This window comes from Leucopleurus acutus (assembly GCF_964270905.1).
Source record: "Leucopleurus acutus genome assembly, chromosome: 5".
Classification (NCBI taxonomy): domain Eukaryota; kingdom Metazoa; phylum Chordata; class Mammalia; order Artiodactyla; family Delphinidae; genus Leucopleurus; species Leucopleurus acutus.
The window spans coordinates 72,170,150-72,242,238 of NC_139147.1; the positions used below are offsets into that span (position 1 = coordinate 72,170,150).

The 72,089-nt window shown below is 40.0% G+C and overlaps 2 protein-coding genes across 4 annotated transcripts; both read right to left on the bottom strand.

The window, feature by feature from the left end:
• Window positions 1-10,497: 10,497 nt before the first annotated feature.
• Window positions 10,498-51,165, bottom strand: RNF168 (ring finger protein 168). 2 transcript variants are annotated; one of them, XR_014326239.1, is made up of 7 exons: window positions 50,728-51,165; window positions 28,636-28,712; window positions 25,235-25,414; window positions 22,912-23,033; window positions 17,612-17,693; window positions 12,732-14,851; window positions 10,498-10,516 (listed from the first exon to the last, which is right to left on the bottom strand). XR_014326239.1 is itself a non-coding variant. In XM_082840142.1 (6 exons), exons 1-6 carry the CDS (start codon window positions 51,026-51,028, stop codon window positions 13,898-13,900), a joined length of 1,716 nt encoding a protein of 571 aa, XP_082696268.1. In that variant the 5' UTR covers window positions 51,029-51,165; the 3' UTR covers window positions 10,613-13,897. The 2 variants fall into 2 exon arrangements, 1 of the variants encoding a protein (XP_082696268.1); XM_082840142.1 differs by lacking the exon at window positions 10,498-10,516 and having other exon boundaries at window positions 10,613-14,851.
• Window positions 51,166-55,643: 4,478 nt separating this feature from the next.
• On the bottom strand, window positions 55,644-60,963 carry SMCO1 (single-pass membrane protein with coiled-coil domains 1). Of its 2 annotated transcripts, none has more exons than XM_082839477.1 (3): window positions 60,708-60,963; window positions 58,345-58,494; window positions 55,644-56,329 (listed from the first exon to the last, which is right to left on the bottom strand). In XM_082839477.1, exons 1-3 carry the CDS (start codon window positions 60,731-60,733, stop codon window positions 55,885-55,887), a joined length of 621 nt encoding a protein of 206 aa, XP_082695603.1. In that variant the 5' UTR covers window positions 60,734-60,963; the 3' UTR covers window positions 55,644-55,884. The 2 variants fall into 2 exon arrangements, with proteins under 2 accessions (XP_082695603.1, XP_082695604.1); XM_082839478.1 differs by having other exon boundaries at window positions 60,764-60,828.
• Window positions 60,964-72,089: the final 11,126 nt, after the last annotated feature.

The following is a 72,089-nucleotide window of genomic DNA, read 5'->3' on the forward strand; positions in this document are numbered from 1 at the left end:
GGTCAGGGAATCCTGTCTTACTCATGTAGGGGAGGAAAAAACTTTTTCCTTTACTCTTAAGTTTAGTTATTGGGGTCATGAGAATTAAACTGACAAAAGACAGTTCAACAGAAGAAAAAAAGTTTATTTTCACATGCAATGCACATAAATGCAGGAAAACTCAGTGATGAGTAACTCAGAGGAGTACTCAGAATTTGGGGCTTATATACCATCTTAGTAGGTAAAAGAGTGGGAGAAAGGCACTTACAGGAAGATAAATGACTTTTTGGAAAGATTTTTTTTAATTGGGGGTTTTAGGAGAATAAACAGGATATAAAAAAGTCATAATAATCTTTGTCTATATAGGTATGAGTGGTCTTCGTGTCTACTTCAGGGCCATAAAATTTCCCTGGAGAAGGAATTTGGGGTAGGTTTTATTCGTATTCTCCCTTCTGGGAGTAGGTCTGCCCTGAAGAGTAATTTCTGGCAGCCTTATTTCCAAGACATTGTTGCTTTGAGTCACATAAAGAGGCTTTGAGAAGACTATTTTTCTGTGTCTGTTGAATCTCAAATGTCTTCAGCTTAAAATAATCTTTATACCAAGTAGCATATTTTGCTTTTGTTTTTGTTTTTGTTTCTTGCGGTACGCGGGCCGCTCACTGTTGTGGCCTCTCCCGTTGCGGAGCACAGGCTCCGGACGCGCAGGCTCAGCGGCCATGGCTCACGGGCCCAGCCGCTCTGCGGCATGTGGGATCTTCCCGGACCCGGGCACGAACCCGTGTCCCCTGCATCGGCAGGCGGACTCTCAACCACTGCGCCACCCGGGAAGCCCCCAAGTAGCATATTTTGGGTTGGCAAATTCTGATTCCCTTCACTCAGCATCAGGTATTCTTACAAATATATACTTCTTGTGTTGAGTTCTCTCTGGGGAGTAGATTTTGAGACTGAAAAGCATAGAACTTCTTTTTCCTCTGCTTCTTCCTGGGTGAATCTTTCCTGAAGGAATAAACGTCCAATAGGCCAGCTGATTAAATGTGGGAAGGACCAAATAATGCAAAGACAAGGTAAAACATTGGTTACTATTCCAAAAACCTATCCTGACACACACTTGCCATATCATTTCGTATCCTCAACAACTCTGTGAGGAAGATCTTTTTGTTTCTGTTTTACAGTTGAGGAAACAGAGAGGTTAAGAAGACTGCCCAACCAGAAGCAAAATTTGAATCCACATCTATCTGATCTTAGAAAATTCTCCATTTTCTCCCCTCACCTCAGAACCCGCTCCAGTATGATTTCTGCTCACAATGCACCCAATCCACTTTTACTGGGGTCACCTAGGACCTCAAAGCTAATTCCTACAGACATTTATCAGTCTTTATCTCAACTGACTTTTCAATGGAATTTGGCATTTCCTTACTCCCCATTCTTACAACAGTCTCACTCTTGGCTTCCTGGGACCACACCTGCTGATTTTCGACCTATCTCTCTGGTCCTTCCCTCCTCTTCTGCAGTTTATTCTTCTCTACCATTCACTGTGTCCTGAGACTTGCCCAGGCCCACTGCTCTTTCCCTCTGTAGGAAAAGGGAAATCTTACCATACTCTCAGCTCTAATCACCAGAAATAAGTACGATTTACAAATTTCAGGTGTTATATAATCCTTATATTTATTTTATATAATTTATATTTAACGAGGCAGCACATTTTGCTTGAAAGAACATGGGCCTTAGACTCCAATCTGGATGCAAATCCTGGCCTTTTCCACTTACTATCAGAATGCCCTTGGGAAGTGACACCTGCCCCAATCTCACGTTCTTCCTCTGTAAAATGGGGCATGCCATCCCTTTACTGGGCGCCTAAAACTGCACACAATCCCTTCCTTTTTTATTATAAATCAGATCCTAGCTTATTTCCTTTTTGAACAGAATAGAAGAGTGAATCTGAGTTCAGTATCTAGAGTCAAATAGTCCTGTATTCAAATCCTGACTTGGCCTCATTCTTGCCATCTGACCTTGGGCAAATAATCTCTTTGAGGTTCCGTTTCCTTCATCTGTAAACTAAGCACAGTAATAGTGTCTACCTCATAGAATTGTTGAAAGGATTAAATGAGATATCAAGCACACAGTGCAGTGCCTAGCCCGTAGTTAGTTTTCAGTAAATGTTAGCTCTTGAGAATGTGATCGTGTCTTACCTTTATGCAGTCATATTTCAATTTTGATTAGTTGGGACTCTATACTTGTCCCCAAACAAGACTTAATTTAGAGGTGATGAATGAAATTGAATAGGTTGAGGCTCTTGGCACACATTGTAGCAAGGCTAATATCAGAATAAATTATAATCCTGAGTGTGACTCATAAGACTACCTTAATCCCAAACCCTGACATTTATGCCTGCAATTAGGACTTTAAAAATATGTAATGATAAGTTGATTTCTTTTCTTTAGAGTAAGGGTGGAGAAATTTAATTGTTTCTGAATTTAATTAACATACTTATATTTATACCAAAAAGCATGTGATATTAATAGTGCAGTCCTTGACTGATGTCCAAGTTATAAAAGGATACACACAAAAGACCACACAGTCTCTTTCTTCCATGATACTGCTGCTGTAGCCCCCTCACCTAGAGCCCCATTACCACAATAAGCCCTGCTAGACATTTACAAGAACCTGGAGATGCACAAACCTGAAAGGTGTTTTGAAAAGCAGAAATTCTGGAGAAAGTAACTTGAGAGGGAGAGCAGATACTGGTAGCGTCACAGGCAAGGTCATTTTTCAACAGCATTTCCAGGAATGTTCTGAATTTTAACTTTTCTTCAAAGAAAATTCCTGGAAATGCCTGGAAACCTGTCATTGAAATTAATAAATAATATTTTGAATACAATAGGTAGTTATATAATAGTACATGGGAATAGGTGTCTTTTCCTCCTAACTACTGGTTGAAAATAACTAAAATGAGGAATGGCAGGGAGAGAGTAGAGGAAATAGATGACAGTCTCCAAACTTAAAGTAAGGCTGTTGGGACTTCCCTGGTGGTGCACTGGTTAAGAATCTGCCTGCCAGTGCACGGGACATGGGTTCGAGCCCTAGTCTGGGAAGATCCCACATGCTGCGGAACAACTAAGCCTGTGCACCACAACTACTGAGCCTGTGCTTTAGAGCCCGCAAGCCACAACTACTGAGCCCGTGTGCCACAACTACTGAGCCTGTGCTCTAGAGCCTGTGCTCCGCAACAAGAGAAGCCACTGCAATGAGAAGCCCGCCAAAATAAATAAATAAATAAGTAAATTTATTTTTTATAAAAAGTAAGGCTGTCATTTCCTAAAATCTGCAGACAGGAAGAAGAAATAGAGATGCACACATGCAGCTGAGGTTCAGTTCTCTCAGTACCTTAAGATTACAAACTTTAAAAAATATATCTTTTACACAGTACTATATATAAGATAGTTAACTAATAAGGACCTACTGTACAGCACAGGGAACTCTACTCAATACTCTGTAGTGGCCTATACGGGAAAAGAATCTAAAAAAGAGTAGATATATGTATATGTATAACTGATTCACTTTGCTGTACACCTGAAACTAACACAACGTTGTAAATCAACTATATTCGGATAAAAATTAAAAAAAAAACTTTACCTAAGGTATATTTAAATCTAAAAATCTAAATCTAAAAAAGAATATATATGCATATATATGTATAAATAAATCACTTTGCTATACACCTGAAACACAACATTGTAAATCAACTATACTTCAATTAAACAAATACATATATATTTGTATATACATCTTTATTCAGAACAAATATATAGAACTAGCATAGCAACTTGAGCAAGCCATGAAGGTTTTTTTTTTTTTTCCTCTGTTAACTATTTTTCTCTGTGGTTCAGGGATCTCTTGAGTCACAGGGGAGCATGTAGGCAGGGGTCTCTTGTGTCATGGGAAATATGCAAAGGATCATCAAGTGAGCCATGGGAGCCAATGGGCATGGGTCCATTTCAGGGGCTAATTTTTTAAAAATCAACTTTATTGAGGTATAATTTACATGTAATAAAAGTGCATCCATTTTAATAGTACTGTTTAATGAGTTTTCAAGATATTTGAACATTTCCATGACTTTTAATATCTGGTATGCTTCTTAGTGTAGCTAACAGTGCCAGTCAGGGGCCTGGCGAGAAATAGATGGCCCAGTTAAACTGGATAATTTGAGAAGAGGGATTACTTACAAAGGCGTGGGCGTGGTGTAGGGAAAGCACAAGATGGTTCTTTGTAGCAATGCCAGAGAGCTGTTCCCACCGCACCAGAGGGGCAGAGAGGAGGAAGCAGCTGCCAGAACCTGGAAAGAGAGGCTGTGTGGTGAGGGAGACTGTGTGGAGGGTGCACCTTCACAGGAGCTCTGACTTCCAGTTGAGGGGCATAGCCAGCCAGACTTCGGTGATCCTGCAGAGAAGTCAGGGAGATAAATGTTCCAATCGTACTCCCCTCTCTCTCTGATTTCCTGCTAGGGCTCCTCTTGGCATAATTCAACTAGACATCAGAGGGTCAGGGAGCCCCCCGATTTAGTCCTTACAGGTTACAGTCCTCCCGGGGCATTCCCAGGACAAGGGTGAAAAGGAGGGGCAATCAGAAGATATGTGTTATACTGTTTAGTGAGTTAGGGTTAGTTTAAGGACAAAGTAGCAAGACTTCTTGTGAGAAGGTGTTTTGGGGGCGGTGAATGGGGAGGAAAGGCCATTTCAAGCTGGGTGGTTTCTCAGTCCACGCCATAGGACCTGTATCAGTTAAGTTGATGCACAACAATATAACCCTAATGTCTTGATATGACACACCTATATTATCTCAGCCAGGGGTCTGCGCACGGTTTAGCTATGTTTTCGGCTAGGGTCTCACCAGGCTGCAGTCAATGTGTTGGCCAGGGCTAGTTCTCATTTGGAGGCTCCACTGGGGGAAAGACCCACTCCCCTGCTTGCATGGTTGTTGGCAGAATTAAGTTCCTTGCAGCTGTAGTACAGAGAACTTCAGTTTTTTGCTGGCTGTTGGGTGGAGGCCACCCTCTAGCTCCTAGAGCCCATTTACAGTTCCCTGACGCATGAGGCTCCCCAGCATGGCCTCAAACACTTTTTACCAGAATAACCAACCTGGGGAGCTAAGAAGGTGCAGTGGGGAAGAATGGGAAGTGCCAAGGGGTCCTAAAGGTAGGATCTCAGAAGAACATCAGCAAGCATTCATCTGCAGAAGGCGAGGGCCCTGTTCTGAGTGGATCTGAGAACAGATCTGAGCAGATGAGCAGATCTGAGAACAGAGTCAGGCAGAGCATTTGGAGAGGGTGGCAGGGGGAGGTGGAAAGGAAAAGTCAAAAAATTACATAGGTCCAGTGGTGGCAGATTTAAGAGAGGGAATCCTTTTAGAAAGCAGAGGCAGTATCCCTTGGTAGCAGCCACTGGTGATGAAGGAAAGGAAGTGGCTGGGGGTAAGAGACTGACAGCAACAGAATGAGATTCTAGAGTTGATATGGAAAAATAACAAGAATAGCTGAAATACTGTGGGAGAAAACAAAAAGCAGTGAGAGGTGACTTGCTGTATCATAAAACTTCAGTAACTAAAACAATATGCTATCAATGCACGGGTGGGTAGCATGCCAATGGAACAAAGCAGGAAATCCAGAAATAGACCCTAACATGTACGGAAACTTAGCATATAAGTAGGCTCTCGGATTAGTGGCAATAATGGACTTAAAAAAAATGGTGTTGGGGAAATTGAATAAACAATGAAAAAAATAATAAAGTTGGACCGTACCTTACTCCCTACACCAGGTTGAACATCAAATGAGAAAAAAATATTGAAATGTAAAAAATAAAACCATATAAAATATACATGTATTGAGGGGAAAGGGTAACATCTTTATAGCTGTGAAGAAAATTCTTTCAACAAAAAAAAATCCATTTTTTCAAATGATTGAAAAATTAAACTATTTGAAGGTCAAAAACTTCAGCATGGGGGGAAAAAAGCACCTCATAATTAAAGTCAAATGATAAATGGCAAACTGCTGTCAAAATATAAGACTAAGGAATTCCCTGGCAGTCCAGTGGTTAGCACAGGTATGCTGGTGGTGAGGTGACTGCACTGCACAAAGAAAACCTCAGATCTCATAGGGAAGTGTGACGGTGTTGGCTGTGCAGGAAGTGTGTTTACTGGCCTGAGACAACTGATGATTAGCTGGCTTTCAAAGCATGAGGCTGTCACTGATTGGTTGGTTTTCAGAGGTGTGTTCAATGAACCAAGTTGTCATTGATTGATTAGACAGGTTTATAACCTGTTCTGGTGGTTACTTGTTACCATGGCTATCAAACAATCTTTTCCCAGGTGTGTGGGGACTCATTCCCATGGGGAAAATTTTTTGTAACTCATTACTTAAAAGGGTCAATCTTCCTAATAAGAGGTCCTAGAAACTGAGAAGAATGTCTGACAACCTAATAGAAAAATAAGCAAAGAATGCAAACAGAAAATAAATGCAACATTGAGAAAAAAAACCCAAAACAACAAAAACCCTCAACCTCATTTAAAATAAATGTTTTCTGTAGCGACTGCTCTCAAGACCCTGGAGAAAAACAAACCACGTTCCATAAAATTAAAGTGTCAAAATAAAGTTTTGACATTTAAAGATAATTTAATGTAGAAGCCACTAAATTTGTTTAGATTTTAAAAAAAATATATTTTAAAACATTTTATTAAGTATAGTTGATTTATAATGTGGTGTTAGTTTCAGGTGTACAGCATAGTAATTCATATATATATATATATATATTTTTTTTTTTTCTTTTTCGGATTCTTTTCCCATATAGGTTATTACAGAATATTGAGCATAGTACCCTGTACTATGCAGTAGGTCCTTGTTGGTGATCTATTTTATACATAGTAATGTGTATGTGTTAACCCCAACCTCCTAATTTATCCCTCCCCAGAAGCCACTAAATTTGGAATAAAGGTTTCAGTAAAATACATGATGCATAAATTATTATTATTATTATTTTTTGCGGTACGCGGGCCTCTCACCGCTGCGGCCTCTCCCGCTGCGGAGCACAGGCTCCGGACGCGCAGGCCCAGCGGCCACGGCTCACGGGCCAAGCCGCTCCGCGGCATGTGGGATCCTCCCAGACCGGGGCACGAACCCGCGTCCCCCGCATCGGCAGGTGGACTCTCAACCACTGCGCCACCAGGGAAGCCCCATAAATTATTTTTTTAAACCAAAGAAAAGAGGCATGGTTGGTTCAGCTCCCATCTTTTTGGTAGTTTTTGCTATTATGCAACATTAAAATTGCCACTTCTCCCCAACCAAGGACCTAAGTCTTAGGTAATTAGACCTCTTATCTACTTTTTGGTTTGTGACGTGCTAATCAGCACCAAAAAAAATATTTTTCTTCTAAAAGTAAACCAGTTAACTAATGTAATTTGTAGCTTTATACAAATAAAAGCTTTAATTATAAGTTTTCTAAGCATTTTCCAATAGAAGGAATCAAGTACCTTTTTTTGTTTACAAGGTGCTTTTCCAAAAGGACAATCATTTTGAACACTTTTCAAGACGATGAACTTAGAATACATTTGTATAAACTATAGCACTTCAAGTTCTTTGGGAGTAGATTCTGTCACATTGAAACCAAACTGATTAGGTATTATCTCAGTGCCTCTTGCTAAGATTATTACATAATTCCTGTCATCTTATTTTTTGCAATCTAGGATTACTCTGGAGTTGCTTCATTATGATCTATTCCAATTACTAAAATGCCCTCCTTTAAATCTTATCCTGGTGTTCTATTATTTCTAGGGCGTACCCTCCTAGGATCTCTGGGAATTTAGCGATGATGTCTGATGGCCTTAATTTTCTGTAGAAGAAATTTCAGAGGGGTGCTTGGCATCCTGGTAGGTGAGGAATTAGAAAGCTTTGTAGGCACTCGGGACAATGGTGGCTTTAGGTGATTGTTAGCTTCTGTATAGGGTGGCACACACAAACCTTACTCTCTAATCATCAGTTCTGGTCGAGATGGGGACACTTGGGTATACACGAACTGAACAATTGGCAGGGCTCTCTACACGTACTTGGGAAGGTTCTCCAGTTTTCTTCCATAGATCCTTTATGAGGTTTTACTTCTTCTGGGCATTTGTGCTTAAGCATAATTTCCCACATATATTACTCCATCTTAACAGGATAGGAACTTTCCAAGTTTTTGCCTTAGAGATTTCAAGACATCTTTGTACTAGAATCTATTTACGGAAAACTTCTCTGCTGTATTTTTCCCCCTCTCTTATCTCTTAGCTCCTGCCTGTCTTCTCAAGCCTGCCATTCTAAACTCCGCTGGGATATAAAAAACACTTTTCCAGATTCTCCCAGACTCCTTTGCCAGCAAGCTTCCTATTAAGTTCTATTACCTATAAGAGGTAGTAGAAGGGAAAAAGGGACATTTTTTTTGCTGTTCCTATCAGTGTTGCCCCAGCAGTGGCAGTTGACCCCAGCTTCCAAATGCCTTCAACTCTTCTAGAACCAGACTCACCGGGTCCTTTCAGAGTACCAGCAGTAGCTGGGAGGTGTTTCTCAAACGTCTGAACACCAAGTCTGCAGGGCCCGCTCTCCAAAATAATCCTGAGCACCTACATTCTAGTAACCAAAACCCTTCCTGTGTGTTTCCCAGCTTTGAGGGTAGTAGCCACTTCCTGCAGTTATCATCTTTGGGTTATCTGTGTTCCCTTGTTTCAATACCTGTCTAACCAATTTCCTATACTGCATTTCCTCTGTTGAAATACCTGTTTTGGTTGCTTTCTTAAGTGGATCCCAAGCAACAGATCCAGTATAATCTACATTTGTCTAGTATAAACTGACAAGGGAGTGGGATTCTAATCCTGCAGTAAAAAACAGAGACACCCAAACTTTTTATGGGTCTTAAGAAATGAAGAGGAATGATACAAAAGATGGGCAAACTCAATTTATGATCTCCAATTGAGAGAAAACCTTCTGGATTCAACTAGTTTCATGGGTAGAGCCTAACTGCAGCAGCCTGGGACCACAAAAGCCAAGTTGAAGAGAAACATAAAGTGAAATGTAAAGTAAGAGAACGGTCCCCTAAGTTGAACTCAGGGTCCATGTTGCTCCAAGTCCTGCCAAAACAAGGAAATATATATTGGGGAGAACAAAACTGACTCAAAACTTGAAGTCATGGTTGTTTATTAAGATCTTTACACAGGAATTAAGATATGGGCAAACATACAGTAGTGGCCCAACTCCCAATTTCAAAGTCTGTAGTGATTTACAAACCTTTATGCATACCAAATGTGTAGAACTTGTACAGGAATTTGAGGAAGCCACAAAATATTTCTGAGAAATGGTTTCTTCTGAGGCCAAAGTCTCTTGCAATCTGGGAACTGTGACACAGGGGAACTTATGGGCAGGGGTCTCTTGTGACATGGAGCTGTAGATACATCTGGTAGGGGAGAGGTGAGTAGTCTTCATGAGTAGACAAAAGGTAACTTGCAATTTACTGGATGCCACACGTGGGTACTTACGGTACACAAAGTCACTGGATAAAGTGAAACTCTCCTAAAAGTGGGAGTGATGGAGTAGTGGGGCTGAAGGATAGCCAGGAGAAAGTCACTATCACTTATTAAGGTTCTTTTTTGAGTCAGGGCCTGTGCCAGGTGCTCTATTACTTCCCTTAACTCTTTTTTTTAATTAATTAATTAATTAATTAGGCTGTGTCGGGTCTTACTTGCGGCACACAGGATCTTTCTTGCAGCATGCGGGATCTTTCATTGAGGCACATGGGCTCACTTGCCCCCCGGCATGTGGGACAGTTCCCCGACCAGGGATCGAACCCGTGTGCCCTGCATTGGAAGGCGGATTCTTAACCACTGGACCACCAGGGAAGTCCCACTACCCTTAACTCTTGATAGCAACTCTTGGTTACACTGATTCCCATTTACAGATTAAGAAAGTGAGATTAACAGGTAGAGACCAAGTTAAGAAGGAAATTATTCTTTCTTCCCTCCTGCACGACATGCCCTTGTTTTGGTGGTCCAAAACTCATGCACAAATTACTAGTCCCATCGTTCAATTCCTTATATGTGAACTAAGGAATTGAAGAGCCATTTAAAACCATTCTTAGCTCACAGGCCCTACAAATACCGGCGGCATGCAGATTTGGCCCCTGGGATGCAGTTTGCAGACTTCTGTGCTAGGGCTTTCAATTGAGGCCCTGGTGTGTTCAGCAGGCTTCCTTCCCCGGTAGGTCCTGAACTCTGTTCTTGTCTCATCAGCAGTGTGAGCCTGATGACAACTCCTCTCTGCTTTTCAGAGGTTTTCAGCCTTTTAGCCTCTGCTCTAAACAGTTTCAAAACTGCAGTTATCTTGATGGGAAAACCGACCTTGTGTTTGATGACCCTCAAGTCTCCAATACTGTCACTCTAGCTTCATAAGATGGCCCAGAGCTCTGCCGGTTTCTCTGTTCACCAGCAGCAGCCCTGATTCTCGTCCTGCATTCAGAATAGGCACATGCTACAAACAAAAAAGTGGTTGCAAACATCAGTTTACCTCTCAAATCTCCCCCCTCTAGAATCTTAGCCCCTAAGTTAGTCCTCATTGTTTCAGTAGCTTTCTGATGCTTTTAAGTAAAGCATTTTAATTTTTAAATGTAAAAATTTTACATTTTTATGTGGCTTTCCTCATTGTTCTCAGCAGGACTGCAGGTCTGCAGCATTGCTACCTGAAAAGCATAAGCTTTGCTTTCAAATAATTTAAAAATAGTATATTAAAGCTAAATATATTCAAATTCATTCACAACGCTATTTCCAAAAATTTGTGTTATTTTTTTTTTGCACTGAAAAACCTTCCTATGATTCTTAGAATTTAAAGGCAAAAAAGCACTGTCTAGAGTGGTATAGGTTGAGATGTCTAAGTATCCTTAATCTTGTAATATTTTAAGAACATTTAAATTTTGAGATGATATATTCAATATGATTGAAAATTTTAAAAGTATAAAAGAACATATAGAGAAAAGTCATTCTTCCACTCCTGTCTCCCAGCCACCCAGTTTCTCTCCCTGCTGGCAACACTGTTTATCTCTCTTAAATATATATTTCTCTTCTTTGGATAAATGGTTGCATACTATGTACACTACTCTACATCTTGTATTTTTTGTTTAACTCTATATCTTATAGTTATTTTTGATCAGTAAATGGGTTTTTTGCTTAATTGCTGTATAGTATTCTATTTTACCATCATTTATTTAGTGTTTCTTGATATGATTAAGGTTGTTTCTAAGCTTATTACAAACAATGCCAAACAAAAATGTTTTATGCATGCCATTCTACATATATGTGAAAACAGCTTTAAGAAATTCCTAGAGGTAGACTGCCAAGGTTACCTCTCTAGGGCTTTAAAAGTTTCTATACATACCAAGCAACATATAAGAGTGCCTATTTACCCACATGCTTGCCGAGACTGGGGAAAAAAAAACACCCCAAAACAAAACACCTTTACTAATCTGAAGGGTGGAAAAATGTATGAGTATTAGTATAAGTGATATTATGCATCTTTTCACACATTTAAGAGCCACTTATATTTCCTTTCCTGGGAACTATGTTTCTTGGGGAAATAACTTTTCTAATTTTCCTTTTGGGTTGTTAGTCTTTTTCTAAATGTATTGGCAGACACTTTATATAAAGGAAATAAGCTCTTTGTGATGAGTTGTATCTATTTCTTCTCAAGTTTGCCATGTCTTCCAATTTTCCTTTATGGTAGTTTTTGTTATGCAGAACTTTTTATTTTCATGTGTTAATTTTTATTTTTAACTGTGAAAAACACATAGTCCATTTCAATTTTTAACAATTATTTTAATTTTCAGATTCTCAACCTCTGCATAGTTTTAGCACTCCCTGAGAAATTAAACACACTCATATCCCTTCCATAAAAATGGGAGGAAAGTATCAGTAAATTCTAATGACTGACACAAAACATTTACTAGTTTCTCACAAAAATGCATACATGGTAGTATCAGAAAGACTAATTGAGAAATTATCTTATGGGCTTCCCTGGTGGCACAGTGGTTGAGAGCCCGCCTGCCGATGCAGGGGACGCGGGTTTGTGCCCTGGTCCGGGAGGATCCCACATGTCGCGGAGCGGCTGGGCCTGTGAGCCATGGCCGCTGAGCCTGCGCGTCCGGAGCCTGTGCTCCGCAATGGGAGAGGCTACAACAGTGAGAGGCCCGCGTACCGCAAAAAAAAAAAATTATCTTAAGACCAACTTTAGTCAGGAAGACTTCTTCACAGACAAATGAGTGGTTATATATGTAAATCCTAAATACATTACACTATTTTCCCCCCTTTTTGGTCATGGACTATTCCAGGAAGATTTAATTATATAACTTTTAATTTGAAGAGTCACTAAAATGTAAAGCAAAATTGGTCTTAAAAAATATTGGTTTGATGAAAAGATATATTTTAGACAAATTTGGTTAGTTTCTAACTACATTTCAGCACAATCATTACTCAGGGGACAATCACTTTTGAGAAAAGGCAAACTAAAATTTAAATCAGCATCAGAATTCTACCCATAATTACCCAATCAATATTGAAGTAGACGCCATCAAGTATGCAAAGATTACAGAATTTCAGTTACAAAATTTGGAGGAAAAAAATCTTAATTATGTATAAAAACACTGACAAATTTAAGCTAGAATTATTAGCTCTAGGACAGTTCACTGCATTATTACCTTAAAAGGATGGCTAACTAGATATCAGCAGCAATGCTGTTAAAACAGTTGTTTGCTCAAAGTTGTTCCTATTAATGAAACAAAAGATTAATAGTCTCCAAGTTAAATTTCACAAAATGAAATCGCAGCCTTCTGATTTAACTTTCAGGGGCAAGACAGAGCAAAACCCAAATATCATACTTTCTACTTTTGTCCATAAACACAAATAAAAGTCAGTATCAATACAAAGGTTAACATAAGGAAATAAACACATTAGTCAGGTTCTACAACATAGGATACTGCGACATAACTCTCCTACAGTAAATTCCACCCCCCCCCCCCAGCTTTTTTGGAATAGCAGATTAGATAGTATGGTATGCAAAGCTGTTAAAACCCAAATGTTTTCTGTGCCATCTAGCAAAGAAAGCACGAGGAAGAATACTTTGGCAAACTACACCTGCTACTCCAGCCTGGACCCAGTTGTCTGATCATCCACTCAGTTTCAAGGCCTCCAAATTGTCAATCTACCCCACTCAGCCTCACCCTAAGCTTAGCTACTTTTGCATCAAGAGTCTAGTTTCCTTTCTGTCAACTAAGTCCTAATTTTCCAGACAACTCTGATTTTTCTGCTTTCACGTTGATCCTAACCCATTTTAAGTCAAAAAAAAAAAAAAAATGCTGTAATACTTAAAGTAATTGAAGTGGACATGGAAATTAGATTACTTTAGTGTTATGAAAGATGGACTTCAAGTGCTCTGCAAATATATGGGAAAGTTGCAAGAAAACTTAGATTCTAAACCCTGCCTGGATTCCTTAGCTACTTGGTAGATTATAATGTTGCTTTGATTACTAGTCAGTACAAAAAGGTGCGTGAAGGCCACAAAACATGCATATGGGGGGAAATGCATGGAAATGAAGATTTCTTGGGAGTTGGCCAAGGCATTTTTATATCCATAAGGACTGTCAACTTAAATTTAGTACACCAGTGATTAAAAAAGGAAAGGAGTGGGACTCTTGCTTACAACCGAGTTTGGCAGAAACACATTTGTATATTCCTCCCCTGTAATCACACCGTCCTTTAATTAAGGACAGTGAGTATGCCCACGGAGCAGAATTAATGAAAAATTTAAAAAGAATCTATGATAGAGAGCTTCACTAGATTATACAACACTCCCCTTACCCAAGCACTACTTTGTGTATCTCTGAAACATCTGAAAAATACTTTTCTGTGACTTACTAGGCTGTAGGGAATGAGGAGTTTTAGATACATTACAATTATCTCTAGTAGAATTTGTTATCTTTCTTCCATTAACTGAACGTTTCAACTGGATCTTAAAAGAAGGTTGCCAATTTTCATTTTTTGAGCCTCTCCTAGGTTTTGGATGCTCTAGATTAGTTTGTCTTTTGAAGTTTCTATCTTTGGAATTCTTCCTTTGTTCCTTTAGTAATCTGTCTGGAGGTGAGGATGTAGCACGTAACTGATATTCATCTGGGGATCCTTTTTGCCGGTTTGGCCTCATCTGTTCTTGATCCACCTCTTTCTGAAGCTGTAGTGCTAATAACCTGTCCTGTTCTTCTTGTTTACGTCTCTCAAAAAGCAGACATTCCAAATCTATCAGTTTTTGGGTAAAGTTGATTTCTGTTTCTTCTTGGTCTGAGGAAGCTTTGGGGAACATTTTTCTTCTTTTTGCAGAAAAGCATGGATCCCTGACTGCTTCAGACAAAGATTCCTGGTTTTTTCTTTTGGAGATATCTTTACTGATCAGTAGGTGAGACTCTTCATTTTCTGTCTCAACTGTGTTATTTCTAATATTCTGTGTCATATCTGATACAGTGCACCGACTCTCTGTTTTGCCACAAGGCTTAACTGCAGCTTCTCCAGAGTAGGGAACTCTGGCTTCAGGTCCCTCATGATTTATGACACACAACTCTTTTTCATGATTGCTTGGTCTTGTTTTGACTTTTCCTTCAAGGCACCATTCTTTACCACTGGCACATAACTGAGGCATAGGTGACTCCACTGAAGATTGTGCACCTTGTTCATGAACTTCAAGGCATATCTGAGGAGAAAGTGTTGGCATATCTTCCTCAATTTCTGTGTCTTGCCATGTAGGGCTCTTCACATCACTGCTGTCAGTTTCCTGTAGAGAACAGAAAAACACTGAGTGAACCAGGGGAAAACACCAAGTCGTAACACATAAGTCTAATTACACTGATACCAAAGCTGAGTTGTCACTATAAGGTAATTATTATTATTACTAATAAGATATATTAATTCTTAATAGTATTTTTATTCTGTGTGCCAATTTAGATTAAGGTATTTCTTCATTTTCACTCCCATGAAGACCTACAGTTTAAAATCCACTAACTAGTTCTATATATGGCCAGGAGCTGGCACCATGACTTGACTTCTCATCTTACAAACTTCCTCTAGCCCAGGGATTTTTAATCCCTTTTTGTGTCACAAACCCTCCTCCTTTTGGCATTTTTGTGAAGCTTACAGACCTCTTTGAGAATAATATTTTTAAACGCAACAATAAATACATAGGGGGACTTCCCTGGTGGCTCAGTGGTTAAGAATCCGCCTACCAATGCAGGGGACATGGGTTCGAGCCCTAATCTGGGAAGATCCCACATGCCGCGAAACAACTAAGCCTGTGCGCCACAACTACTAAAGCCTACGCGCCTAGAGTCCGTGCTCTGCAACAAGAGAAGCCACTGCAATGAGAAGCTCACATACCGCAACAAAGAGGAGCCCTCACTGGTTGCAACTAGAGAAAGTCCGCGTGCAGCAACAAAGACCCAACACAGCCAAAAATAAATACATACATATGGAACAATTTATATTGCAACACAATTATTAAAATCTTACAATTTATGATGTAATAATGCATATCTATTAATACATTAAATAATAAGATCTAGTGGCAAGTCTAATAATTTGTAACACTGAAGGAGGGATGAGTATAAACAATATTTCAAGAGATCTGCAACAAATGTAATGTGATTAAAAACCTGTGTTATCTATTGGTGACAAAGTCACAGGTACTGTTAACAGTATTATGGTTTACTGGTTTGCTGCTTACATTCATAACTAAAGGAAATGCCAAAATGAGAGGTCAGGTGGAAGTAAAGATAAACTTTTCCTTATATCTAGGTTCATATGTACTCTGTGGATTCTACCCACAGACCTTAGGTTAAGAACCCTTGCTTTAGCCAGTATAATTCTTCTCACTTACAGGTCTTGGGTAAGTTAAGACCTAGGATTAGTTTTGACCATGAGAAAGCCTTAAGAAGAAAGGTTTCGGTACTTCCCTGGTGGCACAGTGGTTAAGACTCCACGCTCCCAATGCAGGAGGCCCGGGTTCGATTCCTGGTCAGGGAACTAGATCCCACATGCATGCTGCAACTAAGGAGCCAGCGAGTCGCAACTAAGGCATGCTGCAACTAAGACCTAGCGCAACCAACCAACCAACCAAACAAAACAAATAAATTAAATAAATAAAAAAGAAGAAAGGCTTCAATGAGAACTTGCTTCAAAACAAAAATTCCTCCTTGTTTGCGATCTTAAATCTGTTCTTTTACCTACTTTGCTTTGCATTTATCATTCCTCATAAGATTTTTTATGAACCAATGTAGTTTGGATTGGACAAATTCTAGGTTGCTTACCTAGTTTTGCTGTGAATATTAACACCAGGATAGGAAAAAAAAATCCCAGCCTACAATGCCTCTCCCATCAATCCTTAGTTCCAGCATAAGCCAGACCATCTGGACTTGAATTCTCTCTCTAATACCTCTACTTAAGGGACACTGAGCAATTCTCTTGCCTCTGCATGCCTCAGTTTTCTCAACTATAATTGGGCACAAGAAGGGTACCTTATAGAGTTGGTGGCTGTGATGAAGATTAAAGAAAATAAATACATTATTTGGCACATAAACGTCCATTAAATGTTAGGTGCTATAAAACCACCTAGCTAAACTGAAAAAAGTTTAGGAACCTGTGAGTAAAGGGCTAATAAAACTTCCATGTAGGAAACTGACCTTGGTGTCAGCTGGCTTTTCCTAGTTCTATTTTCCTGGAAGCCTGATACAGGTGAAATGTCACCTGTGTTACTAGGCCACATAGCTTATGGTAAAAATGACCCTTACTGGTGAACTGCATCTGTACTAGGAGAACTAGGAGTGATCTATAAATACCTTGCAGGAAGCCAAAGCTCAGGCCTTCTGTAAGTGACTTACAACTATTTGACTGGCTGTGTTCCTTCCCAAGACCCCTGGAAGCCACACCCATGTGTTGTTACAGTAAATAATTTACTCTGATGGGGCATGGGACTTCTAAGTCTGGGTGATTACTACACTCCTCTGCATGGTCTCACTTCCAGGCCATCACTTAGGAGCTCTGCAGTGAGGACTCTTGCTGAACAGATACGCCTGATGTCTGATGCCACCCTACTAGCACGCTTTGTTTACCACTGTGCAATCCTTTAAGTGAAGCTGGTACCAGGGGTAGCCTATTTAGTTTTGGAGTCTGATGATCTCGGTCAGGGATGTACAAACTACAGCCCATGGACCAAATTCAGCCTGGTGCTTGTTTTTGTACAGTTTTACTGGAACAAAGACAAGCTCATTTGTTTATATATCGTTATGGATGCTTTCAAATGACAACAGCATCATTGAACAGTTGTGACTGAGACCATTTGGGCCACAAAGCCTAAAATATTTACTATCTGGCTCTTTAGAGAAAAGGTCTGCTGACTCCTAGCCTAAGTGAGCCTAAGGTGACTAAGAAAGGTTGTTCCATTTACTATAGTGACTTAAAAAAAGTTAGGAAACTGCAAGTATTAACATTCTATAGCATTAATAGAACTGCCAAGCCAAGAACATCTTTAGCATCCACATACCTTAGACATGGAGTCTTTCCTGTCTTCTTGTACAACTTCAGACTGTGATGCTGACCAAGGCTGAGATTTAGGTGACAAATACCTTAAAAAAAAAAAAAAGTTTGCCAAAATTTGAATGCTTTGAAACACAAGTGGCATGTATCCAATATAATAAAGCCAGATTAGCTATTTACGCTGAAGGCTGTCTGGCTTGCTGCTTGGCTATTTATCAGAAAGAGTGTAATTCATCTCCCTGTCTCAGGTATTTTGGTCTATTTCTGGAGCAAAACTTAGAAGTCTGAGTATTGATATATTTTAGTGAAAAACAGCAGAAAAGGAAGTAAAAGTCAAATCTAAATTATTCCTTAATTCTCAAAAGAATTTAAACAGGTAGTTACTAGCATCAAAACAACGTAAGACTGTATACAGTCTTCCCAAAAGTAATGGAACTGACATTTCAAGTCAGGAGAAGGAATATGTTAGTTTCTTTTTAATGCCAGAAATTCTACATTTTTTATCTCTATTTGAAATATGGTCTATGATTAGATTCTTTACCATTTTGGTATAGAGATTTTATTATATACATATTTTATATCAACTATCTACTTAGAGATATAAAAGATTTATCAATGTATCAGCATAAGAGCACATCTCTAAATATCTAAGCATCTTTAATAGGCTGTTTGCCACTGAAAATATTAAGTCTGTAATATAATGGAAAACATAAAAGAAATGGGAATAAAAGGACAGGTTATAAGAGGTTAGGTATATTTTTTAAATATTTTTTTTTGGATTTTGTTAAAAAAAATCCAAACACATACAACTCTGCTCAAAAATGGCACAAATGTTGGCTATCTTCAAGTGGTGGTAACTTTGGGTGATTTTCAAAGAGCAGCTAGCTTTTATAATTAAAGAAAACAATGGAAAAATGTCTGATTGCAAATATGTAAAATCATAAGTTCCATTGTCCAAAGCACCAACGTGTAGCATATAACATTAAAATAAAATCTAGACAAAGATCTCATATAAAGAATACATATCCCTTATAGACAAAATAGTATCCAAACCGCATATTTAGTTGCATCAACCTGAATATTTACACTGAAAACTTATGAGAATAAGAACTACCTCTCAGTTGATAAAACAGGAGTCCAGGTTTAGTCTCATTTTAATTTTGTTTCCCAAAGCTGAAGAATTCCTTCTGCCAATGTTAGATATTAGTAACCAAGTATATTAAAACCAACATAGAATTATTACAGCTTAATAGTTGTTCAGAAATCCATAAGCAGAAAACAAAACAAAGTGTGATCAGATACCCATCTAACATAATTGGTGAAGATTTGTGAACTCTCTGGGATATTGTTTATTTATAATAACCAAGTAATATATGAATACATATAGGAAATATGTGTCATCATCCCTTTCCATTCCTATTTGCTTCCTCATATGTAACCAATTTTTTCAAAAATTATTTCTATATACTGCACACTATCTTTTTTTAAAGCTATCATATTCTTTTGTGATTTCCTTTTTTCACTTGTCTTATAGATCTTTATAAAAAACTATATACATAGGCCTACCTCATAAAAACAAATAGTTTACAAGAAAATAGTTACAAAATATATGTAAGGGGTGGTGGTAGTGGTGATGTAATGAATTGGGCGATTGGGATTGACATGTATACACTAATGTGTATAAAATTGATGACTAATACATCATAGTTATAGGGAGGGAAATACTGACTGGGAAAGGATACGAGTGAACCTTTTAGAAACAGTCTGTATCTTAATCTGGAGTGTGGTTTATACATATGTAAAAATTCTCCAGAAGTTACATTTAAGATTAATATATATATACTTTAAAAAGTTTTAAAATCTTATATTATCGTAAAAACCTGTATACTTATCACTCAGTTTAAGGGGAAAAAAATCACTGATTTTAAAATTCTTTATGGGGCCTTCTCTTTGTGCCCCAGCTGACAGGCTACAACTATCCTAAGATGCTCTTATCTCTTGCTTTTATTTATTTATTTTTCCCTTGGTCTATTTTATTTTTATTGGGGTATAGTTGTTTTATAATGTGTTAGTCTTATGTCTTGCTTTTAAAAATAGTCTTAACACACACTAGTACCCCTAAACACTTTATTGCTTAGTACTGCATGATTTCTGAACTTTACGTATATGGAATCATACTACATGTATCTTTCCACAACTTGACTTCTTCACATGCCTTCCTGAATCAGGCATGTTTTCCTTAGCCAGAATTCATTTTCATTGCTGGAAAGTAACAGTATTCTGGTCTACTGTTGGACATGTGGGTGCTTCTGGCTCTTTACTGTTACTAATAGTACTGCTGGGAACATTCCTGCACATGTCTTCTGGGGTTTTAGTGTCTACACTCCAGTCATAGAGCATCAACCTTTTACACTCCCACCTATAGTGTAAGTGCTCCTTATCCTCTAGGATACTTAATATTGCCAGAAAGTTTAATTTTCCAATAGGGTGAGTATGAAATGTTACCTCATCATTATTTTGTTGCTGTTTTAATTGAGGTGCAATTGACATATGACATTATATTAGTATCAGGTATACAACATAATAATTCAATATTTGTATACGTGAAATGACCTCACTGTAATTTTTTAAAAATCCTATTGAAGTATAGTTGATTTACAATGTGCTAATGTGTTAATTTCTGCTGTACAGCAAAGTGGTTCAGTTATACAGATATATATATATATACTTTTCCATTACAGTTTATCACAGGATATTGAATGTAGTTCCCTGTGTTCCAAGTAGGACCTTGTTCACCCATTCTATATATAATAGTTTGCATCTGCTAATCCCAAACTCCCAATCCTTCCCTTCCCTACCCACCCTCCCCCTTGACAACCGCAAGTCTGTTCTCTCTGTCTGCCTCACTGTAATTTAAATTAAAATTTCCTTGATTACTAATAAAGTTCAATCTTTTCACATGTTTTGGCCTTCAGCTTTCGTGTTCTATGATGTCAAAATTTTTTGCCTCTTTTTCTGTAGTTCTTTTTCTCACAAATAGGTGGGTATTCTTTAATAATAAACTTTTTCCAGTAAATAAGTTGAAATATCTTCTTTTAGAGGGCAGCTTATCTTTTCATTCCCTGAAGGTATTTTGATAAAGACATTTTAAATCTTATTATAGTCTATTTGGTTTGCTCCTTAAAGCATCCCTCTCTACAGATATCCTCCTTTGTTATCTTCCTAAAGATTTATTTTATGTATATATGTATATATTTACATATTTGCTTGCTTACTTATTTACGCATGCTGCGCTGCACGGCTTGCTGGATCTTAGTTCCCGGACCAGGGATTGAACTCGGCAGTGAAAGTGCCGAGTCCTAACCACGGGACCGCCAGGGAATTCCCTTGTCTTTTTAATAGGTCTTTAATTCGCCTTAATTTTTATAGATAGTATGAATAGAGGTCCAAGCTAATTTTCCCCACATATTATCCACTGTCCCACAGGCATTTATTGACAAGTACATCCTTTCCCCACTGACCAGCAACGATGACTACTGTGTTGGTTATCCAAAGTACCCCCAAAACTTAGTGGCTTAAACCAACAAACATTATCTCATAGTTTCTGAGGGTCAGGAATTCAAGAGCAGCTTAGCAGGGTAGTTCTGGCTCAGGATTTTCATGAGGGTCCAGTCAAGATGTTGGTCAGTCATCTGGTCAGTAGCCTGACTGAGGCTAGAGGATCACCCTCCAATCAGGCTCACGCACAAAGGCTATTCTGGAGGTCTCACTTCCTTACTGGTTGTTGGCAGAAGGCCCCAGTTCCTTACCATGTGGGACTTTCTATAGGGCTGCTCACAACATGACAGCTAACTTTCCCAGAGCAAATAATCCAAAAGAGAAAAGTCACTTTAGGACTTAGTCTCTGAAGTGTACAATGTCCCCCTCTCTGAAGTGTACAATGTCCCTTCTGGTAATTCTATGTGTATACTTAAGTCCAGCCCACATTCAAGGGGAGGGGAATTAGGCTCAGTCTTTTGAAGGAAGAAATATCAAAGATTTGTGAACATATTTTAAAAACACCAAAGCTAGGGCTTCCCTGGTGGCGCAGTGGTTGAGAGTCCGCCTGCCGATGCAGGGGACACGGGTTCATGCCCCGGTCCAGGAAGATCCCACATGCCGCAGAGTGGCTGGGCCCGTGAGCTATGGCCGCTGGGCCTGCGCGTCCGAAGCCTGTGCTCCACGGCGGGAGAGGCCACAACAGTGAGAGGCCCGCGTACCGCAAATAAATAAATAAAATAACCATTTTAAAGCGTACATTTAGTACAAAGTTGTACAACCATTACTTCTATCTAGTTTGTTGTTTATTTTTAAGAATTCTTTATATATTCCAGAGACTAGACCTTATCTGTTTTTAACTTTGTGTACCTTTAACCCACCAGTTTCTCCAATTTCTGCTTTTAAATTCATCAGTTTATTCTTATATTTCTAGTAAAGTTTTATCTTTATATATTTCAAAATATATATTTAGATTCATGAGTTATATCCTTTATGCAGAATAGTATTATATCAATATGAAATATCCCTGCTTTTCTTTTAATGGTTTTTCTCGACTTCTACTTTGCATTATATCAGGCATTAACAATATTGATGTTACACGTCTATTTCTTCTTTTAATAGCAACCACCTCATTTAATACTGCCCTCTTCCCATCTATCTCCATCTCCCTGTCCCAAATTTCCACCATCTAAAATCCTAAATTTCTATGAATTTTGAAAGGAAGCAAATTACCTGCACATATTTACCCAGTTGAATCAAAAGCCCTTACATGTTTTTGAAGTCTAGACTGTAGTTGATAAACTTTTTCAACTATGAATTACTATGGAAAAGCTTATATCCTCATAGAGTCATCAACACTTCCTGCTGCTAACAGGGACACTCTGGGGCAACTAAATTCACTCCACTGTTGACTACCTGACTCATGTTTTTTGTACAGTTGGGAAGAAATGTAATATATAAACTGGGAAAAAGAGGTTGGGGTAATGATCTAGATGCCAAACTGTAAACTCCTTCAATGAGGATGACCTTATATGGAACTAGATTCTCACTTGAATCTAAATCAAGAGAAAAAGGAAATGGGAACAACATGGAAATCCTGAGCAATGAAGATAAAAAAGGTTTCACATCCCTCTTCATGCTAGCCAGGAATCTAAGCTATGTGAGCATCTCTCTTATTTTCACTTTACATCAACCTCAGACCATCTGGAGGGTTTTCATGCAGAGCTGATGGGCCAAATTTTGATATAGCAGTAAACTATATTCACTTACTTCTGAATATCTCCAGTGTTCGTTTGTTTGTTCTTACTTTTCTTCTGTGACTTGGTTGTGACTGGATCAGATTTTTCGGAATTCAAGGGCGAAGCCAAGATACTTCCCTCACAGAAATTGTTCTTCAACAGCAGAAAAAGCATAAAACAATTTTAAAATAAAATAAGCTATTAATCAATTCAGAATCCACAACAGAATTTTTCAGGAATTATTAAATTCTATATATCCTTTGAATAATACTGACCATGAAAAAATTAATATAAACAAGATAAAGTTTATCTAAGTTGGTCTAAATTGCATTTTTACTCTATATTATAAACACAAAGAGCATGATGGTACTAACCTCATTAGCTGATAATTTCTGCTAACTTTTCTAATGAATAATTTCATATTTATCGCTACTGTAATCTGTAGGGAAAAATTCAGAGCTGTGGCTATACCTGGTATAAAATTTATTTTACGTTAAATAATTTAATTTGGGGATTTAAGGGCATACCAATAAATATCATCAATATTTACTTGCTATCTCATGGCAGTCTCATAAGTTTCTTACTACACTATTGGAAAAATTAATATACTTGGTGGTGGTAGACATCTGGCCTAGGACGACCAAACTTTTACAAGTAAATGAAAAACTATTTTAAAATATCAGTAGATCTGCTCTTATAAGCCCATGTGAAAACACGAAGAATTAAAACAATAACTCTTGAAAGACAAAGTTGACCCCAGATTTTCCTCTCTGATATATTTTCTCTCCTATCCCATTTGTTATTCTATTGATCTATGTCTTTTTTTTTTTTTTTTGCCCACGCTGTGCAGCTTACAGGATCTTAGTCCCCAACCAGGGATTGAACCCAGGGCCACGGCAGTGAAAGTGCCAAGTCCTGAGCACTGGACTGCCAGGGAAGTTCCATGGTCTATGTCTTTTATTTAATTTCTCAATTGTGTATTGCTCCAAAGCTATTCCACTTAAATTTTAAAAGGAAATACATTTTTAAAAAGGGCATATAGGGCTTCCCTGGTGGCACAGTGGTTAAGAGTCTACCTGCCAACGCAGGGGACACGGGTTCGGGCCCCGGTCCGGGAAGATCCCACATGCCGTGGAGTGGCTGGGCCTGTGAGCTATGGCCGCTGAACCTGCGCATCCGGAGCCTGTGCTCCGCAATGGGAGAGGCCACAACAGTGAAAGGCCCGCATACCACAAAAAAAAAAAGGGCATATAATCTAAAACTTGGGTATATTATTATGAATGGCAGGCCTCTCAAAAATGGGGAAAAAAAACCACAACCCAATTCTCGATATACTTCATTTTGGTAAGTATATTTTAAGATATTTGTTGTTTGAAAGCAGAGGAATTGTTTTTAGAGGCTCTCAAACCTGAATGTACATCAGACTTCCCTAGATGCCTCTGGGAGTGGTATTCCCTAAATCCCATCCCCAGAGATTCAGTATTTTACAAGAACTACAAGTGATTCTCCCAGGTTCTTTCAAATCACTGGGTCCCACTGTATCCTTTGGTCTTACAGTATGTGTTTTATCATCCTTTCTTTAATTCATTGTCCCCTGGGCAGTAATTTAACTACAGCAAGATAACAAAATCCAGGTTTAATATGTTATTTAAGAATTTAGGGACTTCCCTGGTGGTCCAGGGAAGCACAGTTAAGACTGCGCTTGCACTGCAGGGGACACTGGTTTGATTCCTGGTTGGGGAACTAAGATCCTGCAAGCCACACAGCGTGGCCAGGGAAAAAAAAGAAGTTAAAAAAAAATTTAATGTGCTTCAATTTCAAAAAGTGATCTGCATCCATACAATGGAATATTTTGCCACTCTTACAAAAGAATTATACACTATATGTAGTAATATAATAGGAAAAATCTCTAAGAAATAGCGAGTGAAAAAGGTCAGGAGAAAAACAGTGTGATTCACACATCCTTTTTAGGTAAAAAAAAAAAAGTTATAAGAAACTGTTAATAGTGCTAACTAACCTTTGGGGAAAAAGACTGATGTAATGGAATAGGAATAGGAGTGGAGAAGTGGGGGGGGGGGGGCGGGCGGGGGCGGGGAATGGAGCTTTCATTTTCCACTGAATAGCTTTCCTGCATAACTGAGTTTACTAACAACATACAAAAATTTTTTTTTTAAAGCATACTTGGATTAGAGCAAATATATAACAGTATGCCAAAAAAGTTTTGCTTTAAGTAGAGCAAATATGTCAGAAATAGTTTCTAGTTATGGTGAATGCTTCCTTTTTTGGATTGTTCAAACTCACATAGTCAAAGCAATAGGAATGTAGATACTTCAAAGTTCTTTCTTAAAACTTACAATATTAAGGCTTAGCTTTCTTGCCAGCTCTTCATCGCTTTTCAGTTGTTCTTCCATCTCTCTTTGCCTTTTTTCTGCCTGTCTCTTTTCCTCTTCTTCCTCCTCTGCCAGTAATCTCTGTATGTATTCTTCACTGGCTTTGTTTTCTTCTTCCTCATTGGCTCGTCGCTCTGCCTCCACCTTAAAAATGATTAATAAAGAACAATCCTTCTCTGAACTTTTTAGTATACTTGCAATATTTCTTTCCTTTTTTAAAGATTTAATTTTATTTATTTTTGGCTGTGTTGGGTCTTCGTTGCTGTGTGTGCAGGCTTTCTCTAGTTGTGGCGAAGGGGGGCTACTCTTTGTCATGGTGTGCAGGCTTCTCCTGTTGTGGAGCACGGGTTCTAGGCATGTGGCCTCAGTAGTTGTGGCTCGCGGGCTCTAGAGCGCAGGCTCAGTAGTTGTGGCGCACAGGCTTTGTTGCTCCACAGGATGTGGGATCTTCCCAGACTAGGGATCGAACCTGTGTCCCCTGCATTGGCAGGTGGATTCTTTCCCTCTCAAACACCCGGGAAGTCCCAATATTTCTTAATAAGAATAGAAAAATTTAAAAAAAAAGAACAAATTGGCAGGAATTAAAATTTCTCAAATGAAGTACAAATCTGGAGAGGGAAATTCCTGTAGAATAGTTCAGGAAGTCTCCTTCAGGAAGCCTTCCCCAGTCAGTCCAATGAAACCTTGATCAAAGTCTCATCCTTCCACATTTCGGTCCTTATCACATTTTCCATTACACTGTCACACATTTCTGGAAGTCTTTCTAGGTGATACTTTTCCTCAGTTAACAGAAGGCCATGTTCTGACTAATTTTGGCATAGGTTTCTGAACTAAACCCTAGCAAGGGAATGGAAATGATAAAAACTGACTTAAACCAAACAGTGTCCTTCCCTGAAGTTGGGATGAATCCCCAAACACGGTGGGCAGAAACAACCACAATGGTCATTATATGATTTACAGATGAGGAAAGACACAGAAAAGCTTTCCTAGATCAGAAAGTGATCTAACTTTCTTTTCTTAGCTCAGTAACTGGCAGCGGGGAGACTCAAACTCAGCATCTAGGACCTAAGGCCATGCTTGTGGGCATCTGAACTATACTTCCTGAAAGAAATAATGTAACAACTACTTTAGACATCTAAAGAATTTGACTCAAGAATAAGTCCTTGACCCAATTCAAGTGAAGGTGACGTGAGTAAAGGTTTGTTAAGGAACTTTTAAGTCTTCTTGCTCTTAAAGGAAAGCCACTGGAAGAGACAGCTGGTTCTTCCTCTGCATACTGTTGTATATGCACCTGAGGTTCAGAAATGTGCAGCTACCTTGTTATTAGCCTGAGGATAAAGACAGCTGACAGAAGTTAGCAAAGAAATGGAACTAGAGTTCTGGATGAAACCGACCCTGAAGCCCCTATTAACCTCTGGAATTCCAGTGAATTACAATTTTCTGTCACCTGTACTCAAAAACATCCTGAAAAAACCTGTTCTCACTATACTGTTGTAAAGATTAAATTACTCCTTACTTAAGGAACTTCCCTGGTGGTGCAATGGTTAGGAATCCGCCTGCCAATGCAGGGGACACGGGTTCGATCCCCGGTCTGGGAAGATGCCACATGCCACAGAGCAACTAAGCCCGTGTGCCACAACTACAGAGCCTGCGCTCTAGAGCCCGCATGCCCTAGAGCCCGAGCACTGCAACTACTGAAGCCTGCACGCCTAGAGCCCATGCTCCACCACAAGAGAAGCCTGAAAACCACGAGGAAGAGTAGCTTCTGCTCGCCACAACTAGAGAAAGCACGTGCGTAGCAAAGAAGACCCGACGCAGCCAAAAAATAAATAAATAAAACCCGTACTTAAGAACATCGTCTAGACAATATGCTGACAATTAACTATCATAATTATTTACTAGTTCTTCCAGAGCTCTCATGGTCTAATACAGTAGCCACTAGCTACATGTGGCTACTGAGTAGTTGAAATGTGACTAGTCCAAATTGAGATGTATTATAAGTAAAAAATACACAATTGCACACTAAATAAGAAAAAAAGTCAATACTTTCTATACTGATTACATAATAAAATATTTTAGATATACAGGATTAAATAAAATATACATAAAAATTAATTTCATCTTTTTTTAAAATACTTTTTAAAAATATTTATTTATTTTGGGCTGCGTTGGGTCTTCGTTGTTGCACGCGGACCTTCTCTAGTTGTGGCAAGCGGGAGCTACTCTTCGTTGCGGTGCGTGGGCTTCTCGTTGTGGTGGCTTCTCTTGTGGCGGAACATGAGCTCTAGGGTGCATGGGTTTCAGTAGTTGCGGCACATGGGCCCACTAGTTGTGGCTCGCGGGCTCTAGAGCACAGGCTCAGCAGTTGTGGCACACGGGCTTAGTTGCTCCGCAGCATGTGGGATCTTCCCAGACCAGGACTTGAACCCATGTCCCCTGCGTCAGCAGGCAGATTCTTAACCACTGCACCACCAGGGAAGCCCCTCATCTGATTTTTTTTTTTTAAATCTTTAAAAAATGTGGCTAATAGAAAATTTTAAATGATATATGAACCCACACCATATTTCTATTGAACAACACTGCTCTACATTAATCAGGGTAGGGGGAGTACTAGGGCTTTCCTAGTACTAGTGAAGTTCAAAGGCCGTAAGCAACACTCCCTCTTTTCATATTTAGGTACTTCACAATTAGCCCTTTATGCTTTCCTCACCTAAATGCATTGTTTGTGCCCCCAAACTTTATATTTTGAAGCCCTAACTCCCAATGTGATGATATTTGGAGGTGGGGCCTTCGGGAGGTAAGGGTCATGAGGGTGGAGTCCTCATGAAAGGGATTAGTACCCTTAGAAGAAGACACACAAGACAGATGATCTCTCTCTCCCTTCCTCTCTCTGCCATGTGAGAATACAGTGAGAAGGCAGCTGTCTACAAGCCAGGAAGCAGGCCCTTGCCCAATACCAGATCTCCCAGTACCTTAATCTTGCACTTCCTAGATCCAGAACTGTAAGAACAAATGTTTGTTGTTTAAGTCACCCAGTCTATGGTGTTTTTGATATAGCAGCCTAAATGGACTTAAGACACCCATAATCTACCACCTTTTCCCCATCCTTTATGCTCAAAGCTTCCCGGAAATTAAAAAAATTTCCTTCATACTTAAATGCTTACAGATCACTATCACATAAGAAGAGCATGTATAAATAAATTAAAGCTAGTTTTAAACTATTTTGAACACATGTAAAAAAATGGAGCCTTTATAAAGCACATTAAAATTATTAACATTTCAATATATACTATTTATTTACATAAGCACATAATGTAAACACAGCAGAAAAATCTTCCAGAAAAGAGCAACTATTTAGTACTTACCTTGCTTATCTCCTCTTCATATTCTCTTCTTAATTCCCCAGGTTTACTTAATAGGCGAACTGGCTGATAGTCATCAACTGTTTCAGATCAAGAAAGAAAATTATATTATAGGCAACACCGAATTCTATGGCTAGCTCTGATCTTCCACTAAACCTATATTAATATAAAAATGCAAAATTAAAATAAACATACAATTATTAACAGATATAGCAATTTTTTTTAATGGAATTCCATTTTAAAAGAAAGGCCAGGACTTCCCTGGTAGTGCAGTGGTTAAGAATCTGCCTGCTAATGCAGGGTACATGGGTTCGATCCCTGGTCCGGGAAGATGCCACATGCCACGGAGCAACTGAGCCCATGCGCCACAACTGCTGAAGCCTGCGCAACTAGAGTCCATGCTCCGCCACAAGAGAAGCCACCACAATAAGAAGCCTGCGCACCACAGCAAAGAGTAGCCCCCACTTGCCGCAACTAGAGGAAGCCCGTGCACAGCAACAAAGACCCAATGCAGCCAAAAAATAAATAAATAAAATTAAAAGAAAAGAAAAGAAAGGAATCTACGTTCCCTGGAATTAACCAAACACAAAAAAAAAAAAGGTCAGGGACTTCCCTGGTGGTGCAGTGACCAAGAATCTGCGCTCCCAACGCAGGCGGCCCAGGTTTGATTCCTGGTCAGGGAAATAGTCCACATGCTGCAACTAAGAGTTTGCATGCCACAACTAAAGATCCCGCATGCCACAACTAACACCTGCCTCAGCCAAAAAAAAATAAAATAAATAAAATAAATAAATAACTATTAAAAAACAAAAAAAGAGGGCTTCTTCCCTGGTGGCGCAGTGGTTGAGAGTCTGCCTGCTGATGCAGGGGACACGGGCTCATGCCCCAGTCCAGGAAGATCCCACATGCCGCGGAGCGGCTGGGCCCGTGAGCCATGGCCGCTGAGCCTGCACATCCGGAGCCTGTGCTCCGCAATGGGAGAGGCCACAACAGTGAGAGGCCCACGTACCGCAAAAAAATAAAAAATAAATGAAGACCAAGGTTTGTGGCAAAGGATCCTTTAAAACAAAGAGAGAGAGAGAGGCCAGAGGTTTTCTGGTTCAAAATGGCACATGAACACATATACTTAGCTTTTTCTCTAGAATCCATTAACATAACAATAAAGGAAGTTTTTAAAAGTAATTCTACAATAATAGCAAACACATATTTCTCAAAAAAGGTATATACAAATGGCCCACAAGCACATGAAAAGATGCTCAACATCACTAGTCATCAGGCAAATCAAAACCACAAAGAAATACACTTTGTACCCATTAGAGTGGCTACTATAAAACAAACAAAATAACAAGCATTGGCAAGGAGATGAAACTGCAATCCCTGTGCACTGTCAGTGGAAGTGTAAAATGGTATAGCTGCTATGGAAAACAGTATGGCGGTTGCTCAAAAAACTAAACATAGAAATACCGTGTGATCCAGCATTTCCACTTTTAGATACATATCCAAAAGATCTGAAAGTAGGGTATCAAACAGATACTTATACACCATGTCATAGCCAGCATTATTCACAACAGCCAAATGGTGGAAGTAACCCAAGTGTCCATCAACATGAATGGATAAATAAAATACGGTAAATACATACAATAGAATATTATTCAGTTGTATAAAAGAATGAAATTCTGACACATGCTACAACACGGATGAACCCTGAAGACACCATGCTAAGTGAAAGAAGTCAGACACAAAAGCATAAACACCTACTTTGTCCTCTACTTATATGAGGTACCCAGAGTAATCAAGTTTGACAGAAAGTGGAATGATAGTTGCCAGGGGTTAGTTAGAGGAAGGGGGAATTGAGGAGATATTGTTTAATGGGTACAGTTTCAATTGTGTAAGATGAAAAAGTTCTGCAGATGGATGGTGGTGATGGCTGCACACCAATATGATGTTCTTACTGCCACTGAACTGTACACTTAAAAATGGTTAAAATGGGGATTTCCCTGATGGTGCAGTGGTTAAGAATCCGCCTGCCAATGCAGGGGACACGGGTTCGAGCCCTGGTCCGGGAAGATCCCACGTGCTGTGGAGCAACTAAGCCCGTGCGCCACAACTACTGAACCAGCGCTCTAGAGCCCGTGATCCACAACTACTGAAGCCTGCACGCTCTAGGGCCTGCACGCCACAACTACTGAATCCACATGCTGCAACTACTGAAGCCCACACGCCTAGAGCCCATGCTCCGCAACAAGAGAAGCCACTGCAATGAGAAGCCTGTGCACTGCAACAAAGAGTAGCCCCCGCTCACCACAACTAGAGAAAGCCTGCGCACAGCAACGAAGACCGAACGCAGCCAAAAAACAAAAATGGTAAATTTTATGTTATGTATATTTTTACCACAATAAACAAAACTTGATAAAAAATAAATCACTTTGGGAGTTCCCCGGTGGTCTCGTGATTAGGATTTGGTGCTTTCACTGCCGTGGCCTGGGTTCAATCCCTGGTAGGGGAACTGAGATCCCAAAAGCCGCGCAAAAAAAAGGAAAAAAGTAAATCACTTTACACATTAGACACAATTAAAAATAGCTAAGATAATTTAGAAAAAGAACAATGAAGAGAGATTTACTATATTAGATATGAAACACAATTACGTAGAATTAAATGAAGAAGGCGTGGTACAAACACAGCCATCAAGAAACAGTTAAAAAAAAAAAGAAAATCCCCCAAACAACTCTGGAAAACAAGCAAACTGTTGTTTGATTAGGTAAACAGTATACAATGAGGATGTATCATTCACCAAGCAGTGTGGTTCCCCAGGAACTTTCAATTCCTGGGGGAAAAAAAAGTTAAGATGGCTGTTTTACACAATACTCAGATTGCAGGTGAATTTTAAAAAATTTAATGGAAACTAAAAATGAGTGAAGAAAATATAAATGATAAATTCAAATTTTTAAGATAGGGTAGATTTCCTGAATAACAGAAGAAATACCCAAACAATACTTTTATATGATGACAAACATCACAAAGTTAAAAACAACAAACTGGGAGAAATTATTTGCAAATACAGAAATCAATAGGCAATTAACATGCAGACTATAACAAGAACTTCTACAGATTAAGAAAAACACACTTCAGTAATGGGCAAATGAAAGGAACGTGCAATTTACAGAAGATGCTTAACTACTCACTCTATAGTAAGCAGAGCATTGTAATTTAAAAAAAAAATTGGGGACTTCCCTGGCAGTCCAGTGCTTAAGACCCTGCGCTTCCACTGCAGGGGGTGCGGGTTTGATCTCTGGTCAGGGAACTAAGACCTCACAAGCCACACGGTGGGGCAAAAAAAAAAAAAAAAAATTTTTTTAATAGAACTACTGAGATTTTTAATGTTTACTTATTTGTACACAGGTAAATCTAAACTAAGATCAGTAACTTTTTCAACCGAAAACACAACAAATTTAAATTGCCTTAATATGCTTCCAATAATCTAAATGCAGCAATTATTTGCTGTTTCTTAAACAATTTCTAAGAGTATGACAAATTTAAAAAAAATCCGTTTTATAGACTAGAAGCGACTATGACAGTCAGTGCCATCTGTTTGAAGTACCTCACAATACTCATTTGTGTTAGTTAGCTCTAAAATTTCTCTCGTAAACTACTGAAATTAAATGTTCCCACTGTACTTAATATTGCTTTCTTATGGTGAGTGTTCTTCTTAAGAAGTCAAGATTCACTAAAGGAAATTTATTCCCATATTTTTTATTTTACTCTGAAAGAAAAATCCAAGTTAATTGAAGAATTAAATGTCCAATACTGGACCAAAAATAAAAACAAATAATAAAACCTAACTTGAACAATCAGGATGTTTATAAAATTATTCTTCCATCCCTCAATTTGACTCCGCTTGCATCATCAAGGAAACAGTTTCTACTCCCAATTAAATTAAATTTGCTCTGTAGTACCAATCTCCCTCTGAAACCTGTAGGAATTATTCTTTGGCTTTTTCTAGCTTCTGGTGGTTTGCCAGCAATCTCTGGTGTTCCTCGGCTTACAGATGCATCACTCCAACCCTCTGTCTTCACATAGTCTTCTCACTGTGTGAATTCACATCATCTTCCTTCTGTGTGTGTGTGTCTGTGTCCAAATTTCCCCTTTTTATGAAGAGACCAGTCATAATAGATTGCAGCCCATCCTAATGACCTTAACTTGATTACCTCTGTAAAGACCTTATTTCCAAATAAGGTCACATTCAGAAGTATTAGAGGTTAGAACTTAAATATATCTTTCTGTTACGTTACATGTAACAATGTGTAATACATCCTCACTGAAAAACTAAAAAACACTACTGAGAGGAATAAAGATCTAAATAAGTAGAGAAATATACTATTTTCATGGGTACGAGGGCTCTATATTGTTAAGATGTCAATTCTCCCCAAATTGATCTATAGATTCAATGCAACCCCAATCAAACTCCCACTAGGCTTTCAGTAGAAACTGACAGGTTGATTTTTAAATTTACATGGAAATAGAAAGGACCTAGAATACTCAAAGCAAACATGAAAAAGAATAATAAAGTTGGAGAACTACTACTGTTATTGACCTAGGTTCTTGGACTCTTTAATCAACAGAAAGTGGTAAGAGGCCAGATGAGAAATTCAGGCAAGGCTTTACTGGGACTTGTGCTACAGCACAAGGGAGCAAGAACAAGTAACAGGTGCCCCCCGTTCGCTCCCCAAGGGGCGCAAGCTGGGTCCTTAGATGGGGTGAGGGTAGGGGTGGACTGGTGGGTTGGGCCAGAGGGGTGGCTTAGGTGGTCTGCCCACCCCCTTGGTGGTGCTGTGTGCAGGGAGCATGCTATTGCTATTGCTCCTGGCACCTCAAAAGTGGCAGTTGGGTTTTGGCCTTTTTGTGTCTCATTGTTCATAATTTGCCCCAAATGCCCATGAATGTAGTTATTATTTTTAGTCCCTTATAGTTTTTGTTGTATTCTGTTGGTTGAGGAGATGTTTGTCCAGGCACAAGCACTCCAGTAAAGGGTCTCACGGCCCAGGTCATCTCATTACCATAAAGCTACAGTAATGAAGACACTGTGATTTAAACATTAGAATCAACAAATCAATCAGTGGTGGGACTTCCCTGGTGGTCCTGTGGTTAAGACTCCATGCTCCCAATGCAGGGGGCCCAGGTTCAATCCCCAGTCAGGGAACTAGATCCCACACACCACAACGAAGATCCAACATGCCCCAACTAAGATCCAGTGCAGCTAAATAAATAAACTAAATAAATATTTCAAAAAAAAGTCAGTGGAATATAGACCCACACTTACAAGAAAAGCTTTTACAAGTGATAAAGGAATAACTAATATTCATAAGGAAAAAATTAACCTCTATCTCATCCACTATTCAAAAATTAATTTGAAATGGACCATAAGCCTAAACATAAAAGCTAAAACTGTAAAGTTTTTAGGGGAAAAAACGAGGAATATTTTCATATTCCTAGGGTTTTCTTAGATAGGACACAGAAAGTAATAGCCATAAAAGGAAAAGTTTATGAATTAGACTTCATGAAAATTAAAAATTACAGCTCATCAAAAGACACCATTAAGGACTTCCCTGGTGGTGCAGTGGTTAAGAATCCCCCTGCCAATGCAGGGGACACAGGTTCGAGCCCTGGTCCAGGAAGATCCCACATGCCACGAAGCAATGAAGCCTGTGTGCCACAACTACTGAAGCCCGCACTCTAGACCCCGTGAGCCACAACTACTGAGCCCATTCGCCTAGAGCCTTCACCACAAGAGAAGTCACCGCAATGAGAAGCCTCTGCACCACAACAAAGAGTAGCCCCCGCTCGCTGCAATGAGAGAAAGCCCGCGTGCAGCAACGAAGACCCAACACAGCCATATATAAATAAAAAATAAATTTATAAAAAAAAAGGAAAGAAAATGAATATGCAAACCACAGACCACAGAAAATATTCACAAAACACATCTGGCAAAGTACTGATACATATCACTACTTAACTCCTACACTCAATAATACAAAGATAAAACTCAAGGGGCAAAAGATTCAAGCAGGCACTTCACAATGGAAGACATACAAGTGGCCGGACAATAAAAAATGAAAAAAGATTCAATATCATTAGTTACCTGGGACATGAAATTACAACTACAATGAGATACTACTACAAATCCATCAGAAGGATTAAAATTAAAAAGACAGGTAACAGCAAATGTTGGTGAGTATACTGTAAGTGAACCAAATATGTCCCCTCGAAATTCACGTAGAAATCTTAATTCAATGTGATGGTATTTGGAGATGGGGCCTTTGGGAGGTCTAATTAGTTCACGAGGGTAGAGATCCCATGAATGCGATTAGCACCCTAATAAGAGGCCAGAGAGCTGGCTAGCTCTCCACTATATGAGAACATAATCAGGAAGAGGGCCAAATCAGGAACCAAATTGGCCAGCACCTTGATCTTAGACTTCCCAGCTCCAGAACTGTGAAAAACAAATCTATTGTTTAAGTGACCCACTCCATATACTTTGTTACAGCAGCCCAAACTAACTAACGCAGATGAGCAGAAGCCAGGATTTGTATATGTTGTTGCTGGGATTAGAAAATAATACAACCACTTTGAAAAATGACCTGGCAGTTTATTTTATAACCAAACACATACCTACTCTATGACAGAGCACTTCCACTCCTAAGTATTTGTTCAAGAAAAGTGAAAACATATGACCACAAAAATAAACTTGTACAAGAATCTTCACAGCAACTTTATTCAAAATAGCCAAAAGCTGGAAACAGCTGAGGGACCACGAACTGGAGAACCAACAAGGGAAGTGGATGGAGGAAGGGAGCCCACAATCAGCTCCACTCAGCTCTGCAGCACTGAACTGGAAGTGATAAGAAATGCTGGTATTCTGCTCCTCCTGGAGGGATGCTTGACTGGGAGCTAGGGAGACAGGGAGCCCTGTCTTCCTGTCTTGGCCACACCCACTTGGAGTGGAGCTTCCCTCTTGTTGAGTTAGGGAGGGAGGAGAGCAAATTGTGGCTGCAGAGAACAAGGGAATTCCCTGGCGGTCCAGTGGTTAGGACTCCACGCTCTCACTGCCGAAGGCCTGGGTTCAATCCCTGGTGGAGGAACTAAAATCCCACAAGCTGTGCAGCATAGCCAAAAAAATAAGAAAGATTAAAAAAAAAAAAAGTATAGTAGAACAATAATTAAAAAGAAATAAACTACTAATAATCACAAAGGGATAAATCTGGAACATTATACTATGTAAAAGAAACGTGTACAAAAGAATACACACTGTATGATTACTGTTACGGGCTGAATTCTGTGCCCCCAAAAGATATGCTTAAGTGCTAACCCCTGTACCCAAGAATGTGATCTTATTTGGAAATAGGGTTGTTGTAGACATAACTGAGTTTATACTGGAGAAGGGTGGGCCCTTAATCTAATATCACTGGTGTCCTTGAAAGAGAGACAAAGAGAAGAGATGACTTTGTACAGACACACAGGGAGAATGTCATGTGACTATGAAAGCAGAGGCTGGAGTTATGCAGCTGCAAGCCAAGAACACCAAGGACTGTCAGCAACACTCAGAAGCTAAGAGAAAGGCATGTAACAGATTCTCTCCGAGAGACTTCAAGAGAACATGTGTCTGGACTCCTAGCCTCCAGAATTGTGAGAAAATAAAATCTGTTATTTTAAGCCACCTGATTTGTGGTAGTTTGTTATGGCAACCCTAGGAAACTAATAGAATTCCATTTACATGAAGTTCTAGAGCAGACAAAACTCATCTATGGTGGGAAAAAATAAAAACAATTGTTGACTTTTGTGGGGTGGAGGGAGGGCTCAACTGGAAGGGACATGAGGATAATTTCAGGTGTGATGATAATGTTCTACATTTTTATAGGGGTTTGCGTTACAAAGGGTTATACTTATGTGAACACACAGTGAGTTACAATTAAGATTTGTACATTTCAATTATATGTAAATTTTACAGTGAAAGAAAAAAGTTATAAGCTAATATTTATCTTTAATAATATGTATACTTCTATGTGAAGATGTGGCACATATATACAATGGAATATTACTCAGCCATAAAAAGAAACGAAATTGAGTTAATCTGTAGTGAGGTGGATGGACCTAGAATCTGTCATACAGAGTGAAGTAAGTCAGAAAGAGAAAAACAAATACTGTATGCTAACACATACATATAGAATCCAAAAAAAAAAGGGGGTTCTGAAAAACCTAGGGGCAGGACAGGAATAAAGACACAGACATAGAGAATGGACTTGAGAACACGGGAGGGGGAAGGGTAAGCTGGGACAAAGTGAGAGAGTGGCACGGACATATATACACTACCAAATGTAAAATAGATAGCTAGTGGGAAGCAGCCACATAGCACAGAGAGATCAGCTCAGTGCTTTGTGTCCACCTAGAGGGGTGGGATAGGGAGGGTGGGAGGGAGACGCAAGAGGGAGGGGATATGGGGATATATGTATATGTATAGCTGATTCACTTTGTTGTAAAGCAGAAACTAATACACCATTGTAAAGCAATCATACTCCAATAAAGATATTAAAAAAACCAAAAAACAAAACAAAGCAAATAATATATATACTTATATGTATATTTAAGGGGAAATGAAATAAAAAAATAGGAAATCAATGGATGGATAGATGAAAAGATATATGACAACAAGTATAGCAAAATGTTAATTGCCACATCTGGTTATGGATATATGAGAGTTCACCATAGAATTCTTTCAACTTTTCTCTATAATAAAATTTTTTCATAATAACATGCTGAAAAAAATGTAAGCATACTACCAAAATCTCTTTTAGAATGAAAGGAGGGAAGGAAGGAAGGAAAGAAAGAAGGGAGGGAGGGAAATAAAAACAAAAACAAAAACCAAGGGTTGGCAAGGTGTAACTACACCTCTGGTACACTACTGGTAGGAGCGTAAATTGGTAAAACCATTTTGGAAAACTGCTTGGCAGTATCTCCTAAGGCTTACCCTACCTGTAATACCCACCAAGGGATAGTCTTAGGTTCTATTAAACATTCAAACTCAGAAAATGACCATAAGGCCACGTTTGGCATCAATCTAACAGCATGAAAGCAAGCAAGCCAGGTAACCCCTACCCCACAGAAGCCAACATCTCTTGTGGCAACAATACAGGCACAGGTTCCCCACAAGAAAAATGCCCAGTTACAGTGGTCACTACACTCAAGAGAAGCACAAAGCATAGTATCCCAATCAGCATTATCATTCCTCCCAATAAAGACGTAATTTGTCAATCAGAAATAATTTTTACCACAATCAATGCTTGCTACCTAGTAACATCATTGACATTCTTACCCTCATTCTGTTTTGGGAGAAACAAAGCTAGAGATTTCATCAAAGGACAGATTTTCATATAGCACAGGAAAAGATTTAACTCTTTATCCACATTCTATGACCCCCAAATCCCACTCTATATCCAACAGAAATGTAGACATATGTTCACCAAAATACAAGTATAAAAATGTTCACAGTAACACTATTCGTAACAGCCTAACAGGATACAGAATTTTTCATTGCTTTCACTATTTAATATTTATACAACATAGTACTATGTAGCAATGAAAATAAACCATAACCACATGTATCTCATCAATCTAACCATGAGCTGAAGAAGCCCCACACAAGAGTACAGGATTCCATTTTTAAAAAGGTTCAGAAACAAGCAAATATGATCCATGGTGTTACAGGCCAGAATAACATCAACAGTTACAGGAACGGGTGAGTGAATAGATTCTGCAAGAGAGGATTCAGGAGTTCTGGCAAAGTTCTGGGTCTTGAATGTAGTACTGGTTACACAGACATGTTCACTCTGAAAATTCACTGAACTGTAGACTTATGATTTGTACACTTTTGCATGTACCTGTCAATAAAATTTACATGAAAAACAAAGTAAAGAGGATCAACTTCCAGAATCGTAGAGTAAGGAGATCTGCAGACTTTTTCTTCAACAAAACAACCATAACTGGAGAAAGGTATAAAAAATCTGGTAGAATAAAGTTCCTGAAAACTGTCCTAAGAGCCCACAGCAAAAGAAGAAGTATTTCCCCCACCCCACCAAATTTACTAAATCTCAGCAAGAAAAGTGAGAATCTGTGGCACTGCAGCCACAACTGCTCTGCCCCCTCCCTAACTCAACAAGAAGGAAGCTCCACTCCAAGTGGGTGTGTCAAGACAGGAAGACAGGGCTCCCTGTCTCCCTAGCTCCCAGTCAAGGGGTACATCATCCCTCCAGGAGGAGCAGCATAACAGCATTTCTTATCACTTCCAGCTCAGTGCTGCAGAGCTAAGTGGAGCTGACTGTGGGCTCTGCTCTTCTGTCCACTTCCCACTCAGGCATAATGTGGAACAATAACGGGGCCCCACTGCCCTCATCACAGCTCACTCATAGGGCCAAGGGTTCTAGGAGAGGCAAGCCAAGGAGAATAGACTACCATGCCTGTCCACTGGCCTGTTCCTAAAGAGAGAGGTAAGCCATTGTCTCTGCCTCCAGCTCCAGAGCAGTGGCTCAGAGATTTTGCCAAAGGAAAGAGACAGGCCGTAAGAACTGAGGGCTCCAAAGATTTCCCTCAAAGAAAATGACTTTATTTGGAACAGAATGTGAATTAGTTCAAGCCTAAAGGCACTCTTGAAAACAATAGCAATTTTAGTGGTAAACACTTAAAGAGAAGGCAGGGTGGGACTTCCCTGGTGGCTCAGTGGTTAAGAATCCGCCTGCCAATGCAGGGGACACGTGTTCAAGCCCTGGTCTAGGAAGATCACACATGCTGTGGAGCAACTAAGCCTGTGTGCCACAACTACTGAGCCTGCGATCTACAGCCTGTAACCCACAACTACTGAGCCCGTGTGCCACAACTACTGAAGTCCACGTGCCTAGAGCCCATGCTCTACAACAAGAGAAGCCACCGCAATGAGAAGCCCGCGCACCGCAACGAGGAGTAGCCCCTGCTCGCTGCAATTAGCGAAAGCCCGCGCACAGCAACAAAGACCCAATGAAGCCAAAAATAAATATATATATATATATTTTTTTAAAAAGAGAAGGCAGGGTGGAGCGATGTCAGCAAAATGGCAGAGCAGGCAGCTCCAAGCTCTCATCCCTCCACAGAAACGTCAAAAAAGCAAGGAGAAACTACCAGAGCCAACACTTCCAGAACTCTGGAAAACAAAGGTTTAGAGCAACCAAGAAAAAGGCAACTTCAGGAAGATTGGTTCAAGATGGTGGAGTAGAAGGAGTTGTGCTCACTCCCTCGTGCGACGGCACCGAAATCACAAATAACTGCTGAACAATCATCAACAGGAAGACACTGGAACTCACCAAAAAAGATACCCCACATCCAAACACAAAGAAGCCACAATGAGATGGTAGGAGGGGCACAATCACAATTAAATCAAATCCCATAACTGCTGGGTGGGTGACTCACAAACTGGAGAACACTTATACCACAGAAGTCCATCCACCAGAGTGAAGGTTCTGAGCCCCACGTCAGGCTTCCCAACCTCGGGGTGCGGCAACGGGAGGAGGAATTCCCAGAGAATCAGACTTTGAAGGCTAGCGGGATTTGATTGCAGGACTTCGACAGGACTGGGGAAAACAGAGACTCCACTCTTGGGGGCACACACAAAGTACTGTGTGCACTGGGACCCAGGGGAAGAAGCAGTGACCCCATAGGAGACTGAACCAGACCTACATGCTAGTGTTGGAGGGTCTCCTGCAGAGGCGGGGGGTGGCTGTGGCTCACCGTGGGGACAAGGACACTGGAAGCAGAAGTTCTGGGAAGTACTCCTTGGCGTGAGTCCTCTCAGAGTCGGCCATTAGCCCCACCAAAGAGCTGGGTAGGCTCCAGGGCTGGGTCGCCTGAGGCCAAACAACCAAAAGGGAGGGAACCCAACTCCACCCATCAGCAGACAAGAGGATTAAAGTTTTACTGAGCTCTGTCCATCAGGGCAACACCCAGCTCTACCCAGCATCAGTCCCTCCCATCAGGAAGCTTGCACAAGCCTCTTAGACAGCCTCATCCAGCAGAAGCCAGGCAGCAGAAGAAACAAGAACTATAATTCTGCAGCCTGTGGAACAAAAACCACATTCACAGAAAGATAGACAAAATGAAAAGGCAGAGGACTTTGTACCATAAAAACAAACAAGATAAAACCCCAGAAAACAACTAAATGAAGTGGAGATAGGCAACCTTCCAGAAAAAGAATTCAGAATAATGATACTGAAGATGATCCAGGACCTTGGAAAAGGAATAGAGGCAAAGATAGAGAAGATGCAAGAAATGTTTAACAAAGAGCTAGAAGAATTAAAGAACAAACAAACAGAGATGAACAATACAATAACTGAAATGAAAAATACACTAGAAGGAATCAATAGCAGAATAGCTGAGGCAGAAGAACAGATAGGTGACCTGGAAGACAGAATGGTGGAATTCACTGCCATGGAAGAGAATAAAGAAATAAGAATGAAAAGAAATGAAGACAGCCTAAGAGACCTCTGGGACAACATTAAACACAACAACATTCGCATTATAGGGGTCCCAGAAGGAGAAGAGAGAGAGAAAGGACCCGAGAAAATATTTGAAGAGATTATAGTCGAAAAATTCCCTAACATGGGAAAGGAAAGAGCCACCCAAGTCCAGGAGGCGCAGAGTCCCAGGCAGGATAAACCCAAGGAGAAACATGGCGAGACATGCAGTAATCGAACTGAAAAAAATTAAAGACAAAGAAAAATTATTGAAAGCAGCAAGGGAAAAATGACAAATAACATACAAGGGAACTCCCATAAAGTTAACAGCTGATTCCTCAGCAGAAACTCTACAAGCCAGAAGGGATTGGCATGACATATTTAAAGTGATGAAAGGGAAGAACCTACAACCAAGATTACTCCACCCAGCAAGGCTCTTATTCAGATTCAACAGAGAAATCAAAAGCTTTACAGACCAGCAAAAGCTAAGAGAAATCAGCACCACCAAACCAGCTCTACAACAAATGCTAAAGTAACTTCTCAAAGTGGGAAACACAAGAGAAGAAAAGGACCTACAAAAACGAACCTGCAACAATTAAAAAAATGGTAACAGGAACATAATTATCAATAATTACCTTAGACATGAATGGATTAAATGCTCCAACCAAAAGACATACGCTCATTGGATACAAAAGCAAGACCCATATATATGCTGTCTACAAGAGTCTCACTTCAGACCTAGGGACACATACAGACTGAAAGTGAGGGGATGGAAAAAGATATTCCATGCAAATGGAAATCAAAAAGAAAGCTGGAGTAGCAATACTCATATCAGATAAAATAGACTTTAAAATAAAGAATGTTACAAGAGACAAGGAAGGACACTACATAATGATGTAGGACACTACATAATGATCAAGGGCTCGATCCAAAAAGAAGATATAACAATTATAAATATATATGCACCCAACATAGGAGCACCACAATACATAAGGTAACTGCTAACAGCTATAAAAGAGGAAATTGACAGTAACACAATAATAATGGGGGACTTTAACACTTCACTTACTCCAATGGACACATCATCCAGACAGAAAATTAATAAGGAGACACAGGTTTTAAATGACTCAATAGACCAGGTAGATTTAATTGATATTTATAGAACATTCCATCCAAACATAGCAGATTACACTTTCTTCTCAGGAATAGGAATAAACCTAGGAATAAACCTACCTAAGGAGACAAAAGACCTGTAGGCAGAAAACTATAAGACACTGATGAAAGAAATTAAACATGATACCAACAGACAGAGAGATATACCACGTTCTTGCATTGGAAGAATCAATCATGTGAAAATGACTATACTACCCAAAGTAATCTACAGATTCAATGCAATCCCTATGAAATTACCAATGGCATTTTTTATGGAACTAGAACAAAAACTCTTAAAATGTGTATGAAGACACAAAAGACCCCGAATAGCCAAAGCAGTCTTGAGGGAAAAAAACGGAGCTGGAGGAATCAGACTTCCTGACTTCAGACTATACTACAAAGCTTCAGTAATCAAAACAATATGGTACTGGCACAAAAACAGAAATACAAATCAATGGAACAAGATAGAAAGCCCAGAGATAAACCCAAGCACCTATGGTCAACTAATCTATGATAAAGGAGGCAAGGATATACAATGGACAAAAGACAGTCTCTTCAAAAAGTGGTGCTGGCAAAACTGGACAGCTACATGTAAAAGAATGAAATCAGAACACTCCCTAACACCATACACAAAAATGAACTCAAAATGGACTAGAGACCTAAATTTAAGACTGGACACTATAAAACTCTTAGAGGAAAACATAGGAAGAACACTCTTTGACATAAATCACAGCAAGATCTTTTTTGATCCACCTCCTAGAGTAATGGAAATAAAAGCAAAAATAAACAAATGGGACCTAATGAAACATGAAAGCTTTTGCACAGCAAAGGAAACCATAAACAAGATGAAAAGACAACCCTCAGAATGGGAGAAAATATTTGCAAATGAATCAACGGACAAAGGATTAATCTCCAAAATACATAAACAGCTCAAGCAGCTCAATATTAAAAAAACAAACTCAATCCAAAAATGGGCAGAAGACCTAAATAGACATTTCTCCAAGGAAGACATACAGATGGTCATGAAGCACATGAAAAGCTGCTCAACATCACTAATTATTAGAGAAATGCAAATCAAAACTACAATGAGGTATCACCTCACACACGTTAGAATGGGCATCATCAGAAAAGCTACAAACAGCAAATGCTGGAAAGGGTGTGGAGAAAAGGGAACCCTTTTGCACCATTGATGGGAATGTGAATCGATACAGCCACTATAGAGAACAGTACAGAGGTTCCTTAAAAAACTAAAAATAGAAGTACCATATGACCCAGCAATCCCACTAACTGGGCACATACCCAGAGAAAACCATAATTCAAAAAGACACATGCACCCCAATGTTCATTGCAGCACTATTTACAATAGCCAAGACATGGAAGCAACCTAGATGCCCTTTGACAGACAAATGGATAAAGAAGATGTGGTACATATATACAATGGAATATTACTCAGCCATAAAAATGAACGAAATTGGGTCATTTTTAGAGATGTGGATGGATCTAGAGACTGTCATACAGAGTGAAGTAAGTCAGAAAGAGAAAAACAAATATAGGATATTAACACATATATGTGGAACCTAGAAAAATGGTACAAATGAACCAGTTTGCAGGGCAGAGATAGAGACACAGATGTAGAGAACAAACATATGGACACCAAGGGGGGAAAAGTGGAACAGTGGGTGGTGGTGATGGGATGAATTGGGCGATTGGGATTGACATATATAAGTTAATATGTATAAAATAGATAACTAATAAGAACCTGCTGCATAAAAAATAAATAAAATAAAATAGAAAACTTCAAAAGAAAATGTCTTGCTGTTTCCAATGGGGTTTTTTAGTGGTTTGTCTAAGATATATCTCTATGGAGATCCTAGTGTTGTACCTTTCTTATTCTTCTAAACCTGAGTAAATGTGAATTATAACATTAAATGTTTAAAAAAAAAGAAAAAGAAAAAGCCAATCTCAAAAGCAGTAGGGGGCTTCCCTGGTGATGCAGTGGTTGAGAGTCCGCCTGCCAATGCCGGGGACACGGGTTCGTGCCCAGGTCCGGGAAGATCCCACATGCCGTGGAGCGGTTGGGCCCGTGAGCCATGGCCGCTGAGCCTACACGTCCCAAGCCTGTGCTCCGCAACAGGAGAGCCCGCAACAGTGAGAGGCCCGCGTACCGCAAAAAAAAAAAAAAAAAAGCAGTAGGAAAATTTTGGGGACACTTTACTTGTTCTTGCCCCACACACTCCTCAGCATACTGGCAGTCTTTAAGAGGGAAACCCACGTTCTCAGATTGGGACACTTGTTCCTGGTTCTGGAGGGAAATGAGCAGACTCAGGGCAAGACACACGCTCAGAAAACATCTGAGAAGACCCTAAGCTTTCACCTTGGGCTGATCCCAGGCTCAATTCAAGGCTGGCTAAGTGTTGAAGGACAGCCTTGGCACCAAGCCAATGTGTCAAGACAGAGAAGTGCTTCTTTGTTTTGTTTCTTTTTCTTGTTTTTTCAGCTCCTGACATTCAAAGAAATCTGTCAAAACACTAACCAAACACAAACTAAGACAAAGACTCGGTGATCACACACATTAAGGAACACAGTCTTTGCAAAAATAGTTTGGGAAACTCAGTAACAAATGGCCTATTATAGCCTTCAACAATCAAAAAAATGGTAAACCCCAGGGAAAGGGAAGAATCTGATTCCCAGAGTTACCACATTGTAATATTCAAATGTTCAATTTTCTCCAAAAAACCAACCACAAGGCATACTAAGAAACAAGAACGTTTGGACAATTCAAAGGAACAGAAACCATCCCTAAGGAAGTCTAGACATCAGACTTACTAAACAAAAACTTTAAAATAACTGTCTTATCAACAAATGGCACCAGGAAAACGAGATATCCACATGTAAAAGAATGAAGTTGGACCCTTCCCTCACACCATATACAAAAATTAACTCAAAATGGGTTAAAAACTTAGGGACTTCCATGGCAGTCCAGTGGTTAAGACTCTGCGATTCCAATGAAGGGGGGCAGGTTCAATCCCTGGTCAGGGAACTAAGATCCCACATACTGCACAGCACAGGGGGTGGGGTAAAAAAAAGGATATACAACCCAATAAGAAAAAAATGAGCCTGAGATCTGAACAGACTCTTTACCAAAAGAGATAAGACAGCAAAAAAGCACATGAAAAGATGCTCATATCAAAACTTGTCAAATTGCAAATTTTAAATACACTCAGTTACCGCACATTAATTATACTTCAATAAACCTATGAAATTTTAAAAAATAAACTTAAATAGCACTCACAGAAAAGCAAACAGATGTGCTCACGTGACATGCAATGGCTTGGGCTGACTACAGATAATAACACTGTGTATCATGAAGGCTGATTTTAAAGAATGACATTATGATGGACTCTGTTAGTTTCCTATTTCACACCCAGTCATCTTTGCTTCCTTATTAAAAGAACCTCAACTGTGTTCAAGAAAATGTGTCCAGCTAAAACAAGCAGAACTCTTTATCTGTGGCTGTTTTACCTTTGTAATAGAGACGCCACCCCCTTCCCTCCATGTCCATGCTGGAATACGGGAGCACAGCATTTGTACTGTGACCACAAGGACAAAACCCAATACTAAGGATGGAGGGGGGGGAAAAACGGGGAGGAACCTGGTTCCTTGATGACATCCACATGAGTCAAATTGACTGCTTGCCTCTGAACTTCTTGTTGAGAAAAGATGTCTTCCTTGTTTAAGCCATTATTTGTTGCTGTGTCTCTTGCACATAGTTGATCAAAATTTGTAACATTCAGAGAATTTAGTTCAGAAGTGGGGTCTGAGGTACTAGTCACCCAAATCAGCGCTATGTCACTGTCCAATTTTATGGTCCCACTCTTTTCCCTACTAAGTCCTTTAACTTTTATAAGAGATCTAGTGAGATTTTAAACTCAATTTATGTTGTAATTCATCAACTCACAAGCTCAGGCTCTGGTTTTTGACAGTATCAGCCTATGACTGCAAAAGATGAGAAAACTCTCTTAAGGAAATCACAGAAACTTCCTGGGTTTTTTAATGCCTTAAGAAAGAATTCTACTTAAGTAAAATTTCTGAGTAATGGAAAGGGGGAAAAAAGAATTCTATACAAACCCATGGCAAGCACCCATAGCCTCTCCTTAAGTGGGCACTTTATTCTAGGTAATAACTTAAGGAACTGTTTCATCACTGCATGATATTGGACTGCTAAAGTCACATCCTCTGTAACTAATTTTATCCTCACTGCCATCAAACCCAAACAGTTGCTACAACCAATGTGAGATTCCCACACCTCTGAAGGTCTCCTACTTGCAACTAATCTTGCTATCAATTATCAAACAGGTCTGCCTAGTGATAGCATATTATAGAAATCAAATATAGAAATAATCTTTGGGTGGGCCTGAGACCCAGGTCCTAAAGGTATGTAACCAGCAATAATGCCCAATTACACCATGAGAGTTGTTCTAGCAAAAATACCATTTCCGCTGCTGCTCAGACCTGGATTCCAAAAGTCCAAGCGGTGCTGCCCCTGAAGAAGTGGGTTTCTCTGTCACCAGGCTTGCAGGTCAGTCTTCCTGCTCACTGCTACATATTCATATTGTTTACTTCTAAATCCAGGTCTTAGGTCACATGCCTGACCCTAGGAGATGGGAAGTATGAATCCTGTAATTTCGTGGAGAAGAGAGAACCCTTAGGTAGGAAACTATCAAAACGTAAGATGTTGTGCAGCCACAAATTGTAACTGTCCACCACTTACGTTATTATCTTTACCATCTTAACCTCAAACATTTTACACAAGACACTTCTATACAATGACAGTTAATTACCCATCACCACTTTTTAGTCATACTTACTGAACGGCCACCTAAAACTACATATAAAGCTCCTGAAGAAAACAGGGGAAAAGCTTCATGACATGGGATTTAGCAATGATTTCTTGGATATGACACCAAAAGCACAAGTAACAAAAGTAAAAATAGACAAATGGGCTACATCAAACTTAAATACTTCTGTCCATCAAAGGACACAATCAATAAAGTGAAATGGCAACCTATGAAATGAGAAAATATTTGCAAATCATATCTGATAAGGGTTAACTCCAGAATATATTAGGAATACTAACAACTCAATAACAAAAAAACAAATACCTGATTAAAAAATGAGCAAAGGACCTAAATAAACATCTTTCCAGAGAAGATATGCAATGGCCAATAAGCACATGAAAAGATGCTCAATATCATTAGTCATTTGGGAAATGCAAATCAAAACCACAATGGGATAGCATCTCCCACCCACTAGGATGGCTGTATAAAACAAAACAAAACCATAAAGTAACAAATGACCAAGATATCCTAAAAAGGAACCCTTGCACATTGCTAGTGGGAGTGTTTAAGATTGTATAGCTGCTATGGAAGAGTATAGCAGTTCCTCAAAAAATTAAACATAGAATTACCATGTGATCCAGCAGTTCCTTTCTGGGTACATACCCAAAAGAGTTGAAAGCAGGGATACAGACACTTGTACACCAATGTTCATAGCAGCATTATTCACAATAGCCAAAAGGTGGAAGCCAAAGATGGAAGTAACCCAAAGATCCATTGACAGATGAATGCATAAACAAAGCATGGTAAATACATACAATGAAATATTATTTAGCCATAAAAAGGAATGAAATTCCGACCCATGCTACAACATGGATGAACTCTGACATTATGCTAAGTGAAAGAAGGTGGTGATCTTTTTGTAGTGTATAAAAATATCGAATCACTGCTGTACCCCTGAAACCAATACTGTAAGTCAATTATACTTCAATTTTTAAAAAAATTGCCCAATTGCCCTCCTGGAAAAAAGAAAGAGAGAGGAGAGGAGATAAGGGAAGGGGAGGGGAGGGGAGGGGAGAGAAGGGAAGGGGAGGGGAGAAAAGGGGAGGGGAGGGGAGAAAAGGGGAGGGGAGGGGAGGGGAGGGGAGGGGAGGGGAGGGGAGGGGAGGGGAGGGGAGGAAAGGAAGAAGCCACATACAAAAGCACAAACAGTTACAATGATTCTACTTATATGAGGTACCCAAAGTAGTCAAATTCATAGAGGCAGGAAGTAACAATGGTGGTTGCCACCGGCTGAAGGAAGAAGGAATTGGGGAACTGTTGTTTAATGGTATGGAGTTTCAGTTTGGGAAGATGAAAAAGTTCTGGAAAGGGATGGTGGTGATGGTTGCACACCTATGTGAATGTACTTAATACCTTGGACTGCACACCTAAAAATGGTTAAAATGGTAAATTTTGTTATGTATACTTTACCAACAATTTAAGAAACACACTAAGCTACCACTTAACACCTCCTAGGATGGCTGTAAAAAAATTAAAAGAAAAACAAAAAAAACCCCAGAAAATAACAAGTGTTGGTTAGGATGTGCAGAAATTGGAACCATTACACATTGTGGTGGGAATGTAAAACGGTGCAGACCTGTGGAAAAGTTTGGCAGTTTCTCAAAAAGCTAAACATAGAATCACCATATGATCCAGCAATTCCACTCCTAGATATATACACAAAAGAAATGAAAACATATTCAAACAAATACTTGTACATGAATATTCATATCAGCACTGTTCGAACACCCAAAAGATGAAAACTACCCAAATGTCCATCAATGGATGAGTGAAAAAAATATATCCATAAAATTATTCAGCCCTAAAAAGGAAAGAAGTACTGATATAACCTTGTATGAACTTTGGAAGCATTATGCTAAGTGAAAGAAGCCAGACACAACAGATCACATACTGAATGAACACACTTATATGAAAAACCTAGAACAAGCAAATTCATACAGATTAGAAACTCCGGAAAGGGGGAGGGGAGCGGAAGAGTCATTGCTTAATGGTTGAAGAGTCTGTCTGGGGTAATGAAAAAGTTTTGGAAACACAGTGGTGATGGCTGCAAAACATTGTGAATGTAATTAACAACACTGAACTGTACACTTAAAAATGGTTAAAATGGCAAATTTTATTTACCACAATAAAAAGAATTCCAAAATAAGGCAAGTAGACCAGAGCATAAGCACCACATTCAAAGCCTAAACATGAAACACCGCATGACTTATTGATCACGTGAGTGATCAGGCTGCTAGAGTCCAGTGTTCAGTTTGGAGCATAATGAATAGTACATACTGTGGAGAGCTATGAATAAAAATGGATGAACTAGATGGAACTGGCCACAGAAAGCTATTTTAGGCTCCCAGTGTAACAGGGAAGAGGCAAATCAGACTAGATGTAGGATCTGTTTTTTAGTTTAACCTTTGCTTCCTGTTGCTTTTGTTCACTAAAAGGATACTGTCTACACATAATGGCTTGCCTGGGGGAACCCTGCCTCTCTGCCTGAATGTTAAACCAAAGTGCCTTTGCTCAAGGAAACATCTGGGATATTTGCAAAATTTATGGCTTTTTTACTTTACTTCCTCATCTCCTCCCCCTCTCTGTGCTATAAAAGAAACTGGCATCCAAACCCGGTAAGATGGTTATTTTGAGACTTTAGTCGGCTATCTTCTTGGTCTGTCGGCTTTCCAAATAAACTCGTATTCCTTTCCTCAACACCTCGTCTCTGATTTATTGGCCTGTCGCCAGGGAGCAGAGAGAGCTTGTATACTGTAACACTTGCAAGCTGAAGAATTAAATGAATGGCGATGCACGGCAAGTAAGTTAGAGAAAGTAATTTAAAGTGAAAAAGATATTAACACAAGAATCCACTAGTTTCCTTACTTCTGCTGTTGCTATACTACACTACTGCTCATCTGTGACTATATAACTTTTCACATGACTTAAGACTCTAGCAGGCAATTCTTTTGTTCTGGGTTTTTTCTTTTCATTTTTAATCCAGCAAATATCAATTGAATACAGCCTGCGCTGTGACAATGAACAAAATCGTGCCACTGACCTTAATCAACATTTTGGGACCCATAAAACCCAAATACCCCTGAAAAATTTAGACAAACACTAACCGGGCTTTCTGTTTTATTCTTTTAAAAAATGGATTAGGGGCTTCCCCGGTGGCGCAGTGATTAAGAATCTGCCTGTCAATGCAGGGGACACGGATTCGATCCCTTTCGACCCCTGGTCCGCAAGATCCCACATGCCGCGGAGCAACGAAGGCCGCGCACCACAACTACTGAGTCTGTGCTCTAGAGCCGGCGTGCCTAGAGCCCGGTGCTCCGCAACGAGAAGCCACTGCAATGAGAAGCCCGTGCACCCCAACACAAAGCAGCCCCCGCTCGCGGTAACTAGAGAAAGCCCACACGCAGCCACGAAGACTCAACGCAGCCAAAAAATAATTAATTTAAAAAACTGGATTAGTGGTGATTGGCTTTTAAAAGGATTTTTGATTTTAGATAACAAACGCGCTGGGTTTTACTCACCAATTTCCTCTGATTCTTGCCCAGAGGCTCTAAGCTTGCATTCCTCTGTATAGTGTTTTTGAATTATCTCCCACAGTTCCGTATTGACAAGAGAATTTGTTCGGGTATGGTACCGAGTCCAAGAAGAGACCCGGCGGCGACAGAAGGGACAGCACAAATTTGCCTTTTCGACAGTCGATTGGAAGCATGGTTTACAGAGCGTGTGGTTACAAGGGAGTGTCACAGGCTCAATTAGGATTTCCACACAGATCTGGCACTGGCATTCCAACAAGGAAGGGATGGCGTCTTTGGGTACAGCCATTTTAATATGCTAATAAGGCATATTCAACATCCAACACCTGAAAGAGAAAGAATCGTATTTCCAGCCCAAGTAAGGAAAAAGCAAATTAACAGTTTTGTGTTTAAATATTATGCTCAGCAGCCTACCAGAATTCAGAGATTGGGAGTATCAAACGTCTTGAAGTAAAAAGATGTTCTGCTGGCAAGGTAAACAGTACGACCCTGGAAGACGGTGTATTTGTCCATGTTCAAGACAAACATCCGAAAAAAAAACAAATGAACCTTGGCTGCTCCCAGGCGTTAACAACCGCTGCGGCAAGGAGAACGGTGGGCTCTGGCTCTTTGGCGCCGCAGGAGGCTCGCACCAAGTTCCCCTCCTCCCTCTTACCAGGTGAGGATGCTCTCTTAGTTCCAGGCAGCCAAGCCCGAGGCCGCCTAGGCGCGCAACCACCAGGCCACCGCTCGAGAAAGAACGCTGCTTCCCCCCGGACGCCGGGCTCTGCTGGAGCGGGACTCCAGTCTTACCGCTGCTGTGGGGCCGCAAGCGAGCATTTCCCGGGGCTCTGAGTCCACCCCTCGCCTTTCTTCGGTCAGCCAGAAAGCCTCATCTTGGCTGCAGTGCTGTAGCAAACCGACAAGGGCTAGTGACGTCACAGCTGCCCGCCAAAACGGCCCCTCCCACCTTACAGAACCGACCAAGAGCAGAGACGGCTAACATTTGGCCGGGAGGGACTTCCGGGCCTGCGCGCGCGCCGCCCGCCCCGCCCCCGGGAGAGGGCCCTCCCCTTGCGTCGCAACCCCTGCGGCTCCACTTTTCCCGCGTGATTCTTGCTTCCGGAGGCTGCGGAAGCCCGGCAGTGTCGCAAGGTTAGTCTCTGGGCAGAAAATGGGAAACCTCAAAACAAACTAAAAACCGAATAGTAGTTTAAAAAATTCTTTCCTCAGTACTCCTCAGAATACACTTCTGTTTTCGTTAGTTTGTAACTAAGCCTCTTAGGTCGCTTTCCAAAGTTCTTGGAAAAGCGTCTCCGAGAAAGGCTGTGGTCAGAGAATCCACAAACTTGCTGCAGTTTAACAGGCACTTGGGAAACAAACTTTGGTGCTGCTGCCACGATCCTGGGCTTAACTACTTTATTGTTAAATTTCAGTCTAGAGCAGTCAGAATTACAAAGGAAGTCAAAAGGAAAATATTTCATCTTTTTATGCTTTTGGAATAAGTTTTTCTACTTTGGTATTGAGTCCTTTTACTGACAACTGATCCTACTGAATTGAGTTGTATGAAAAAGTAGATTTTGGCTAAGAAAACGGTGGGGATTATATAAAGACTGTGATCTCTAGTACTTAAGAACCAAGCTTCATAGGGACAAAGTAGAGTTATTATTTAATGGATATAGAGTTTCAGTTTTACAGGTTCTGGAGACGGATGGTGGTGATGGTTGCACAATTTTATGAATGTAAATATTTAATACTGCTGAACTGTACACATAAGAATGGTTAAGGTGGTTCTCACTACTGCACTTGACTAGTCTTAAAAAAATAATAAAAAATTTTTTAAATGGTTAAGGTGGTGAATTTTATGTTATGTGTGTTTTACCTCAATTTTAAAATTTTTGGAAAAAAAACAGGTCTGAGTTTTCTGAGGAAATGCTAAATAGCTGTGGACGAAGAGGAAAGAAAGTCACTGTGCATGTAAATAGTCATTAAGGTCTTTTAGGTTTGCTGAGGTTATTTAGGTGCTGGAGATGAGTGGTTTACAGATGAAGGCAAAACTAGGAGGTGTGGATCCTTTCTAGAGAGCTTTGGAAGTTTCGTTTTTTTTTTAACTCGAGTTCAAAAAACTGGTTGTCATCCAGTTGTCCATAGTATCAATCCCTTAATTCCAGGCTCCCTAATGTGATCCCAACCTCCTTTTCCTGTGGAATCTCCTATTATTCTTTTAAACATTCAGTTATGATCTATTCACTGTCATACAAATCTTGTGTTTTGGGGCCATTGCTTGAAATCTCAGTTCATCCTAAATGAGTTGCTTCATGGCTTTGCCTCCTTCAAGGATCAGTTCAAGGCACTTCCTCTAGGAGATATTTCTCCACCACACAATGATACCCCTCCTCTGAACTCACTCATTTGTATATTGCCTAGTGATTATGGGGTTTTTTGTAATCTTATTTTAACTCTTGCATTTTGATTTCTATTTTCCGGTACCTGTGTCTTGTGTAATGGATACATTTTATGTGCTTCCTCAGATTTCCCTGGCCTCGTTTACTTTGCGGACCCACAGTCCTTTCCTCTGCCTGGGGCTGACCAGTTGCATTTCTGGAATCTCTGGCTTCTCCTGCCACTTCTGGGATCCTGTGAAACACTGCACTGAACAATGCAGTCACTGGCTTCCCAGTGGCTGCTAGGAGGGCTTAGATGATGCATCCTGGAAGTATGAGGGGGTCACTCCCCACAGAGCCAATTTTGACCAATTGAAAACAGTAGACTTTGTGAGCACAACAGAGAAATTTTCCTTCCTTCTTCCTATTGAAACCAAGCCCCTCTAAAATCGAGTTTCCCTGCCAAGTTTATGATTAACCTCTCTGTAGAAAACTTTATTCCCTTTTTTGTTCCAGTAGGATTGAGGAGTATCAAAGAAAAGGGGGGATTGAAACCAAGCAGGACCCTGCAGGGCCCTTCTGGCTACAAAGGCCCCTCCATGTTTCCTGTTTCTTGTAGGAAACAAAGGCTTTTGTTTCCTAGCCCTTCTCTGAGTTCCAAAGAGCAGACTCAAGCCGTTACAAATTAGGGAAGGGAGGAAATGCAGAAACAAAGGAAAAGCAGCCGAGTAGAAAAATTAATAATAGGTTAAACAGTACTTCAGTGATAAAACACTCCTAGTTCCTTCTCAAGGGATGTACAAAACGATCTGATGTATATCTTTTGAGTTGTTCTGAAGAAATTAAGGCTCACCCCACCCAGGTGGAGGATGGTGACTACATGCTGATCACAAGCACTAGACCCTAAACTTGTAGAAATCGGTTGATGATTAAGATTCCGGAAACATCACCCTGTTACCTCACAACCAACCAATCAAAAGAAAATCCGTGAGCTGCAACCCTCACATCAAAAGTTGCCTTTAAAACCCTTCTCTGGAAGCCACAGAGGAGTTCCTGTCGTCTTTCCAGCACTAGCTGCCCGTTCTCTTTGCTTGGTGCCCTGCAATAAACGCTGCACTTTCCTTCAACACACCCCCATGTCAGTAGGTTGGCTTTGCTGCATGGCGGGCAAACAGACCAAGTTTGGTTCAGTAACACTTCCAACACATGGTTTCTCTCTCTCTCTCTTTTTTTATTTGGCATGGTGTCTCTAAACAATGTGTCTGGAGAAGGACAAGACTGAGTGCATGGATCTAGCAAGCAACCTATTGTCAAGGAGGAGCCAGCAAGGTAACACATCATCTTGTATTACTTCTCATCCTTCTCTACATAACAGCCTTCCAAAGTGTTACTCATTCTGGTTGTCCTGAATTTGTACCTCCCAAATAAAGCATCAGTGTTTAACTTTTACCTGTAGGGCAGGATCCACATTTTAAAATGTTTCTGTTATTCGCACTACCTAGTGCATGGCATTTATTCAAAAAATATTATAGGGCTTCCCTGGTGGCGCAGTGGTTGAGAGTCCACCTGCCGATGCAGGGGACACGGGTTCATGCCCCGGTCTGGGAAGATCCCACATGCCGTGGAGCGGCTGGGCCCATGAGCCATGGCCGCTGAGCCTGTGCGTCTGGAGCCTGTGCTCCGCAACGGGAGAGGCCACAGCAGTGAGAGGCCCGCGTATCGCAAAAAAAAAAAAAAAAAAAATTATAAATAGGACTTGCCTGGTGGTCCAGTGGCTAAGACTCCACGCTCCCAGTGCAGGGGGCATGAGTTCGATCCCTGGTCAGGGAACTAGATCCCACATGCTGCAACTAAGAGTTCGCATGCCGCAACTAAAGATCCCACACGTGGCAACGAAGGTCCCGCATGCCACAACTGAGACTTGGCACAGCCAAATAAATAAATTTATTTTTAATTATAAATATATGGTAAGTGTGTGAGAATTCCCTTTCTAGTACAAGTAACTATGGAACTGTACTAGAGAGAAAATGCACATCAACATACAAAATATATTAGATGTTTTATTTATTTATTGCTTTTAGTACATACATTCACATGGTTCAAAATTCAAAAAGTACAAATAGATTAACATTGAAATGACTTCCTCCTACATTTGATCCCTAGCTTCTCAGTTTTCTTCCCTAAGAAAACCAATGTTACCACTTTTTAATGTATTTCTCCAGAAGAAGTTTATGAAGTTTATAGATATAGTAGCGTATATGTTTGTTTTTGCCCGTTTTTTCCATTTAGCAATATATATTGGAAATGAATATTTTATTTTATTTTATTTTTTTTATTTTTTTTTGCGGTACGCAGGCCTCTCACTGTTGTGGCCTCTCCCGTTGCGGAGCACAGGCTCAGGACGTGCAGGCTCAGCGGCCATGGCTCACGGGCCCAGCCGCTCCGCGGCATGTGGGATCTTCCTGGACCGGGGCACGAACCCGTGTCCCCTGCATCGGCAGGTGGACTCTCCACCACTGCGCCACCAGGGAAGCCCTGGAAATGAATATTTTAAAACAACACATCTTGGTGATAACTGCATATTACTATACGATTACATGAAGAGCTGCTTCATTCTCTTGTATTGCTACACAGAAAGTATCCGCTGTATCAGTATATCATAATTTAACACTCTCCTCACTTTTGCTATAAAAATAACCCTGTAATAAGTTGCATGTATGTATTTTTTCCCATTTGCAAGATAAATTACTAGAAGCATAATCTCTGGGTCTAGGGTAACAGGTTAGCTTTTGGCTGATGGTATCAACTCTTCTAGGGATGACTTTTGCTCTTCAGGGGCCCTCACTGCTTTTCCCTTCTCAATGACCTGAACAGCCTTTAGCAAACCATCCTGCAGAGCCTGGTTCTTTACCATATTAGTGATCATGAAATTGACATCTTTTATATACATTTGCCTTACTTTAGCAATGTAGTGTTCTGCCCTGTTACCATGTGCTACAAAGAAGGTACACAGTGCTGTGATATCTTCTTCTTGCATCCCATGCTCCTCCAGAACAGACTCCCATACAACTCTAATGCGCTTGTTCTTGACTTTTCGTCTAAGGATGGAGGCTAAGGTGGGAAGACCTCTCACCAGATCTGGCAGCTTCTCAAGCACACGAGTGTGCAAGCGGATGAGTACTTCAATGACGTAGCTGTATAAAATATTCAATTCCATTGGAGTGAACCTACAAAAAATGTGGAGAGCTTCTTAAGCATTAGAACTCTTTACATACAAACATAAAATGAATTTTCTTAGGCTAATTCAAAGAAGTATAAACCTACTAGGAGAACTGTAAGCAGATACGGTAGGAGGTCCCCAGAGAAAGAGAACCAGGCATGGCTCTCTTGACATAAGAGAAGCCATTTTTTGTTTGTTTGTTTGTTTTGTGATATGTGGGCCTCTCACTATTGTGGCCTCTCCAGCTGCAGAGCGCAGGCTCCGGACGCGCAGGCCCAGTGGCCATGGCTCACAGGCCCAGCCGCTCCGTGGCATGTGGGATCCTCCCGGACCGGGGCACGAACCCATGTCCCCTCCTGCATCGGCAGGCGGACTCTCAACCACTGCTCCACCAGGGAAGCCCAAGAGAAGCCATTTTTGACCTAAGCCATTTTGTGATCTAAGCCTGGCAACAGTGCTTGACCTTGAACAGGTCTCAGTAATTCATGATCTTAATGGTAAGTGAGGGAATGCAGGGACAAAGGAAAAGCTGTCAAGAAAAAGTAGTTTAGTGATAAGAGTCCTAGTTCCTCCTCAATGGACATATATAACAATCTGATACATATCTTTTGAGTTCTGCAGGAACTGAGGTCCCCACCCAGTGGAAGATGGAATAATGATGTTGGCCTTTTCTGACCCTTATGACTTCAGTCAACTAAAGCTTGGACTCTGTCAACCTTTGCCCCAATTCGCTGCTGAGTTCTCCTCTGTTCAAGCCCCTTCATGATTATGCATGTACCCTTAGCTTAAAACTTCCCCAGTTCTGTTGTTTGGGAAGACGCTGCTTTGGGGAAGATCCCTGGTGTTTTCCTTACTTGCTGCAAGTAATACATCCTTTCTTGTCCCAGTCTTTGGCTTGGTTGTCTTTTGGTTCAATGCCCACCAAGAGTTGAACCCAGTTTTCAGGTAACAACCAGCTGTTGCAGTTTAGAAAATGCTTACTTTAGAAATAGGGCCTGCCAGTGTTCATAGTAGTTATTTACAATAGCCAAGACATCGAAGCGACCTAAGCGTCCATCGACCAATGAATGGATAGAGAAGATGTGATACATATATACAGAGGAATGTTACTCAGACATAAAAAAGAACAAAATAATGACACTTGCAGCAACGTGGATGGCCCTAGAGATTATCATAATTAAGTCAGACAAAGACAAATGCCACATGATATCACTTATATGTGGAATCTAAAAAAATTATACAAATGAACTTATTTACAAAACAGATTCACAGACATAGAAAACAATTTTACGGTTACCAGAGGGGAAGGGGAGAGAGATAAATTAGGAGTTTGGGATTAACAGATACACACTATTAAAAGAATTAAAAAAAAAAAAGAAATAGGGCTTGCTCTAAACTGGATAGCTTAGATCTCAGGCCACTCATACTGTAAGTTTCTCCATGGCAGAGGAGTTATATTATCTATCTCTATGTTAGTAAGACTTTGGCAAGCAAGGGACTCTGAGATGTGTACCACAGTTCTGGCAAGTAAACAGGTGCTCAAATTAATCTCTTTTGAATGAATGAGCTTAAGAAAATGTAACTTCTTCACAATCCATTGTTGGAACCATATTAAGAAACCCAATTTTAGGGACTTCCCTGGTGGCACAGTGGTTAAGAGTCTGCCTGCCAATGCAGGGGGCACGAGTTTGAGCCCTGGTCCAGGAAGATCCTACATGCTGTGGAGCAAATAAACCTGTGCGCCACAACTACTGAGCCTGCGCTCTAGAGCCTGTGAGCCACAGCTACTGAGCCCATGTGCTGCCACTACTGAAGCCTGCGTGCCTAGAGCCCATGCTCCACAACCAGAGAAGCCCCTGCTTGCTGCAACTAGAGAAAGCCCATATGCAGCAACGAAGACCCAGCACAGCCAAAAATAAATAAATAAATTTATTTTTTAAAAAAAGAAACCCAAGTTTAGAATGACCACAGCAAGCTCTCACAAAACCACAAAATTCCACTGATTTCTGATTGGATACTCACTTGAATGACAGAACTGCTGTCCACAGCTCATCTTGGGCTGCTTGGTTTTCCAGAGTCTTGCTATGATGTTCAAATTTCTGTGTCAGATTATCCTTGGTGAAGTCCAGTTCTTTAAACTGTGCTTCTAATGCTTGGAGTTTGTGGCCTACTCTATAGGATAAAAGAATCAAGGGTTAATTTAGGTCAGGCACAAAACTAAGTTCTGTCTTAATATAAGGCTATAATACATTGTTTATAACCACTATCAAATTTGAGTAGCTATTTACATTTTAAGATTATGAACAGTTGTTCCCATTTGCTGTTCTCTCTAGTCATCATCCTAGTTCTGGCATTCCTTATATTGCCAAACATGTGAATTGTCTAATTACCTCAATTACATGCCATGTCTTGTCTTCGTACCATACTTTATACGTTAAAAAATATTTTATACAAGCTTTAATTTGATTCTCACAACAACCATTAGAAGTAAAGCAGTCATTTTTACTATTTACGGATAAAGAAATTGAGTCTCAAAAGAGTTACTTTTTAACGATCTAAGTTGTAAGCTCTTGGAGGGAGAGGATCAGAGACTATTTCTTGGACATCTTTATGCCTGTCCCCCAATACCTATAAGAGGCCTTACACAGAAGTAATACAACTTGTCTCCTATGATTGACATTTTTGATGTTAGTGAAATGCTAAGCAGTGTAACAGCAAAAGGGGGATCTGAGTAGCTCTGAACAGCCCTGATCATTAGAGGGCGCTGTGGCACCAAAATTATGTCTAACTGAACCACAAAGAATTGAACCACACAACTCACTTGCCTGAAGCCACCCACATTGTCTTTCACGAAGGAAATGATACCCACACAGCCAGTTCCCCGAGTTTCTATGTCCCCAGTCACCCGAATACTGTTGTGGTTGCCTAGGGTTCTATCCTTGACCATTTTCTCTTCTTGGTCTTTATTTTCTCCCAAGGCTAATTTAGCTTCAGGTACGACCCCTCTCCTAAGCTCTAGACCTGTATATTCAACTATGTTTTGCACATCTCCACCTGGATGGTGATGTTAAATTCAACTGTCTTAAGCTGAATCTACTAAGTCCCTCCTCCCTCCTCTCGCACCCCATCTTCAGAAATTTCGGCAATGGAATTTTCTCATTGCTTTGGATTCTATTTACATATAGGTAAGGCTCTGTACGAAATGTGCATTTTTGTAGTATAGGCCTGCATGACCTAATATGCCAGTAATCTCTGCAAGTCAAAACTATGATATCTGGCAAAGTCTTTGTGTTAACTTTTAGACCTTTAAGAAGATATTGCTTTTAGGTCATCTCCAGCTTGAACTCTAGAGGTAAACTCTAGCTTGTCATTCAGGATAAAGGTTTACAATTGGAGCATTTCTTTGGAATCTTTTCACCAAAAGGCATTCCCGATCATTCCACATAAATCCTAAACAACATGTCTGCAAATCTGCGTTTCTACTACAATTCTCCAGCTCAGTTAATGGCATCACCATCTACTCAATTCCTCGAACTAGAAATCTCAGAATAACTCACCATTTTTTCCCTTTCTCTCCATCAGCGTGTCTCTAATCTATCCCGTCCTCTCTATCTCCAGTAAGCCAGTTAATCGCCATCTTTCACTTGGACCTAGGATTACAGTACTCTAACTTGATTCCTCCTTTTCACGTCCAATCCATTCTCCAGAGATATTCTTCTAAAACACAATTCTGATTTTATAATTTGACTATTATATACGTTTTATGCTGCCGACTTGCCCAGTGATATTGCTGGAGCCAAGTTGAATTTCCTCAGCAGGAAACAGGCTCTTTGCCGTTCGCCCCCATCTTCTACCAGTCCTCTCACACATCCTAGTCACCAGTCATATGAGACATCTAGCTGCTGACAGAATACCGTATGCGATTCCAAGCTTCTATGCTTCCACATACTGTTTCCTCAGCCTAGAATTCCTTACCGTATTTTTATTTCTTGTAAACTCCTACTCACACTTTCAGATCCAGCCTAAATGTCCCTCTATGAAGGGTTCCCTTTCCTAGCGTCAAAGGCAAAATTCACTCCTGTCTTCATGTTCTCATAGCCCTTTACACCATTATAATGTCAATCACATTAAATTGTAAGCATTTTTGAATACTTCTGTTATTCCTAAGGCTGTGAGCTCCTCGAGGGCAGAAACCACATGTTACTTATTTTTGCAAACCTGTTATATAGCACATGCATTAATTGAATGGAATTATAGCATCTGGGAGTAGACTTTTCTTTATTATTAATTGACATTTTTTGAACCTGAACACATTAACAGAGAAAGAATTCTAATTAGCATGTCCGTAGTTCTTTGCTTATTTTTATTCTTCATTCTTCTCTTACTCATCTTCCCAGAAAAGCAGACCCATGCTTGCTCCCTCCCTGTAGCCATTAGCAACCTTTTCATTGCCTCCTTTAAGGATATCAGGGTTGTGATTTCATTGTTCATCTTCTTAAGGCAAAATGAAAAAGAAAACAAGCAAAACAAAAACCCAGTAGAGGTTTGAATCCAGGGTTTTCTGCTCTCTTCCACTCAGCAACAGGCAGCAGCAGTGTGAGTATTCGCTCTAAATTCTGCCTGAAAGGTCACTCAGTACAAGAAGCTTTTAATAGCTTGTACATCCAAATATAGTTTCAAAGGGCTGATCCTATGAACACAGGTGTCCTGGGTTACACTATAATATTTGCCTTTGAAAAGTGACCATAGTTCATCAACCTAGTACAACAGCCAGATGTAATTGTGGCTCTGTGTATATTCTGGTAAATGGATATACGGGTACACAATGTATACATATACTAGGATTAAATTTAATGGAAATATTACTCTCTAATTTTAAGAGCTTAATTTTTCACTTATAATCTCAATTAGGTTTAAAGAAGCCCCAGACTTTTTATGATGTATTATATCAATACAAAAATATCCGACCATCCTTAGAAACTTATATTTATTGTAGTATTAGATTAGGTATTGGAAATTAAAACAGACATAAAACAGGATTCCTGAATTCAAGGGGTTTAAATACTAACTGGGGAGATACTTAAAAGATAATGTATACTTAAAAGAAAAAATATATAAAATGTGTGCTGAGTAGATACAGACTGTAAAAATCATAGATGATGAGAGAGTAGGTCACTGAAGCCTTGGATAACTGAGAAGCACTCACATTGAAGGTGGGATTTGGTCTTGGCCTTAAAGGAAATGTAGGTCTCTGATTTATCAGAGAAGAGAGAGAAGAACATTACAAACTGGAGAAGCTGTGTGGGTAAATTCACAGGGGTGGTTGGCAAGTACATGCTGTGGTCAGGGAACAATGAGTGAGTATTTTGTTGACGTTCTCTCAACAAAAGATTCATGTGAGAAAAAGAAAAACGACACAAACTGGTAAAAGTCAGGTCATGGATTTATTCATTCATTGAATAATTTGTTTACTTATTCAATATTTGCTGAACACCATAAATATAAATTGAATGGGCAAAACCTATGAATGAATGATCAGCACTATTCCAGGTATTAGGAATAAAATGAGTAAGGCAAAATCCTTGCCCTAAGAAGCATACTAGTAGGGAGACTGAAAACGAGGATTGCAAAAGGGTTCTAGCCAGCCTGGTAAGCAGTTTGGACGTATGTGAGGTGTTGGTTCTGTAAGTTATTCTAGCACTGGTGTTTAAGATGGATCCAAATGGGAATGAAACCAGAGGCAGAGATGTCCCTCAGGAGACTGGTATCACAGTCAGATGTGAAGTGATGAGATTACAGTGTCTGTCCTTGGAGTGAAAAGGGAAAGGGGCAGACCTGAGAGACAGTATGAGTCCCCAAGGCCTCCTGGGGGTTGGAGTCAGTAAGTCTCACATGAATTTTCAGAAAAGTTTGGGTGTCCTGAAGGAATCAAGTCCTTCCTTGCCTCAGTGGGAAAACCTTGCTAGGGTCTTTGTATCCTACCCAGTGGCCATCCTCCCCAATACCTCCCCACCCCCGCTATTTTTTCCTCATTAACAGAATCTAAATCCAAATATTGTTCGAGCATTGGGCAGCTGTGTACTCCAGGGGACTCTGAGTCTACCCACCCCCTTAGTCACAAGGGTGGTGAATCTTGATTAGACCAAACCAATCACAGTAATTTTATTATTGTTGCCATTATCGTTGGTTTAGGAATGGGCAGGTGGCAGAATTCTGCCCTATGAAATGTGAGAGGAGATTTACTGTGGGGCTTCTGAGAAAACATTTTTTTAAACTTGTGATAAAATATACATAACATAAAATTTACCATTTTTGGTTGGGGGGGTGGGTGAAATGGGTGAAGGTAGTCAAAAAGTACAGACTTCTAGTTATAATAAATAAGTCCTGGGTATGTAATGTACAGCATGGTGACTATATTTAATAACACTGTATTGTATATTTGAAAGTTGCTAAGAGACTTGATTTTAAAAGTTTTCATCACAGGAAAAAAAATTGTAACTGTGTGTGGTGATGGACATTAACTACACTTACAATGGTGATCATCATGTACTGCATACGTATATAGAATCATTACGTTGTATACCTGAAACTAATACAATGTTATATGGCAATTATATCTCAATTTAAAAATGTTACCGTTTTTGACCATTTTAAGTGTACAGTTCTGTGACATTAAGAACATACACACTGTTGTCCAAACATTACCACCATTTCCATCTCCAGAACTTTTTCATCTTCCCCAGCTGAAAGTCTGTACCTATTAAATACCAACTTCACATTCTCCCCTCTCCTCAGCCCCTGAAACCACCATTCCACTTTCTGTCTCTGTGAATTTGGCTATTCTAACTCCTCACATAAGGGGAATTGTGCCTTCTTGTGACTGGGAGAAGAGTTTTTCTGATGATAAAAAGAAACACATGGGAGAAAATGTTCTCTTCATCCCTCAGTATTGTTGGATTTTCCTTCATACGATGCCAGGGACTGCAGCATTCAGCCTATTACGGCCGTGAGGGGAACCAGCCTCAGGGAGTAAGCCAGGGCAGCAGAGCAGAGAGAGGAAAAGAACCTGTCCCAATGGAAAATAGTATGGAAGTTCCTCAAAAATTAAAAATAGAACTACTACTCTGATCCAGCAATCCCACTTCTGGGTATATATGTATATCTGAAGGAAATGAATACCGGGTATCGACGAGAGACCGGCACTCCCATGTTCACTGCAGCATTATTCACAATAGCCAAGATATGGAAACAAGCTAAGTGTCCAAGAAAGAAGAAAATTCTGATGTTTGCAACAACATGGATGGACCTTGAGGGCATTATGCTAGGTGAAATAAGTCAGACAGAGAAGGACAAATACTTCATGGTATCACTTATATGCGGACTCTAAATATAAAGTTAAATTCATAGAAACAGAGTAGAAAAGTGGTTGCCAGGGACCGGGGGGCGGAGGGTGGGGAATAGAAAGAGATTGGAAAAAGGATAAAGTTTAAAAAAAGGAAGAAAGAAGCTGTCACTGAATTAACCTCCCCTAGAACCCTTTCATTGCTAATGTGCTTATGAGGAATAACAACTTTGCCTTATTGATTAAGCCTTTTATAGTTGGGGCTCTGTCCTTAAGGAGTTCAGCAAAGTGAAGGAGACTTTTTTTTTTTTTGCCACACTGTGCGGCATGTGGGATCTTAGTTCCCCCACCAGGGATCAAACCCGGGCCCCCTGCAGTGGAAGCAGAGAGTCGTAACCACTGGACAGCCAGGGAATTCCGTGCACGAGACTTTATACATCAAGTTCTTCTTTGCTGGGGTTTCTTCAGAAGCCCTTCATTTCTCTGGAGCTAACATTAGTTTTCTTATGGGTAGACCTGTGGCCAATACCTTGACAAGGAAATAAAACAGAGAAGGAAGGAAACAATGGTGGAAACTCTCACGTAACCTGGCATCTCTGTCCTCAGCGCACTCAGCATGAGCCATTGGGGGACCAGCCCCCAGCCTCTGGAATAATGTTTAGAACAGGGTAAAGAGCAAATGGTTTGGCTCTGGGATCAGAGCCTGCCAATTCCACCCACCAGTGCTGCTTCCTTTAGGATACTGCCTGCCCATCCAGATCCAATACTTGTTCCCTTCTCCCTACTTGCACTGACCACCTCTTGTCTGTACAGACCTAAACAGAACCTGCTGATCATTCCATCCTTGATTGCCTCTCTGCTATTTGGCCTGTTGTCTGCCCAATCTTTGAATTTCCTCTTCTCTTCTGCCAGGTTCACCTTCTGGACCCTCCTTGTCCCCTGTCATTTTGCTTTCCAAACTTTTTTTTTTTGACTAATGAACTTTATTTTTTAGAGCAGTTTTAGGTTCCCAGGCAAAAGAGCAGAAAGTACAGAGAGTTTTTATATATCCCTCCCCTCACACAAACTCACCCTCCCCCAAAGTAGACATCCATGTACCACAGCGGTACATCTGTTACAAGTGATGAACCTACATTTTCACATCCTTATTATCCAAAGTCTCTGGTTTACGTTAGGGTTCACTCTAGGTGTTGTCCAGTCTATAGGTTTTCACAAATGCATAGTAATCTGTATCCACCATTGTAATATCATACAGAATAGTTGCACTGTGTGCTCTGCCTATTCATCTCTCCCTCCCCACAAATCTCTGGCAGCCACTGATCTTTTCACTGTCTCCCTAGTTTTGCTTTTCCCAGAATGTCATATGGCCAGAATCACACAGTATGTAGCCTTTTCAGATTGGCTTCTTTTACTTAGTGATATGCATTTAATTTTCCTCCAAGTCTTTTCATAGGTTGATAGCTCATTTCTTTTCCTTTTTTTAAAAAAAATTTTTTAAAATATTTATTTATTTTTGGCTGTGTTGGGTCTTTGTTGCTGCATGTGGGCTTTCTCTAGTTGTGGCAAGCGGGGGCTACTCTTCGTTGTGGTGCGCGGGCTTCTCATTGCGGTGGCTTTTCTTGTTGCAGAGCACAGGCTCTAGGTGCACGGGCTTCAGTAGTTGCGGCTCGCAGGCTTTGTTGCTCCGCGGCATGTGGGATCTTCCCAGACCTGGGCTCGAGCCCATGTCCCCTGTATTGGCAGGCGGATTCTTGACCACTGAACTGCCAGGGGAGTCCTGTTAGCTCATTTCTTTTTAGCACTGAATAATATTCCATTGCCTGAATGTACCACAGTTTCTTTATCCATTCACCTACTGAAGGAATCTTGAATGCTTCTAAGTTTTGGCAACTATGAATAAAGCTGCTATAAATACACATGTGTAGGTTTTTGTGTGGACATAAGTTTTCAATTTATTGAGTAAATACCAAGGATCTCGATTGCTGGATTGCATGGTAAGAGTATGTTTAGTTTGTAAGTGTCTTCCAAAGTGGCTGTACTATTTTGTATTTCTACCAGCAATGGAGTTAGAGTTCTTGTTGCTCTGCATTCTTGTCAGCATTTGGTGTTGTCATTGTTTTGGATTTTGGCCACTCTAATAAGTGTGTAATGGTATCTCATTATTTTAATTTGTAATTCCCTAATGACAAATGATGTCGAATATCTTTCATATGCTTACTTGCCATCTGTGTATCTTCTTCTGTGAAATCTCTGTTCAAGTGTTTTGCCCTTTTAAAAATCAGGTTGTTTTCTTATTGTTGAGTTTTAGGAGCTCTTTGTATATTTTGAATAATGGTACTTTATCAGTTGTATATTTTAAAAATATTTTCTTCCACAAACCTTTTTCACAGCAAAGCTGCAACCTAGATTTCTGCCTGCTTTCTGTTGCAGGGTACAGATCTTTGAAAGAACGAGGAACTCAAGACCTAAACAGCAGTGCCAAGAACTAAATAGTACTTTGGTCTGCTAAAACAAGCATCTGAGATACAAGCTTCTAAAGCAGCAGCAGGTTTTTGTTGTTCATCCTAGAGCTGAATCAAGTACTAACAATTGAATATTTTGAGTACTACCTTTGAGTGCTGAACTCAAAGTACAGACGCTAAGAGAGTAATGCTATTTCTGACCCAGGGAAAAGATCCAGGAGTTTTTGCCAGAGATGAAGTTACCAATAGTAAGTTTACTAATGGCCACCTTGCCCTAAGAGTTCTTGTAAGAGTAGCACATGTGGATGGAAATAGGGCTTGTTAAAATGATACTTTGTCAGGGGGGCTGCCAACCTGGTTTTTCCCACTTTTTTAGATTGCTCACAGTGCAAACTTCAGGAAAATGCATTCAGTCCAGATACTTACCTACACCAGTACATCAGAGGAAGGGGTTCTTTAACTTATGAATTTATAAAGACTGCAAAAGGATTCATTGAGAATGTCTGAGCTCATATTCTTGAAAGAGAATTCCATACATTTTATTAGCTCCATCACCAGACTCAACCTTTCACCTGACCCAGTCATCATATAAAAGCAAAATTCAGACACAGTGCCAGTTCCAGGCGATCACTCCATTTGCTTGCAACCTGCTTGCATTGGTTTCCTTTTCCCTCATTTCTAGATTCCAGTTTCTAAAACCTGGCTTGGTGTCCTTCAGGCTAAACTGTCATTGGTCTCTGATCAGATTGGTACAAATTCTTGTTCTACCACTTCTTAACTCTGTGAGCTTGTGCAGATTACTTAATATCTCTCATCCCCCATTTCTGTATTTTAAAATGGGGGCCATCATCAAAAGGACTTTAGAGGGATTGAGCCTCAACTACCCACAGAGGGAACCTGTACTCTGTGTTGGCTATCTTCCCTTCTCTGTCTCATTTTCCTACTTCTGTACTGTGGGTGCTTCCTGAAATTGTAACTGAGCAGGACGCTATGGGGCCTTTCTGGGACAGAACCCCTACACACACACACCTCCTCTGCCTGCCTATTATCTGTAGAAAAACTTTAGCCTCCTAGGCCTTCCCTGAGTTCCAATGAATAAATTTAATCAGAGAAGTGAGAAAATGTGGAGACAAAGGAAAACAGTCAAATAAGACAAGATAATAATAGTTTAGCCACTAAACAAAGTCAAGGACCTTTAGTTCCTCCTCAAGGACTATAGATAATATTCTAAGCCATATTCTTTGAGCTATTTTGCAGATACTGAAACGCTTGCCAAATAGAAGAAGTTAATTATATCCCGCCTACAAGCACGTAGACTCCAGACTAGTCAGAACCAGAAGGTTGATGCTGTTAATTCCTGAGTACCTCACCACCAACCAATCGGAAGAATGTCCATCAGCTGATCACATAACCCACAACCCTCTCCTCAGGATGTATCCCCTTCTTTTCCAATATAATTTCTGAGTAAAACCTGGGGAGTCAGGAATTTGTTCTTTGGGACATGAGTCCACCTCTTCCCCAGGATTGCAAGCTTCCTCAGTAAAGCTATCTTTCCTTTTACCCAACACTTGTCTCTCAGTATTGGATTCTTGAGTGATAAGTGGCTGAACCTGAGTTAGGTGACAGAATCATCTCACAAACTACATGCAATTCTCATCTCAGGTCCTACTCTGGGGTAAACCAAATTAAGACTACACCCCTATATCTGTTTGACATTTCTTGTTCAAACATTAATCTCAAAGAATCTTAGCAGACCCTACTAGCTAGATTGGCTATTGACCCCCACTGTGTCTGTGTGATAGGCATGTTCATAGACAGTGGGGTTCTTATGGAAACTTCCATTAATGAACTGGTGAAAAACAAAAATGGTTTAGCTACTTCAAATCTACTGATTTTTTTTTTTGGCCACGCCACATGGCATGTGGGATCTTAGCTCCCCGACCAGGGATCAAACCTGTGCCCCCTGCAGTGGAAGTGCGGAGTCTTAACCACTGGACTGCCAGGGAAGTCCCCCTGAATTTTTTTAAATTAATAAGGGTTTAAAAAACATCAAAGTGTCGGAGGCTTCCCTGGTGGCACAGTGGTTAACAATCCGCCTGCCAATGCAGGGGACATGGGTTCGAGCCCTGGTCTGGGAAGATCCCACATGCTGCAGAGCAACTAAGCCTGTGCACCACAACTACTGAGCCTGCACTCTAGAGCCCGCTCGCCACAACTACTGAGGTCACGTGCCACAACTACTGAAGCCCACGTGCCTAGAGCCTGTGCTCCACAGCAAGAGAAGCCACCACAATGAGAAGCCTGCACACCGCAACAAAGAGTAGCCCCCACTCGCTGCAACTAAAGAAAGTCTGCGTGCAGAAAAAAGACCCAACACAGGCAAAAATAAATAAATAAATTTATATTAAAAAAAATCTAAGTGTAACATGCACACAGAAAGCTGTATATTGTAAACCTGTGAAAATTAATAAAGGGAAACCTCACTAAAAATGGCATCAAGAGGCTAGAAGTGGAAGCTCTCATGCAGTACCACTCAAAGTCAACTACAGATCCCAACAGAAGAATCATCAACAGGAGAAAATCACCAATTACAGGCCCCAACAGGAAGAGGTGTATGTTGAGTATCCTACAAGAATTCGACTACCCCAGCAACTCAGCCAATGAGAAAGTGTCATCACCCTGAACCCTCACTTTTCTTCAGTGTGCTTTCATTCAAAACAACCTTTTCCAACTTCCTCCATCTTCTCTATAAAATAACGTTCCTCTCCTTTGTTTGTTGGACTTCCCTATGGTTTTTGCTGTGGCTTATTTGTCCTGAATTGCAACTCTCTGCTATTCCCAATTAAACCAATTTTTGCTGGTGAAATAACTGACTCTTTTATTTTTAAAATCAACAAGCTTGATGACTGTGATATTTTGATATAATAAGAAATACATATTTGGTCTTTGTCCTGGTTCTTGGCACAGAGCTTCTAAAACTCTTTATCACTTCCTAAGTGATAAGAGTAATAGGAACATCTCTTCTTATAATTGTTTTTTCTCCCTGGATCCTAAAACAGGTGAAAGAAGCATCTTTTATTATAATATTTGGTTTTATCCCCAGTTGCTGAAATACCTACAGAGTGATAAAGGTGAAAGGAGTGTCTTTTGTTATTCATAACAAGCCACTTTCAAAACACCTGAGTTTATGTTAGTGAGGCAATTTTTATTTTTTATTTATTTTTAATTTCTTTTTTTTTTGAAAATTCAAAGCAATAAAATTTGGTATCCTTTAATCCATTAGATCACATATCCCTGACAATATGTACAATGTTTCTATTTTTTTGTTTTATTTTTTTACACAGCAAGTTCTTATTAGTCATCAATTTTATACGCATCAGTATATACATGTCAATCCCAATCGCCCAATTCATCACACCACCACCACCACCGCCCTGCCACTTTCCCCCCTTGATGTCCATATGTTTGTTCTCTACATCTGTGTCTCTATTTCTGCCCTGCAAACTGGTTCATCTGTACCATTTTTCTAGGTTCCACATATATGCGTTAATACATGATGTTTTTCTCTTTCTGACTTACTTCACTCTGTATGACAGTCTCTAGATCCATCCACATCTCTACAAATGACCCAATTTCATTCCTTTTTATGGCTGAGTAATATTCCATTGTATATATGTACCACATCTTCTATATCCATTTCTCTGTTGATGGGCATTTAGGTTGCTTCCATGTCTTGGCTATCGTAAACAGTGCTGCAGTGAACATTGAGGTGCATGTGTCTTTTTGAATTATGGTTTTCTCTGGGTATATGCCCAGTAGTGGAATTGCTGGATCATACAGTAATTCTACTTTTAGTTTTTTAAGGAACCTCCATGCTATTCTCCATAGTGGCTGTATCAATTTACATTCCCACCAACAGTGCAAGAGGATTCCCTTTTCTCCACACCCTCTCCAGCATTTATTGTGTGTAGATTTGCTGATGATGCCCATTCTAACTGGTGTGTGATACCTCACTGTAGTTTTGATTTGCATTTCTCTAATAATTAGTGATGTTGAGCAGCTTTTCATGTGCCGCTTGGCCATCTGTATGTCTTCTTTGGAGAAATGTCTATTTAGGTCCTCTGCCCATTTTTGGATTGGGTTGTTTGTTTTTTTAATATTGAGCTCCTTGAACTGTTTATACATTTTGGAGATTAATCCTTTGTCCATTGATTCGTTTGCAAATATTTTCTCCCATTCTGAGGGTTGTCTTTTTGCCTTGTTTGTAGTTTCCTTTGCTTTGCAAAACCTTCTAAGTTTCATTAAGTCCCATTTGTTTGTTTTTGTTTTTATTTCCATTACTCTAGGAGGTGGATCAAAAAAGATCTTGCTGGGATTTATGTCACAGAGTGTTCTTCTTATGTTTTCCTCTAAGAGTTTTATAGTGTCCGGTCTTAAGTTTAGGTCTCTAATCCATTTTGAGTCTATTTTTGTGTATGGTATTAGGGAGTATTCTGATTTCATTCTTTTACATGTAGCTGTCCAGTGTTCCCAGCACCATTTCCTGAAGAGACTGTCTTTTGTCCATTGTATATCCTTGCCTCCTTTGTCATAGATTAGCTGACCATAGGTGCATGGGTTTATCTCTGAGCTATCTTGTTCCGTTGATCTGTATTTCCGTTTTTGTGCCAGTACCATATGTTTTGATTACTGTAGCTTTGTAGTATAGTCTGAAGTCAGAGAGTCTGATTCCTCCAGCTCCGTTTTTTTCCCTCAAGACTGCTTTGGCTATTCAGGGTCTTTTGTGTCACCATACAAATTTTAAGATTTTTTGTTCTAGTTCTGTAAAAAATGCCATTGGTAATTTCATAGGGATTGCACTGAATCTGTAGATTGCTTTGGGTAGTATAGTCATTTTCACAATATTGATTCTTCCAATCCAAGAACATGGTATATCTCTCCATCTCTTGGTATCATCTTTAATTTCTTTCATCAGTGTCTTATACTTTTCTGCATAATTTCTTTCATCAGTGTCTTATACTTTTCTGCATACTTTTTAATTTCTTTTATCAGTGTCTTATACTTTTCTGCATATAGGTCTTTTGTCTCCCTAGGTAAGTTTGTTCCTAGGTATTCTTTTTGTTGCAATGGTAAATGTGAGTGATTCCTTAATTTCTCTTTCAGAGTTTTCATCATTAGTGTATAGGAATGCAAGAGATTTCTGTGCATTAATTTTGTATCTTGCAACTTTACCAAATTCGGTGATTAGCTGTAGTAGTTTTCTGGTGGCATCTTTAGGATTCTCTATGTATAGTAACATGTCATCTGCAAACAGTGACAGTTTTACTTCTTTTCCAATTTGTATTCCTTTTATTTCTTTTTCTTCTCTGATTGCCGTGGGTAGGACTTCCAAAACTATGTTGAATAATAGTGGTGAGAGTGGACATCCTTGTCTCGTTCCTGATCTTAGAGGAAATGCTTTCAGGTTTTCACCATTGAGAATGATGTTTGCTGTGGGTTTGTCGTATATGGCCTTTCTTATGTTGAGATAGGTTCCCTCTATGCCCACTTTCTGGAGAGTTTTTATCATAAATAGGTGTTGAATTTTGTCAAAAGCTTTTTCTGCATCTATTGAGATGATCATATGGTTTTTATTCTTCAATTTGTTAATACAGTGTATCACATGGATTGATTTGAGTATATTGAAGAATCCTTGCATCCCTGGGATAAATCCTACTTGATCATGGTGTATGATCCTTTTAATGTGTTGGTGGATTCTGTTTGCTAGTATTTTGTTGAGGATTTTTGCATCTATATTCATCAGTGATATTGGTCTGTAATTTTCTTTTTTTGTAGTATCTTTGTCTGGTTTTGGTATCAGGGTGATGGTCGCCTCATAGAATGAGTTTGGGAGTGTTCCTGCCTCCACAGTTTTTTGTAAGAGTTTGAGAAGGATGGGTGTTAGCTCGTCTCTAAATGTTTGA

Bases quoted from the DNA above. Each gene is read 5' to 3' on its own strand.
- RNF168 (XM_082840142.1), bottom strand. From the start codon at position 51,028: ATGGCTGTACCCAAAGACGCCATCCCTTCCTTGTTGGAATGCCAGTGC. The intron at 17,694-22,911 runs GTAAGTGAATAT...TTTTTTTTTAAG, and splicing joins AACACTGGAGATATTCAGAA to GTATTTGTCACCTAAATCTC. The intron at 14,852-17,611 runs GTATGTGGATGC...TGTTCTCTACAG, and splicing joins GGAAAGACTCCATGTCTAAG to GAAACTGACAGCAGTGATGT.
- SMCO1 (XM_082839478.1), bottom strand. From the start codon at position 60,813: ATGAACAATGAAATCACAACCCTGATATCCTTAAAGGAGGCAATGAAA. The intron at 58,495-60,763 runs GTTGCTAATGGC...TTTATCCTATAG, and splicing joins TTAAAGGAGGCAATGAAAAG to AGTAGGCCACAAACTCCAAG. The intron at 56,330-58,344 runs GTGAGTATCCAA...CATTTTTTGTAG, and splicing joins ACAGCAGTTCTGTCATTCAA to GTTCACTCCAATGGAATTGA.